The sequence below is a fragment of the Phyllostomus discolor genome, chromosome 14 (genome assembly GCF_004126475.2).
Source record: "Phyllostomus discolor isolate MPI-MPIP mPhyDis1 chromosome 14, mPhyDis1.pri.v3, whole genome shotgun sequence".
Taxonomy (NCBI): domain Eukaryota; kingdom Metazoa; phylum Chordata; class Mammalia; order Chiroptera; family Phyllostomidae; genus Phyllostomus; species Phyllostomus discolor.
This window is the reverse complement of record NC_040916.2, coordinates 46,493,995-46,565,914: the sequence shown is the minus strand read 5'-3', so window position 1 is coordinate 46,565,914 and position 71,920 is coordinate 46,493,995. Positions and strand designations below refer to the sequence as shown.

The 71,920-nt window shown below is 41.1% G+C and overlaps 2 protein-coding genes and 1 long non-coding RNA gene across 3 annotated transcripts; 1 reads left to right on the top strand and 2 right to left on the bottom strand.

Annotated features, from left to right (window-relative positions):
• Positions 1–38,028: 38,028 nt before the first annotated feature.
• TCHHL1 (trichohyalin like 1) lies at positions 38,029–40,611 on the bottom strand. The gene is made up of 2 exons (XM_028503115.2): positions 40,351–40,611; positions 38,029–39,881 (listed from the first exon to the last, which is right to left on the bottom strand). The coding sequence occupies exons 1-2, from the start codon at positions 40,531–40,533 to the stop codon at positions 38,775–38,777; spliced, it is 1,290 nt and encodes a 429-aa protein (XP_028358916.2). The 5' UTR covers positions 40,534–40,611; the 3' UTR covers positions 38,029–38,774.
• Positions 40,612–51,665: 11,054 nt separating this feature from the next.
• On the top strand, positions 51,666–63,830 carry LOC118498144. Its single transcript, XR_004900664.1, has 3 exons — positions 51,666–51,726; positions 62,019–62,020; positions 63,817–63,830. It is a non-coding gene; the product is annotated as an uncharacterized LOC118498144 (long non-coding RNA).
• TCHH (trichohyalin) lies at positions 63,344–70,032 on the bottom strand. Its single transcript, XM_036015327.1, has 2 exons — positions 69,139–70,032; positions 63,344–68,389 (listed from the first exon to the last, which is right to left on the bottom strand). The coding sequence occupies exons 1-2, from the start codon at positions 69,274–69,276 to the stop codon at positions 64,361–64,363; spliced, it is 4,167 nt and encodes a 1,388-aa protein (XP_035871220.1). The 5' UTR covers positions 69,277–70,032; the 3' UTR covers positions 63,344–64,360.
• Between the last annotated feature and the right edge of the window lie 1,888 nt (positions 70,033–71,920).

The window sequence follows — 71,920 nt, the reverse complement described above, 5'->3', positions numbered from 1 at the left end:
GTGGGTGAGAAAATAATCCGGTTGATTGAGCATTGAGTACAGGGCCAAAAAGGAAGGAGCAAGGGCACAGAAGGTGGGTAGGCACAGAATCTCCATGAAATCCAAGAACAACTTTAACAGAGAAGAAGGATGGAGAAAGCTGGGGATATAAGAAAGTGAGTATAATGTAATCTTTCGGTTAGTTTAATATTTTATAGATAGAGGCCTTATGAATGATGGCAAACTCCAAGCACGGCTGTGGGCATTAGACTGATTCCAGTGTAAGTGGAGTGGGCATGAAGGTGACAAGAAGCTGTGGGGTGGGGCTTGAAGTGGGTCACCCACATCAGTGCTGAGTTCATGCAGGACGATGTGAGGAGGTAGAGTGCAACTCAAGTATGTGAAGCAGGGCTGTAATATCCGGAGTGAAACGGGTATGTAACACTGATAAGTTAGGGCAGAGGCTCCCAAGTGTCACCTGCCACTTTTCTTTAGATACTTTATGCTTTAACTAAATAGAATCACTGACTATCACCAAAAAAATCTTATGTACTTTCTCATCTCTGTGCCACTGCTTGAGTTTTCTGTTTTTGAAACATCCTTAACACAGTTCCCACTGATGAAATTTTATGGCTTCTTCAATGAAGGTCCTCCTTCATGAAGCTTTCTTGATCTCCATCATCCATCCTTTATCCTCCAGTGATATTTTTAAAAAGATTTTACTTATTTATTTTTACAGAGAAGGGAAGGGAGGGAAAGAGAGAGGAAGAGAAACATTGATGTGAGAGAGAAACATCAGATTGGCTGCCTCTTGTGGGGACTGAACCCACAATCCAGGCATGTGCCTTGACTGGGAATCGAACCAGAGACCTTTCGCTTTGTGGAACAATGCTCATACAACTGATCCACACCAGTCAGGCCCTCCCATAATATTTTGTAAAATTTGTTTTTGTGGGGAGAGGGGAGGTTTTAAATATTCTGCTATATGTTAAAGTATTTATGTTAATAGATGTTTTATCTTTTTGGATAGCATGTGAGTTCCTTGAAATTATGGATCTGTCTTTTCATTTTTGTGTCATTCATAGCAGTTTGCACATAGTAAGACCCAGTGGATGTTTGTGGGATTGAACAGATAATACAATTTCAGAGTAGGGGTTGTATCTGCTTAATTCTACTTGATTTAACATTCATGACTCATAGTTAAAGAACTTGTTCCAAGAATTGTTTGACTTTGTGTTTTTTTTTTTAATTTACTTTTTTAGTGAGAGAAAGTGGAAGGGAAAGAAAGAGAGAAACATTGATTTGTAGTTCCACTTATTTATTGGCTCATTCTTGTATGTATCCTGACCAGGGTTCAAACCTCAAGCTTTGGCATATTGGGATGACACTCTAACCAACTGAGCTATCCAGCCAGGGCTGTCTGTTTTGTTTTCATTTTGGGGAAGGATTTTAAGTTATTTCTATTAAGAGTTTTAAATTTATACTGAGTCATTCAACAGATATTTATTGAGGACAGATAGTGTGCTACAATTTGAGGATACAAAGATTAAAAAGTCATGGTTCCTGTCTTTGAGAATCCCCAAATCCAATTTCATCAATAAAACAGGAAAACAGTTTCTCCTTGTGTTACAGGGTGCAGCCAAGAGGGGGGACCCCAAATAGGCATTTGAAATGGAGTCCAGAACTTAAGGTTTCCAGGAGATTTTAAGATGTCCTCACTCGCACCCCCCAGGTGTGGATTGGGGGAAGGGACAAATGGAGCAGGGCCATTGAGAGCTGTTTTGCATAGCAACAGCCTTGCAGCTAACCTCTGGTGTGGTCATTTAACATATCTATAGCCTTTGGCTGGTCACTTAGATATGTTAAATAGCTGTGGCCATGCCCTGAGCCAGGGGAATGGAAGTAACTTCCCCACCAAGACGTAACTAGGGGGCAGGTCCCCCCTGAGTTACAGCGCCTGTGTGGGAGCTTGGAGATGGTTGGCTTCAGGACTTGGGGCCACACCTGCCCAGACTCATGATGGCAGTCCAGTAAAGCTGGAAGGGTATGAGTTCTGGCATGTGAAGCCAAGTGTGGAAGGAGTCAGAAATGGGGCTGCAGAGGAAGACGGCGCGGGGATTTAAACCGAGACACAGCAGCCATTGTAGAGAGAACCACGTGGCTGTGGAACTGCAGAGAAGATCACAGCTATTGAGGGGAGAGAACCACGCAGCTTTAGCAGAGTGAAGACTCCCGCAGCCCTGAGAGGGAGAACCACGCAGCTCTGGCAGAGTGGGGACTCCCGTGGCCAGGGGAGAGAGGACCATGTGCCTTTGCCAGAGTGGGGACCCCCACAGCTTTAGAAGGGGGAACCACCACCTGGTTTTAGCAGAGATCCCAGCGACTCAGCTGAGGGTGCCGGGAACCCAGGGAGGTCTCCCAGTCGAGATCGAGTACTAACTGGGAAGAACCAGAGGACTGCCTGAGCCATGGACTTCTATTTCCTTTCCTGAGATACGGTACTCTGGACTGGGCAAAGGGGGAAGGAAGGAAGGACTGTGTCTGTTTGTGGGTGTTTTAAGGGACTTTAGGATTTTTGATAAAGACATTAGGTCACTACTTTAAGTTTGTATAGCATTAAATAAGCATTTCCTTTCCTTTTCACAAATCTCTGGCATTGAGAGACGTCTTTCCTCTGGCGGCGGACATAACGGACCTGGGGGCTTTTTTTCAATAATAGTATATTGTCCCAGGCCCCCTTTGTTTGTTCTGTAACACTTGCAGAAACCAACCATCTGTATCAGAAGGGTTCACCTAGTCTTTAGGGTGAGGCTCTTCCCAATTAAGTCCTGGGCTAGAAGGTTTACCTCCTGAAGATAAGAGCTATAGGGGAGATCCTTAGGTTTCTCTCATAATCTACAGATTTTTTCCCAGAGAATCGAGGCCATATCTGCAATGTTAAGGAGTGACCTCACCACCTCTGAGGCCCCTGTCATGCAAAGGACGATGCTGTACAAGGAATTGAAAGGCCTGAGCTTAAGTTCCAGCCCTCTCTCTTATTGGATGAGCTGTTTTCTAATTCTGAGCTTTAGTTTTTTCAAGTGTAAAATGGGGACAATAATTAAGGAGATAATAAATATAAAAGGGCTCTTTAGATGGTGAGGTGTTATAAGAATGCTAATTACTACTTGCAGTATTGTTGTGTGGATTAAATGAAAGTGCGCTTTGTAAATTGTACCTTGCAGATGTTGAGTGCCATTCATATTGTCCCTCCAAGCCCTTTCCTCCTCTCACTGTCCTAATTGCTGGCCCTAAATTGTTTCCCTCACTTTTGAGATGGCATCTTCAGAGGAGCCAGAGTCCCTGTACAAGCAGGTGGGGGGTAACTGTTTGCTTTCCTCCATTGTCTGCCCACGTCTAGTTTTTTTTTTATATTCTTCTGGATACCTTTCATGCTGATGGTTGAAACCAGTAGAGTCCTTCACATAGTTGTTTTTAGATTTTCAGCTGTTGTTAGGCAGAATTGAGAAACTTCCTCTGTCCCAATGAGCCACAGGAAATTGTCACATGCACCATTACATTTCTATTCCAAAAGGGCCACACAATATGAGATGCATGTCCAATGCCTTGGAATCTGAATTTTGTCAACAAAATATTCTGAGTGGGTCTGTATTGCTTAATCTTTGTCTAAATTCTTCATCTTGGAATTCAAGGTCCTTTCCTTTTTTCATTATTTCTCTTCATTCACTGTGAACTCTGGTCAAGTGGAACTTTTCATTATTAGTGTGTAGGCAGGGTTGATCTATTTGCCATTTCTCAATAGAAAGGCTACACTAGTTGTGAAAGTACTGAAATTTTTCCTTACCAGTTGCTAAATGGTTTCTCTTCTTGCCTGAATTCTGAGTGCCATCCATTCTGAGTGAATTCTGAAGCACCAGCTACCCCTGTGCCTATTCTGGGCCATGAAATTCCCATAACCAGGTAACTTAAGAGTTAATACATGGCATGCTGAGGGTCTCTAGGACTTGCTACAGCTCTGCAGCCTGGCCACCGCTCTGTTTGGTCAGTGCTGGGTCACATTTTGAGTGTCTTCCAGCCTTTAGGAGCCTCACAGTTTCTCACCTATTGGTTTTCTTCTTCTTTTTTTGTCTTTTTTTTTTAAAAGGAAGTATTTTTTTAAAGGTTTTATTTATTTATTTTTAGAGTGAGGGGAAGGGAGGGGGGAAGAGAAGGAGAGAAACATCAATGTGCGGCTGCCTCTTGTGTGCCCCCCACTGGGTACCTGGTCTATAACCCAGGCATGTGTCCTGACTGGGAATTGAACTGGCAAACCTTTGGTTCTCAGCCTGTGCTCAATCCACTGACCTATACCAGCCAATGCTGGTTTTATTCTCTAGTGTTGATCCCCTCCTTTCATCTGGAATGCTTTTCTATCTTTTCATGTCCAAATTCTATCTATGTAGAGGCCCAGCTCAAAAGTAACCTTTTCCATGAAATTTTCACTTAACTTTTCCAACTAAAAAGGATCTGTCTCATTAGTGATCTTCTACGGCCCTTTCTCTGCACTGTTCTTGTGGCATGTGTTACAGCCTATCTTGACTTACAGCTATTTAAGTATGTGCCATTTTTTCCCTGTTAGTTCCATGAGGACCGAATCTGGTATAATATCTTTTTTTGTTGGTGATACCACCCACCTCCAAAAGCACATTCAAAGTTCTTTCTCCTTACTTATACATTCTAGGTCTAGGATAAGAACATGATGGGTTGTTAGTAGGAATGAGGACTTCTATGTAACAAATTAAGAATTTAAAGATTCGTATGGTCTGTGTTGTGGTCTTTCTTGATGGCTTGACTTTTTTGTGCAGTCAGACTTCTTCCTGGCTCCCATATCCCAACCCCCCAGCTCTTTGGAGGCCTAGGAATAGGCAGGTTAGCTTGTCTCTGTTCCTTGGCTTTAGGAAGAAATTGTAAGAGTTAGGGTGCTTTTGGGTGAAGGCAGTAAGAAGTTGACTCAAGCCAGTTTAAGTAATCATGAAATTATTATTTATAATTGTAACAGAAGGCCTCAGAGGCAGGAGAGCCTCTGGGCTGATTGATTCAGCAGCTTAGTGATGTCATCAGGGATAAGATTCTTCTGTCTTTTTTTCCATGTGGTCTATGTTACCATTGTAACTGTAGGTGATACATCCAGGGCATGCACCTCCTTGTTCATATCCAGTGGGAGAGGCTTGCTTCTCTTTCCCAGGAACCCTATCAAGTTTCTCTTAAACTTCATTGTCCAAAATGGTTCAGGTTAGCCCTGAACCAACCACTGGCCAAGAGGGTAGGATTACCCGCATTAGCTGAGACAAATTGTTTGAGGTAGAATGAGTCCTGGGGAGCTGGGGTAGATTGTATTTTCCAAAATGGCAATAACAATATCTGCCCTACCACATGCTTTTCTTGCAATATCACCTTCACACTCCTCCCATCAAGAGGTGGGATCTCTGTTTCCTCCCCTTGAATCTGGGTGGGCTGATGAATACTTTGGAAGTGATGCTATATGATTCTGAGACTTGATGTTAAAAGGTGATATGGAGTCTACCCGGTCCTCCTTTGGGACACTCACTCAAGGAACCCAGCCACCATGCTGTATGGAAGCCCATGCTACCTGGTGGGCAGGCCCACTTACAGAGGAATCAACGGTCAGCACCAAATGGCCAGCGCGTGAGTGAGATCTCTTAGAAGTGGACCCTCAAGCTCCAAACTGTCCCAGCTGACACTGGGTGAAACCGAGGGGAGCTGTTTTATAAGCACTGCGTTTTGGGGTAGTTTGTTAAGCAGCAATAGATATCTAGAACAGGGGCCCACTATGTAAATAACTGTGTTCCCCCAGAGCTTTCTGTTGTGTCTTACTCTTTTTGTCATTGGATTGGTTAGCTATCGGGGGCAAGGCCCAAGGTGAGGGTCTTGAGGGAGGATCTGAAGCCTAAAAGGAATTTGATTATTATAAACTTATTCACTAAGGTGGGGAATTCTAGGTGGAATTTTGGGGTTCAAGCTCTATAATAATCAATGATTTTGTACATCTCCCTTGAGATGTTGCAGTGGAAGATGGCTGGTTGTGATTTGGATATTTGAGATCCCAGGCAAATAATCATGAGTAATATCTACTCCTTTTTAATTTAAGGTGTGGCGCACCCTGGAAGGAGTGAACCTTGTTAAGGCATCATTCTCTCAGAAGGGCTTCTTACCTGTTTTACCTATTCTGGGAACCTGGATCTTGACTGGCTGTCAAAAGGGTCAACTCAACTCAAGTAAATATTCTCCAAAGATTTATTTACTTATTTTCAATGAAGAAGCAAATGATCAAATTCACACTTGAGAATAATTTGTGCATAGTTTTTGAATTATTAACTCCATTATAAGTATACAAGTAATGTTGTAGTACTGGTGTGATTAATGTTGTATATGGTGTGATTTTGATGGTAAGAAAGTTTATCTCCTTAGGGACCTGACTAAAGTCCTTCAGTAGGTGTGGCTGAAGGAATTATTGCTGCCTTGATCGTCCACTTTGTCATCTTGGGTTTGCTTACATTCCTGACTTTCATGTACCCGCTTTTAGCCATGCTGCCCCGTCACAGGACTCAGATTGGTCAGTTTCTGATATTCAGTGCTCTTACAGCTTTTGCAGAGAAATCTGTACCCGTTAGGCCCTCAGAGCCTTGGAGTAACAGCCTTGCATGTGAGACAGAGCTAGTTGGATTTTTTTTTAATGAGTGGGAAAGTCACATTTGTTTCACCAAATATGCCTATCTGTGTGCACAAAATCAGCTTGAAGACCTGGTATTTGCAAACACATGCATGGTGTATGTTTACCAAAATGCCATGAATGAATCACTTTTCATTGTTTTTTCTTATTTAGTCTGAAGTTGGTTTTTAGGTCCACAATTGTAGGCCCAAATATATGTAACCTGTTCTGTCCCTTAGCCAAAAAAAGTTCACACTGATGTGTGGTGAATATTGGCCACATTTTCCCATTCGACCCACAGGGGAAGGGCCTGTGCAATGGGCTCTCATCACACTGTTTACTTATTCACAACAGTGCGCTCTGTAGGAACTTCCACTGACCCCCATAAAACAAAATATTGTTGGAGCAGTAACTCCTGCTGTTAGTAAAATAGTGAATTGTATAGTGTAATCAGCTTTGGGAAGGAAAGAGATATTTTAATGGGCCCTTCCAGGTCAGAAATCCTCTGAGCCTGAAAACCTCCCGACATGTGGTATGTTTGGAGCCTGTCTCTAATTTCTTAAAGTTCAGACTTCAGGCACTATCTTTGCCAACTACTTTGTAGTTGCAGATTTGACTGTTGCAGAAATGTAGGAGGTTTCCTCTTTGTTGACTGCATTTTGCAAAGTACCTGCTGAGGTGGCCCGTTACTGGAATTGGCCTTCATTTCTCTGCACATCCTTTGCCCTGCAACCTGGTGGCAATTGGGCTTATGTGGAATGGCTGAGCCTTTGCCAGGAAGAGAATGACTTCCAGATTCCAAAGGGGAAAATCTCTACTTGAATAATGATTGAAATAAAAAAAATAAATTAAAAAAAAAAAAAGAAAAAGAGAAAAAAAGAAAATCTCTCCCCTCCCTTCTCTCTCCTCCACTGGTCAAATGTGGAGGTGACTTTGGTTGTTTTTAGAATTATAAGACCTGACATCTCTGGGGCTTTGATCCCTCTGAGTTTTTATTATTTCAAGGTTTCTGTTATTTGGGCCACTGAAGTACTCAATAAGTATTTGTTGGGTGAATGAGTGATTTTTATATGGTTGGAATCTTGGAGCTGATTCCACCTGCGATAAAGAAGCTGAAGCCCAGAGGTGATGCAGGATGTGGTGAGGAGCAGAGGCAGGCTGAGAACTAGGTTTCTTGGCTTTACTGCAAATACTTGCTCATCTCAAGACTCAGCAGAGCAGCCCTTTCTTTCTAAGAGCTTTCCTGTCGGCCTCTCCTGCCCTCGCCCCGTCCAGGAGAGCTGACCACTGTGTCCACAGTATCCTGCACCCATGTCCTCCACTGTGCCAGGCAGTTATTTATCTTCACGTACATCTCTTCCTGCAGAGGCCATGGGCTTCCTGAAGACAGGCCATATCTGAGTTTTTTAAAATCTGTAACTCACAGCAGTTTTGGATTTCAATCTGTAAAACTCCTATGACAGTAAACTTCGACCTTTCAGTTTTTCCTGTCTAGGATCACACCTGTGATCAAGTGCCTCAACACTTTATTATAAATAAAGTGTTGCCTCAGACATTGCAGATATGTCTATATATGTGCATTTTAATTTTTCTCTATATTTTAAAAAAATTAGAGAGAAAGGAAGGGGTGAAGGGGCGGTGGGGGAGAAAGAGAGAAAGAGAGAGAGAGAGAGAGAGAGACATTGATTTGTTGTTCCACTTATTTATATATTCATTGGTTGATTGTTGTATGTGCCCTGACCAGGGATCGAACCCACATCCTTGGAGTACCAGCATGACACTCTAACCAACCGAGCTACCTGGCCAGGGCTTAATTTTTTCCCTTTAAATTATTATTATTAAAAAAACAATACAGACTTACTATAAAAACTTTCAAATACACTGAAGGATTTAAAGTGAACAGAAAAAGCTTCTCATTTCCCTTAGACTCACTTCCCTCTGTCCTATTTCTTGTGTTTTCCTTGGTCATTGTGTTGGATTTGCATATATGAAGTCACTCTGTACACACTCATTTACCACATGCTTTGTTTTCATGTAGTGATCTTTTTTGGACATCTTTTCATATCAGTGCCTATATTTCTACCTTCTTTTTAATGACTATGTAGTATTCTACATATCGCATATTGTATCTGTGTTATAGATGTACATTGGTGAGAGCACTAATAGTGGGCTTTTACCGAAAGACAACTAGATAGTTTTATTTTTTTCCTAAGAAATGTTCCAGAAATCCCGCACATGTACAGGTATTATCTGAGGACAAACTCTTGGAAGTAGAATCAACGGTTTCCAGAATATGAACATTTACAATTTTTATAGATGTTGTAAAATTGTCCCTCAAGAGTTAGTAGTTTTTTTTTAATTAAAAAATTTTCAGTTACAATTGGCATTCAATGTTGTATTAGTTTCAGGAGTACAGTATAATGTTTAGACAATTATAACTTGCAAAGTGATCCCCCTATGTCTTGCATCTACCTGACACCATATACAGTTATTACAATATTATTGACTATGTTTCCTAAGACTTAATTGTTTTTGGCAGAAAATAAGTCCCTCTGAAACTGGAAAAGACACCGGAGTTCAGGCTACCTGTCACTACCAAACCCAATAAGTAATGACAGTGATTGAATCTTTATGGGCACTTTATTCAGATGGCCAGAGATCTGGGAAGATGGCCGGGTCATACCCTAACAGACCATCTTGTTTTTTCTTTCCAGGCCAAGGTTTTTATAGCAGGGAATAAACAAGGAGAGGTGAGGGGTTTTGAAGTTCAGGGAGGACTAGGTGAAAGAGCCTGCAACATTCCTGTCCTGGGCAGTTAGCTGTTCCCAGGGGAGGGTGGTCAACTGCCTCTCCCTGGAACACAAAGGCCTGGATGCTTTCAGCTGACCCCAGGCAGTAATCTCTAGCTGTTTTCCCAGGAGCCAGGATGGGCCTTATCTATCCATAGTTTCTGAAACAAAAGCTTGAACATACACATTACTTGCTAGGGTTATAACTTTTTACCTTAAACTAAAATTTTCCAACTCTTGAGTATCACCTTCTTAGGTCTGCAGATGATAGGGGACTCAAAACTTGGAAAATTTTAGCTTAAGGTAAAAAGCTGTAAGTCTAGCAAGTAATGTGTATGTTAAGCTTTTGTTTCAGAAACTATACATAAGGCCCATCCTGGTTCCTGGGAAAAGCAGCCGACCTCCTGGGGCACGGATAGAGGATTACCTCCTGGGGACACCCGGACCTTTGTTCCAGGAAGAAGCAGGCGACTACCCCTCCCCCTTGGAAACAGCTAACTGCCCAGGATAGGAATGTTGCAGCTTCTGAATCTCAAAGCCCTCTCTGCACCTTGTTTGTCCTCCCCCACCCCATTATAAAAGATCTGTCCAGGAAAGAGAAGGGAAGATGGTTTTGTTGGGGTATGAACTGGCCATCTTCTTGGATCACCGGCCATCTGAATGAAGTGCCCATAAAAGATTCAATCACTGTCATTGCTTATTGGATTTGGTAGTGACAGGCAGCCCAAACGTGGATGTCTTTTCCGGTTACACAGAGACCCAAAACACTGAATGGACACAAAGGAGTTAAATGCTGTGGCACCTCCTTGTGCTTCAGCATAGATTTTCAGTTGTTTCTGAAGCCTGCTGCGCCCGAGGGTTGCTTTGCTTCTGGCCACTTCCTTCAGCCACCCTCTCCCTGATTCCCAGCCCAGCCCAGGAGCTCCACTCCCTCCACTCAGAGCCTCTGGGCACCCAGTAAAATTTCCTTCTGTTGCTTAGTCACCCCCTGCCAACAAACCCAGCCAGTCCCTCCAACAGGAATTACCTGTTTCTCAATCAACCTCCTGCTGCTGGAACTGCTGCGGTTTCCCAGTTACTATTGAGAATGTGGCCTTTCCTTGTGGTTTCCTGGGTGCTGTTCAAAAGAAGAGAGGAAAGCAAATGCCCTCCGAAGGCATGCGGTTGAATTTTAAGAGGGTGAATTTAAAACACAACAGAAAGCAAGTTTTAGAGACTTGTCATGTGGGGATGGGGCGATTATTTAATCAGTAAATATTTACGGAGTTCCTATCCTGTGTCAGTTCTGTGCACCAAGGCACCCGGTGGGGGCGGGTGTGTGTGGGGTGTGGGGAGTGTGAGGGGTGTGGGGCGTGAATACGGAGGCTGCCTGCCTGGGCCTCCTGTTCCCGCCCCAGGTGTCAGGAGTAGAAAGGAACCCCTCTAGGAGGCTGCCTGCCTGGGCCTCCTGTTCCCACCCCAGGTGTCAGGAGTAGAAAGGAACCCCTCTAGGAGTATCTCTGGATTTTATTTCCTAGGGAGAAAGGCCCTGTTCCTCCCCTCAAAGTCAGGCTAGTCAGCAATGAATCTAGCTGCAGACAGGAAACCATAGTGGTTTTGATGGTTTCAGTGGAAAAAATTACGTTTGTGCCTGTAGGATTTGGGGCCTGGAGGAGGGTAGAAGCTCAGAGATACTAGCCAGGAAGTGACTCAGGGACAAGCAATGTCTGAGTTGCTGCTTGCTTTATCTTGGAGAGCTTGTGGGTGGGCCTGAGGGTGGGTCCCCGAGTAGAGCCGCTAAGGGCTCACAGGACCCAGCTGGGGGTGTGGAGGGGGTGGTGGGGTGGTGGGATGGAGTCTTGGGGTGGTAGAGGTGGTGGTAGGTGAAGAGTGGGGGATAAGGTGGTGGGGGCTGGGAGTGGGGTGGGGTAGAGGTAGGGTGAGTTGGTGGGGTTGTGGTGGGGTGGGAGTGTGCCCCTCTATGTTAGGCGCTAGGCTCCACTTGGTTTCCAACCTAAGACACCTCAGTAGCCAAAACTCCGAATTAGAGAAAGTGCACCACCTGTTGTCATGGATATCTGGGGGCTATAAAAATGCCAGGAAGCCCTGCCCCAGAAGCTGCCAGAAGGAAGTGCTAGTGTGGTACCTCATTCCCTCCCCCACCTTCATTGCCCACAGTCCTAGAAGGAAGCCCCAAGACCGCAACTGCAACTGCTGGGAGGGCAGCAGGGGCTGGAGTTGCTGCAGGTTCAGAGCTGGTGGTGGAAGGGTGGGGCAGACACACCTTGTTCATTTTATAGGCACACCTAATTCATTTCAGGTTTCTCAACTAATGAAGAACATGGGGAATTACAGGAATCACATGAGGCCTTAAACCCTCAGTATATCAGGAAATCATTAGCATTTACCATTTGGATCCAATGCACCCTTTTTATCTATCTATCTATCTATCTATCTATCTATCTATCTATCTATCTATCATCTTGTTACAGGGTGCAGCCAAGAGGGGGGACCCCAAATAGGCATTTGAAATGGGGTCCAGAACTCAAGGTGTCCAGGAGATTTTAAGGTGTCTTCACCCCTTCCCCCACAGGTGTGAGTTGGGGGAAGGGGCACACAGAGCAAGAACATGCAGGGCAGCTTTGCAGTTAATCCATGGCATGGTCATTTAGCATACCTATGGCCTTTGGCTGGTCACTTAGATATGCTAAATAGCTATGGCCATGCTCAAGGCCAGGGGGATGGAAAGGGATCTCCCCCTCAAGATGGGACCTGGGAGGCAGGTCCCCTGAGTTACAGCACCTGCGTGGGGAGCTGGGAGAAGATTGGCTCCATGACATGGGGTGACACCTGCCCAGACCCACAATGGCGACCAGAAAAGCTGGAGAAGACAGATTGAGGGCAAGTGTGCCCAAGTGTAGGAGCAGTTGGAAATGGGGCTGCAGAAGAAGATTGGTGCGGGGGATTTAAACCCAGACACGGCAGCCATTGGGAGAGAACTACGTGGCCTTGACGGAGTGGAGACTCCTGCAGCCCTGAGAGAGGGAGAACCACGCGGCAGCCCTGCAGGAGAGAACCATGCAGTTTTGGCAGAGTGGGGACTCTCCCTTCCTGCAGCCCTGAGAGAGAGAACCACGTGGCCTGGCAGAGTGGGGGCTCCCGTGGCCCTGAGAGAGAGGACCACGTGCCTGTGCCAGAGTGGGGACCCCCACAGCTTTAGAAGGGGGAACCACCACCTGGTTTTAGCAGAGATCCTGGCGACTCAGCCGAGGGTGCCAGGAACCCAGGGAGGTCTCCCAGTCGAGAGGGAGTACTAACTGAGAAGAACCAGAGGACTGCCTGAGCCATGGACTTCTATTTCCTTTCCTGAGATACAGTACTCTGGACTGGGCAAAGGGGAAAGGAAGGAAGGACTGTGTTTGTGGGTGTTTTTAGGGACTTTAGAATTTTTTTAATAAAGACATTAGGTCACTACTTTAAGTTAGTATAGCATTAAATAAACATTTCCTTTCCTTTTCACGAATCTCTGGCATTAAGAGACGTCTTTCCTAGGGCGGCGGACATAACGGACCTGGGGCCTTCTTTCAATAATAGTATATCGTCCCAGGCCCCCCATGTTGTGTTCTGTAACAATCTATCTTTGAATCATTTTGTAATTTATAAAAGTAAAGAATAGAAATCTTATCATTTACAATAGTACGGTTGGAACTAGAGAGTATTATGCTAAGTGAAGTGAATCAGTCAGAGGAAGACAAACACCATATGATCCCACTTATATGTGGAATCTAAAGAACAAAATAAAGGAACAAACAAAATAAAGAACAGACTAATGGTTGACAGGGCAGGGGGGTTGAGGGGCTGCATGAAAAAGGTGAAGGAATTAAGAAGTACAAACTGGTAGTTACAGAATAGTCATGAGGATGTAAAGTACAGCATAGGGAATGTAGTCAATAATATTGTAATAACTATGTATGGTGCCAGGTGGGTACTAGAAATTTTGGGAGGAATACTTTGTAAAGTATATGATTGCCTAAATAATAGGTTGTACACCTGAAACTAATACAAAATAATATTGACTGTAAATTGTAATTGAAAAATAAAATTAAAAAATAAAAATAAAGAAATAGAAAAATAATGTTATTAGAAGTTACAAGAATTTAGCTATAGTGGGGAGGGTTGGGTGGGTGGGCTGGAATGGGAGTAAGAGGGAGAAAACTGTACTTGAACAATGATTAAAATAAAAAAATTAAAAAAAGAATTTAGCTATAGGAAACTCAAATTTTTATTCCATATTTTCCTGGATTTGATGACACGTATTTATTTTTTTTGTGTATACATAAATATATACATGTGTGTATACATACACACATACATATGACATTTATGTATATATGTTCTTTGTCTCATGATTACAAAACATTTCCACTTTTAGATTTATAAATACCAAATGATCAATCCAATGAATGTTTTTATTTCTACATCATCTGTTTCTTTCTGATTACCTTGTTACACACATCTGTCTTCAGCATTTTTCTACCTATAAACTGTACCAAGTGCAATTTTGTGCATAAACATTATAAGAAATGAAAGAATAATGTCATGTGTCTTTTAGCAAAATGGGGTGATTCAGGTGATGCAAAATACTGTAATGCAGTTCCTCCTGCTGAATAACTGTCTGAGAATACCATATTTTTCTTTTGTCTTGGAAATACATTGTTCATTCATTAATTCTTGCAAGCATATTTGGAGGGCAGCACAGCTATTTGTGTACCCCTTATGAAATAATGGTCTCCTCAGTCAGAGAATACAAGCTTTCTGGACTGAGCATGCACGTTCGGGACAGACACAGGAGGTGTGAGGAAGGAGGCAGGCAGTATACAACCAGCCAGTCAGCAAGATCAGCAAAATCAACCCTGGAAATCAGTGAGGTGATGATAAATCAATGCTGTAAGGTCTCGCTCTGCCACACATAGATCTCTGAGTTTGAATAAATTCATCCAGGATATTGTCATCCAAAGACTCATAGTATGAGATTTCACTTATACAATCAGTTTCACCATGGTCATTAGCAGACTTACTAAGATGACTCTTTTTGCATTTACCTCCTGATTCATCTGATAATTGTGAAATGCATTCTTTTATCAATTTTCTTCTCTTTGCCATTATGTAACTGAAATGAAATGTAACTTTAAATGAAAAATTCTGAATTCTCAACTGTGTTCAAGGAAACCTAAACAAACAAAAACAACAACAGCACCATTCATAAAGATGGTGTCTTAAGACTTTAAAAATACTTGCTTATTTACTTATTTATTGTTATAGAGAAGAGAAGGGAGGGAGGAGAAAGAGGGAGAGAAACATGGATGTGAGAGGTACATGGATTGGTTGCCTTGACCAGGACTGAACTCACAACCCAGGCACGTTCCCCACCAGGACTCTAACCAGCGACCCTCTGCTTTGCGGAACAATGCCCAGCCAACTGAGCCACACGAGTCAGGGCCGTCAGTCATCTTTTATTGCCTCTGTGCACCCCTTGGGTTTTGCCTTTAACTGTGAACTCATGTCGTGACATTTTACTCTACAATTCTACTTCAAAGAAATATTTTGTTATTATAATAAATCCCCTGCCTTTTTATGCACATCCCTGAGCCCGTGCCCATAGCAGATGGTGGGTTGGAGAGGGGCACTCATTTCTAGCTCCAGGGTTACTGCCCAGCAGGCTGCTGGGAAGGAGTTGGGAGCCAATGCTTAGTCTTTGGTTGTTATTAGCAAGTGAATAGCCATTTGTAGTTTTATCTTGGTCTTTCCTTCCATACAGGAGCTTTCAGTGGGCCGCTGCAAGGCCAGCAGGCAGTGATTTTTGAAATACAGCCATATCTCGGGTACTTGTCATCTTCAGAACTCATTAAATCCTGTACTCATGACATTTTGATGAGAAAAAAATGTTTCAGCACTCAGTGCTTGCTCGCCACTCTGCACTCCTCTCTCGGGATGAAACAGGTTGACAGTCTCAGGGTAGCTTGTGAATAGTTCGGTAGTGGTCGGTTTCGGCACTCATTACAACTTCCAGAGCAAGTTAACTATGAGTGCTGAGGTACCACTGTACTTGTTCTCTGGAGTTGGCTATGATCGCGTACAGAGTCACAGGTGCTGGAATGAACAGGTAGACTGTGTGGGGGACCCCACCCTCCCATCCAGGAGATTTTGCGGATGAAAACCACATTCTAAGACCTGTTTATTCACATGTTATAACATTTCTGAAATTCTTATTTGTCTTAAAATTGAAATGAACATTTAATATAATGTACTCCCTGTCCACCCAAAAATGTTTTTTAATCAATGGTGTCTCTTACAACTCAGTGACTGTAGAACAAAGGAAATGCAGTAGGGACACCAGCCAACCCTCAGCAGGGGTGTCCAACCTTTTGGGGTTTCTGGACGGAAAGGTTGGACACCCCTGGAAGAAGAGTTGTCTTAGGCCACACATTAAATACACAAACAGTAACAAAAAGTGATGAGCTGAAAAAAAGGTTTTAAGTAAATTTACAATTTTGTGTCAGGCCACCCCTGCAAGGATCTGGGTTTCAACACCGTGCAGCACTTTCTGCCCTACAACCTCAGTTACAGATGAACATGAGAGGGTAGAATCTTTCATCCATTTGAAATTCCAAGAAGGAAAACAGGATGTAACCTCTCACCCTCAGTTGAGGGCAGGGCAGTGGAATCCTTTCCCCAACCCTGTCTCCTAATGATAGATCTACTAGAGACATTGCAGTCAGTCACCACAAGGTGGCGAACAAGCCCCAGCCGTGAAGTTCTGAGACCCCTACACCTCCAGGATGTGGATTTTTCCAGATGGTCCCTTAATCAGCAGCTGACAAGCTGTACTAGGAGTGAAGACAAAGACTCCTTGGAGCATCTGGAGGAGGCGTGATCACAAATATGGAGAGGAGTTAGAATTCATTCATTAGCGTAAGATATTCATTGAATGAATGCCTATAATTGCCTAGATGCAGGGTTGTAGGTGGAGAATAAGATAGTTCATACTCTAGTGGAGTTAGCATAACTAGTCTAGTCAGTGGAAACAGCAGGGTCATTTGGAGTTATGGACTTAATTCATATGTTGCTGTCCTAGGCCCAGGTAATGCAAAATGTGACTGTATTTGGAGATGGGGCCTTTGAAGAGGTATGATTTCATGATTTATAACAAGGAGAAAAATATCATATGCTGAAGTTGCTAAGATCTCTGGTAAGAACAAATCTTCTATCCATGAAATTGTGAAGAAAGAAAAATAAGTGTTTTAGTTTTGCTCTCACACTTCAAACTGCAGAAGTTACAGTCACAACAGCCCTGACTTGTGTGGCTCAGTGGGTTTGGTGCCCTCCCGCAAGTTGAAAGGTCACGGTTGGATTCCTGGTCAGGTCACTTGCCTGGGTTGCTGGCCAGCACTCCTCTTGGGGTGTGCGCAACCAGTGGAAGTTTTGGTTCTCTCCTGCATTCTCTCCCTTCCCCTGTCTCTAAAAATAAATAAGTAAAATCTTTTTAGAAAAGTCGCAGCTACAGTGCATGATAAGTGCATAGTTAAGAAGGAAAAGTCATTAGATTTGTGGGTGGAAGACATCACAGAAAACGTGTTCCAGTCGACAGCAACACGTTGCACCGGGAAGCACTGAGCCTCTGTGAAGCCTTCGGCAGGGATATCCTGCAAGTCGTGATGCCCGGCCACTCACTGGGAGTGAGGAACGGTTACAGTAACACATTTGAGAGAAACCACATTCACATAACTTTTGTTACAGTATATTGTTATAATTATTCTGCTTTATTTTTAGTTATTGTTGTTAATCTCATACTGTGCCTAATTTATAAATGAAACTTTATCATAGGTATGTGCGTATAGGGAACAACATAGTGTATATATACAGGGTTTGGTACTTACTATTCATGGTCTGTCATCCACCTGGGATCTCGGAACTTATCTCAAACGAATAAAGGGAGAACAGTGTACATACAAATCTATGTATATTATATTCCATTATATATTATATACTTATACATGTTATGTTTTATGTATTTACATTACGATATCATATATATTACATATCCATTATATACATATATTTACTGGTATATACATTATAGTATATATATTATGTTATAGTATCTTATATATAAATTATGTTATGCTATCTTGAATACTGATCATTTTGCCTCTTTCTGTCTAATTCCTGTACTTAATTTCTTTCTTTTCTGCTCTCCCTGATTGCTCTTAGGTACTTCCTCAAGCAGGCTATTACCCTCTTTCCCACTGAGTTTTGATGTCTTGTTTTTCTGTTTTATGGCACCTGCTCTTTCCCTTCATAAATCTTCTCCTGGTAACGGTAATCCTCACTAGGCTCTAAGCTGCAGAGCTGTGTTTTCATTCCTCTGTAGCCTGTGCATTGCCACTGCCTATTACACGGCAGGTGTGTCGTAAATACTTGTGGAATGAAAGGGCTCTCCAAGGTTGAATGACATGCTATGTAGCATGATGTCAGCTGTTGATTTTAGATCCATTTTTCTTTCACTATTTTACATTTTAAAAAATAACATGGATTAAACAAAATCTCCATCTTGATAGAAATGATCACACAGGTTTTCTCCTCTGCCAAGTACTAGGATGAGCTGAATGAATGGGTTTCCCTTAGTGGACTGTGGCCTTCCCGAGGAGAAGCATCCAGGACGGCGTGCATTATTATCTCCTGGCATCCACATGAAAAGGAAAACTGCTCTTGGCTAGTGTTTCAGTCTGCGGTTTTCATCTATGTTTATAAATTGAGTTGGTTTGTAGTTTTTATTTTGGGGGATTGGGAATTTGATGTTGGGGTGATTCTATCTTTGAAAAAAAAGTATAAAGCTTTCTTTATATTTGTATTCTCTGCTATGATTTAAATAGTGTAGGAATTACTTGTTCCATGGATGTTTGAAGATATTCACCTGTGAGACAGTGTGGCCTAAATCTTTTGAGAGGGCAGCTATTTGGCAGCCTTCTCAATATTTTCTATGGTTATACCTTTTTTGAAATCAGTTTTCCTGGGAAAATCATCCATTTTTTGACTTTCTTTACTTTCCCTCCCTCTCTCCTTTCTTTTTCTCTTTCTTTCTTTTTCTAAGAATAAAATTGTTACAACCACCATCTTCTCTATTTGTAGCCAAGTGTTTTTGGTTTCAGCATATGTATATTGCCTTTTTTTCTTTCCTAGTTAGTGATTTCCCAAATATCTTGGACTCTTCATTTGTCAATTACCTGGCTATTCTGTTTTGTAGTCATGAATTTCTACTTATATCTTTATATTGTCCTATTTCCTGCTTTTCTTAAGTCTGTTTTTGTGTCTTAATTTCCTAAGTTATTAAACTAAATACTTAGTTTATGTCTTTTTTTATTTTTGTTAAGTAAATAAAGTGGCTTCAACAACAAATTTTAATATTTGGTGACTTTATTATTATTTAAAATGTTATTTTAATTGCAGTTTTCCTTTTCTTCTTAATATGAGTTATTTAAAGGAATGCTTCTAATATTCCAAATATTTTTGATGTGTTTATTTGTGATAAATTTCTAGTTTTATAGAAATCATCAAAGATGTGATGATTTCTGAAATTTTTGCAATTTTAATTGATAGCTTTTATAAATCTTTCATGGGTGCTTAAAAAACAAGTGTCTAGAATTTATATATACCTACTAGATCAAAACATTGCTTTTTATGTTGAATTGTATTGGTCTGAGCTTAATATTATGGCCTTTGCTCTGTTGGCTTTCATTTACATAATCCATTTTGTCTCTCCTTTAACCATTGTTGAATGAACTGATGAAAAATATGTTTTCTGAGCACAAAATAAACCCTGTTTTAGAGACTGACTATGATGCTCCATCTCAGTTTTCTATTTGAAAGTGATCAATTTTTAAAAAGTAGAAGAAAACCAAGAAGAAATTAATGCTTTCTAATTATTTATTGTTAATTTCTACAAGGTTTATAATTTGAATATATAGGTGCTTTAGATAGGGTTTGAGAGTTATGATTCATTAATGTTAAAATTATAGGGTTATTGGAGAATATTATTCTACATTTAATTCTTCTTTCCACTATAAGCCATTCCTAAAAAATGTTAAGAGTCCCAGTAACCAAAAGTTGAGGGAATTTTACCCATTATAGATTAGAGCTACATGTGTAAGGTTCATGGAGAAAAAAAAAAAAAGCCAAGAATGCTTAAATCAACCACTGGGGAGGTAGAATTTCTTGGAGCATCTGTAAGGGACTTCAAAACTCATCCTCAGAGGAGCTAAGCTCATCTGGGACCCATATTTGTGGTTACTAGATTTCCAGACATGGTAGGGTTTGTCCTGCTGGTCCTCAGCACAATCTTCCATCTTTCTTCCTTGTCTTGGTGCAAACATTCTTCTTCTGGATCCCAAATTGGGGAGGCACCATAGCTTCCTCCACTCCTGCAATCCTTAAACATCCCCAAACCTGTGTGAGTGAGTCTATTGCTTGTTATTTCCTGGTTTAGATGAGCCAGGCAGGCAATGGCATAACCAGTTACTTTTCTGTTTGGAAAAAAAGTATACTTCACAGGTAGCTGACCCAATTTTTCTAGTGGTTGCTGTACTCTGAGCATCTGAATCCCCAAACTCAAATTTTTCCTGCCTAGGAAAATGCTTTTGATCTTGTTCTTTTGCCAGGTGCTCTTCCCTTAGAGATGTGCCTCTTCTGGAGTTTCTTTGATTGTGGTTGCTAAGATGACTCTCATTCTTTATTGAAGATAGGCTTTGCTTTCTAACCTGTCTCTTATCATTCCTGGGTTCTGGTCTCAAGACTGTCCCTTGTTGTCTTCCATCATTCCTGGGTTGTGGGCTCAGGTCTCCTACTTGGCTTCTCTCATCATCCTTTGGTGAAGGAATCTGGTCTCTACATTATAACCTTTCATATTGTCCTAGAGCTGGTCTCTGCTCCCTAACTTGACTTCTCCCATCACTTCTGGGTTCTGGTCTCATGTCTCTCACTTGGTGTCCCCATCATTATTGGGTTCCACACTTAGGTCTGTTTCTTGGTGTCTTCCATCTGGATTGTGGGCTCAAATCTCTTTTTGGCTTATTCTATCTTCCCTTGATGTAGGGATCTGCTCTCTAATTTGGCTTCTCCCATCATTCCTGATTTCTGTTCTCATGTCTCTCTCTTGATGTTGCCTATCATGTGTTGGTGATAGGGTTTGGTCTCTCATCTTCTGTTGGAGTTGATATTTGTTCCCTAACTTGCTGTCTCTCTTCATTCTTGGGTTCTGGTCTCTGCTCCCTAACTTGGTGTTCCCCATCTCATCTAGGCTCACATCTCTCACTTGGCTTCTCTCATCATTCCTTACTGCAGGAATCTGTTCTCTAGGGTGGAATTCTTCATACTGTCTTGGAGCTGGTCTCTGCTCCCTAGCTTGACTTCTTGCATAACACCTGGGTACAGGGCTCAAGAGATCATCCCTTGGTCCTGGGGTTTGGTCTCACACTGAATGTGACTGATCTTCTGTTGGAGATGGTCTCTGGTTCCTAATGTGATATTTCTGATTGTTATTGGGTTTTGGCCCAAGGTCTCTCATTTGACTCCTCTCATCATTCCTTGGTAGGGGTACTTGGCCTCTATCTTGGAATTGCTCATATTGTCTTGAAGTTTGTATCTGCTCTCTAACTTGGCTTCTCCCAACACCCGTTGATGCCGAAATTTTGTCTCTCACTTGGTTTCTCTGATCTTCTGTTGGAGCTGATCTCTGTTCCCTAACTTGGCATCTCCTGTCATTCCTGGGTTTGGGGCTCAGGTCTCTCACTTGATGTCTCCCATCATCTCTTGGTGCTGCAGTTTGGTCATTATATTGGAGTCTTTCGTGTTGTCTTGGAACTGATCTCTGACCCCCCCCCCCAACTTGGTTTCTCCCATCATTCATGTTTTCTGGACCTAGGTCTCTCATTTCTTGTTTCCCATTGTTTAGAGTTTCTGAGCTCTGCTTCCTAACTTGGCATCTCCCATTGTTTCTGGTCTCTGGGCTCAGGTCTCCACATGGTGTTTTTCATCTTCTGTTGTTGGTCTCTCCACCCTAGATCGGACCTATTTGTAATGCCAGATGTCTATTTGGCTTTGGGAATTTGTGAAATTTGACACTTTTAGTTCATTTTTAAAATTTCCAATGATAGTGCCCTTCTATAATCTCTTAAAATATGAGGGCAGAAAGTGAACTAGCCCCCTCAGCTCTGTGCCCATGAATGGACTGCATAGAAGTTACCTGGAATAAAGATGTGGCCTCTCCTTCCACATGTACAGTGTCCCCTGTGGATAGAGCTGATGGGAGTGCTCCAGAGGGATGACTACATAACACTTCTCGGCCCAGGAAGTAAATGTCCAGAGGATCATCTGCATTAAAGTATCTTTCTGTGTAATTATGCCTGTTATGGTAGATGTCACATTGTATATTAACTAGTTGTTTCTTACGTGACTCCTTTAGAGACTGTTCTGTGAGGGCCAGGACTGTATCACATATACTTTATATTTATCCTAGTGCCTAGAATGTAGTAGAAGTTTAATAAGTGTTTGGTAAATGGATGCATGAACAAATGAATGGTCCCTAGTTTGAGTGATTTGTTGGATTAGGTCTATGGTTCCCAAGCTTTGCTGTACTCTAGAATCACCAGAGAGACCTTCAAAGAAATGAAGATGCCTTGCCTCTAGAAGCAGTGATTCAGTAGATCTGTGGTGGGACCCTGGACTCTGCATTTAAAAAGCACCTGGCTGATTCTGATGCAACTTCAAGAAATGCTGGCCACCTGACCTCTGAGGTCCTTTGCAGCCAGAAGATTTTGTGAAGACAGTAGTAATGAATTAACTGACTCAATAAGCATTTGTTAACTATTTCTTTTGGGCCAGTGGTGCGTGTGTTCTAGGAATAAGAGATGAATAAGAAACAGTTCCTTACCTCAAGGAATTCAATGCCTGGAGGAGGGGATGCAGAGTTATCTCAGCAAAGTTCACGAATGCCATGCAGCAGTGGCTGGAGAATGACAGAGGGACAGCTCTTCTGATGCTGCCTTTCCTGAAGATGATAGAGGAGTGTTCCGAAAATTAGGTTTTCAACAACATCCACTAGGATTTTGCTCCTCTCATTCTAATAGAACATGCCATTGTTGGGAATGTCATAGAATTCTCCAGAAAGGCCAAATAAAACAGCACAGTCTAATTGTCTATGTCAGAGTGCCAAGAAAGGGAAACATTTATAAAAGCAGAAATAGAATTTTTTCTTGAAGGACTTACCTAAGTTGCCAAGAGAAGGGGGTACTCAGGCCAAGAGCACATGAAATACTGGGTTTGGGAACCCTGGTGATTATATAGGGGTGTTAATTGCACCCTTTAGCCAGACATTTTTTGCAGACAATGTCCTTGGTGTATAATGGAATGAATGATTCATTGCTAACCAAACCCCATTCTACCTGTTTCTTTTTCAGTGGGCTTTTCATTTCAGCATTTCCTCAAAGGCTATTCCTGTTCTGCATTTTCTCTGTCTATTCAGCCTGGCCCTTGAGGGAGAGCTACATCTCACACCCACCTATGGCCTTAGCATTACTGCCAGGGTGTGTTAGCAGCATGCTGAGTGCTCTCAAAGAAAACCCTGTGAACCAGAGTGGCCTCAAGCTGAACGTAAAACATGTGGATTCCTAATCTGAGTCCTTTTGGTCCTGAACAAGGTCTGCTGCTCAGTTTGCAAATGTGCATTTGATTTGGCTATGTTGGGGCTGACATGCCCAATTGCATTAGACATTCTCATACGATCAGGAACAAAAATGTGGTGACCCTGCTCCTCATGACCCATCTCCCTGTGTCCGTTGTTGTCCAAACATTAAAGATAACCCTTTTCCTTTTGATGATCATAGCAGCAAAATGTTGAGCCCAGGAGAAAAATCAGTGGGCTGCAGAGTTGGTGGTCTGTTGATATTTCACTGCTTTTCCAGAATTTCTCCAACCAGCTCCTAAAGAAATTATATGTAGTTGGGTGCATTCACACAGAATCTTTTATGGCAATAAATGTAATTTCCATCTATCTTTAGCGTAGAAATTTTGTAGACTTCTCTTAGAGATAGCTAGTCCTATTATGTTGTTAGTGGCTAAAAAGTTAACCGTATTGGAGAAACCTCAGATAGCCCTGTGGATGTGACAAACTGAAAAGAACCACAAAGTTAGTTAAAGTGAACACAGGTGAATTTATTTTGGGGGGAGTACGATAATTCCTTTTTCGCCAGTGCATTGATTTTGAGACTTACTCCACGAGACATCTTCATCTCCATTTCATAGAAGGAAGCGCTGAGGCCACAGAGGTGTTATTTTCTCCAAGTGACGTAGTGAGCCACAGGCCTGGATCCCAAATCTTTTCCCTCCAGCTTGGTTTGCTTGTTTGTTAAGTTTTGTACATGACTGCCAAGATTGTATGTAATCCAGACACCTTGAGTTTTTCCCCAAAGTCTGTAACAAAAACATGAAATGTCAGTTCTAGTCAGCCTCCCCTGAACATCTCCACAGCCCTGGATGGTTTATTTCAGGAATACTCAAAGTATATTATTTACTGAAAAACAAAAATAAACTGGAAAAGCTTTTATAAGGAGGTACTCCAGGTATTTGACTCAATATTTTATAATTTTTGAGTTTGTGTGGGCAGCTCTTTCATGTTCATATTCAGAGGCCCCCGGTGTGGGCTGAACTGTGCTCTGGCGACTGAAGGAGGAGCAGGGAGGACTGAGTGCCCCACTCTCACCCCACCCACCCCACGGACCCCAGAGGAGCAGGTCGCCTCGTGTGTCTAAAGGGCCGGGATGCATGAATGGCCATTGGTTGCCATTGTTGGGGCGATTAATAATAGTAATACAAATAATTATAATTCTTGCCTTGCAAACCTTTCTTTTGAGAGGAATGGCACTTGCATGAAAGTCTCAGTAAATCAGGTAAATCGGTCGTTGGCAGGCTCTGGGTTTTGTGGGATTGCAGGGCTGCCGCAGCCCAGGCATCTGCTCTGCTGACCTTCTCTTTTGAGTTGGGCTTATCTAATTCCTGGGGTCAACGTGCTTTTCTCCTTTAGCATTTTCTGATTCTCTCTTTTCCATATTTCTTTTGCCTTCCCTCCTTTCAACATTTTACCTTCTGTTTCTCGGTGTCCTGTTCATTCTGTGCCCTTTCTTACCTCTGACTCTTTCACCTTCCCATTCCCACTCCATTTATTCCAGCATATCTGAACTCTCCATTCATTCTGGTTTTCTCTTTCATCCTCTTGATAAAAAATCTATTATTTTCTATCCAGGGAAGTAAAAACGAAGCACATCGAGAACTGATGTGTCCAGTTTTTGCTATCAGAAGGGAGAGTGACATTTACTGAGTGCCACTCTGCTTGTTCCAGGGGACAGAGGGCTCAGCAGGGAAGCTGAGTGTTAATTTCATGCCGGGCCCGTGCTTTCCACCATACTACCCACACTGCCTCGATCATGAGGACATTTTCTGACCAGAGTCCATGGCCAAATGGGGTAAGAATGACTTTGTGACAGTCTGCTGGTGATGTGGCCATGGCCCCTCAGCATAGAGGTCTGGCTGTGGCACTGCCTCTGAGAAGTTCCTTGCAGTGTTCACAGTTGGGATGTAGATGGCAGGAGACCACCAGGTCCTTTTGCATTGTCACATCCCCTGGGGGAGAGCTTAGTGGTCAGAGGAGTCCCTGCTGGGGTGGCTACTACAGTGGCCATTCTGACCCTGCCTGCTGTGCAACCTCAGACAACTTATGAAACCTCTCTGAGGCTCCACAGCAGGATCAGGTGGTCATCACCTCCTGGGTGTCACTGGGATACTGTGTGACTTGAGGAAACTCTGTATTGTGGTGTGTTTTCAGATCATCTGAGGAAAATCTCCATACAAATCACAGTTATTATAGTTATTATGAGGTTCAGTGTGATTAACTGTGAAGCATTTTTTTCATTGGAATGAGGCTTCTTAAAATACACTTAGGCCAATAATTGCAGAAATTTAAGACTTTCCACAAACACATTCATAATTATGAGTGAACTGGGGTATAAGGTGGGCTCCCAGACCCATGATGCATTTTTGCTCAGCTCAGTCAAGCTTTCATTGGAAAATGGAAAAAAACACAACAAACCTGAGAAAACTCTTGTTCTTCGTGTCTTGTAACAAGATAAATCCAGTGACTAAAGAATAGTTACATTTAACCGACTTTCCTTATATATCAAGACCTATTCCTGAAACTACAGCTGTTAAGGATTTTAAGTAAGACTCAAATTTTACTATGGGGTATGATTTTCTTTTTCATGGTTCAAACATATTGATGTAATTGTAGATCTCAGAGTAATTTTTATTTACATATATGTAATGTATAAATTTTTGATTCTTGAAAATTTTTAAAAGTATAGGTAAAATCTAAGACATCTCCCTTGTTGTTGTTCAAGTATAGTTGTCTCCCTTTTCCCTCCACCATTACCTCCCACCCTCAATCCTCCCCGCTTTGGCTTTCTCGCACTCGATCTTATCTGACCACCCTTTCTTAAATGGGAACACTCGCACTTCTCCTGACTCCCCCATTCTGCTTTTTACTCTCCCAAACATTGATTCCCATCTGACATAGTATATAATTGCTTATTTGTTTATTTTCTATTTTCTCCACTAGAACTAGGCTCCATGGGCAGGGACTGCTCCTTTTCCAGGACCCAGAAAATGCCTACCAGGTGATAGGCACACAGCAAACATTTGTTAATGATCAAATCGGTGACTGCCCAAAATCTTGCCCTATTTATTTACTTATTTATTGCTAATTTTTGAAGTTTATTTTTAGAGAGAGGGGACGGGAGAGAGAAGGACAGGAAGAAAAATCATTGATTGGCTATCTGAACCTGCAACCCATGCATATGCCCTGACTAGGAACTGAACCATTGACCTTTTGCCCCAAGGATGATGCCCAACCAGTTGAGCCACAACAGTCAGGGCCACAATCTTGCCCCTTTTAAAGGTTCTATACCTATTATCTGTGCCTTCCCAGCGAGGCCTGTACTGAGGCGTGTGGCAAAGGTTCAGTGCCTTCATCACTTAACTGCATATTCTCCAATATTTTCTTTTTTTTTAGCTTTTAAAAATGTATTTTATGGATTATGCTATTACCATTGTCCTATTTTTTTCTCTCATTTATTCCCCTGTGCCCCGCACACCCCCTCCCACCAGCATTCCCCCACTTTACTTCATGTCCATGGGTGGAACATGTAAGCTCTTTGGCTTCTCCATTTCCTACACTATTTTTAACCACTGCCCGCCTATTTTGTACCTACCATTTATGCTTCTTATTTCCTGTACCTTTTTCCTCATTCTCTCCCGTCCCCTTCCCTACTGGTAACCCTCCATGTGATCTCTATTTTTGTGATTCTGTTCCTTTTCTAGTTGTTCACTTATTTTTTGTTTTTGTTTTTAGGTTTGGTTGTTGATAGTTGTGAGTTTGTTGTCATTTTACTGTTCATATTTTTTATCTTCTTTTTCTTAGATAAGTCCCTTTAACATGTCACATAATAAGAGCTTGGTTATGATGAACTCCTTTAACTTGACCTTATCTGAGAAGCACTTTATCTGCCATTCCATTCTAAATGATAGCTTTGCTGGATACAGTAATCTTGGATGTAGGCCCTTGTCTTTCAAGACTTCAAATACTTCTTTCCAGCCCCTTCTTGCCTGCAAGATTTCTTTTGAGAAATCAGCAGATAATCTAGTGGGAACTCTTTTGTAGGTAACTCACCTTTTCTCGCTGCTTTTAAGATTCGCTCCTTCTCTTTAATCTTGGGTAATATAATTATGATGTGTCTTGGTGTGTGCCTCCTTGGGTCCAACTTCTTTGGGACTCTCTGAGCTTCCTGGACTTCTTGGAAGTCTATTTCCTTTGCCAGACTGGGGACTTCTCCATTGTTTTTTTCAAATAAATTTTCCATTTTTGCTCTTCCTCTTCTCCTTCTGGCAGCCCTATGATCTGGATGTTGGAACATTTAAAATTATCTTGGAAGTTTCTAAGCCTATCTTCATTTTTTAAAATTCTTGTTTCCTCATTCTGTTCTTGTTGAATGTTTATTTCTTCCTTTTGCTCCAAATCTTTGATTTGAGTCCTGGTTTTCTTCCCTTCACTGTTGGTTCCTTGTATATTTTCCTTTATTTCACTTTGCATAGCCTTCACTTTTTCCTCTATTTTGTGACCATCCTCAACCATTTCTGTGAATATCCTGATTACCAGTGTTTTGAACTCTGTACTTGATAGGTTGGCTATCACTTTATCACTTAGTTCTATTTTTGGAGTTTTGATCAGTTCTTTCATTTGAGCCATATTTTTATCTTTACACACCTGTTGCATGCGTTGTAAGGGGTGGAGCCTTAGGCATTTGCCAGGGCAGGGCAACCTGCTTTGCTGTGTTGTGGCACTGTTTGTGGGGGAGGGGTCTGAAAGGGTGCAATTTGGCTTGCTCTACTCCCACTGGCTTTCAGTCACTTCCCTCTCTACCCACAAGTGAATTGGGCCCTTCTGGTACTGATTCCCAGGTGGGTGGGTTTTTATACATTTGAGGACCTGTGGGTCTCTCCAATGAACTCTCCTATGAAACTGGGAGTTTCTCCCACTGCTGCAACCCCCAGAGGTTTCTACTGTCAGAGGTTTTCAAGGCTTTATTTCCCTGTGCTGGAACCCTGGGCTGTGTGGTCTGTCTTACTCCCCAGTTTTTCCTCCTGGTTTACATGCACGTAAATGTGTAACTGCCCAGTCCTTCAGCTGCCGCCTCATGTCCTCTCTGCCCTAGCTGTCCATCTCTGCCTCTCCTACCAGTATGGATGAATGTTTCTTATTTAACTCCTTGGTTGTCAGAGTTCCATATAGTTCTATTTCCTGGCAGTTCTGGTTATTTTTTGTTTTTAAATTTGTTATTGCCCTTCTTCTGGCTGTGCGAAGAGGCAAAGCATATCTACCTACACTTCTATCTTGGCTGGAATCTCCAATTGTTTCATGAGGATGCCCTGTCTCCTCAATTATATTGTGAGCTACTTGGGTACAGAGATCAAATTCTATTTTCCTTAACAATTTAACACTTGAAATGGTTCTGGGTTCCATTAGTCATTATTTATTTGTTTGTTTATCCATATCCTATCACATTGCCTAAAAGAATTAAAGGTTGAAAATGGTGGAGCCACAGTGTGTGGTCAGTAAATGCTTATTGACTGGCTTATCAATGATGGCAGCTCCTGGTGGAGTCGAATTGACTCTAAGGACAGAATGGACTTGGCTGTTGGAAGCTGCATTTGGGTCATTTATGTGAAATTCAGGATCGTGCTTGTAGGAGTGTGGCATCTCTCATCTCTCAACATCCATGGGTCTTCCATAGTTTATTCTAATCCAGACTCTGATAAACATATTCCCTCTTAATATTTTCTGATAAATATATGTATGATAAATATATTTTCTGATAAATACATGGAGCCCTGGCTAGTGTGGCTCAGTTGGTTGGAATATCATCCCATACACTGAATGGTTGTGGGTTCAATTCTGGTCAGGGCATATACCTTAGGTTGGGAGTTTAGTCTCCGTTTGGAGTGCATAGGCTGGGGTGCATGCAGAAGGGAACTGGTATTTCTCTGTCTCTCTTCCTCTTTCTCTAAAAGTCAATTAAGAAAAGTTAAAGAGTAAAACTGGAAACATATATTACTGTATATAAACCAAAGTATGTCTTTTTTCAGTTTATTATCTTTGAGAGGGATAGAAGACTTAGTTTTCCTCCTTTAATGTATTTTTAATGTATTTAATGTATTAGTTATAGCCTCTTCACACAGATTTGAAGCTGTTTACAATAAAACACATGGACAATAAACTAGTAAAAAACATGAAATTAGAACTAGGAGAAAGGAAAATTCAAATACACCAACCATAAGGATCAACACAACTGCTATTATTACACCTCAAGTTTTCTGGCCGCAGTTTCTCATGATAGGAAAATAGGATGTCACATTTTTTTTTTGTTTTGTAATGAGGAAAGAAAGCATTTCTTAGAATTAAATGCTAAAACAAATATCTTATATGGGACTTGATAAATGTGGGCACCTCATAATGAAATGCACAAAATCCTCAACAGCGTTGTGACAGCCAAACCAATGGTATCACATGTCTGTTTTATGTAGTTTTGACAAAAATTGAGGGTATGAATGGGGAGTTGTTATTTAATGGGTATTAAAAAAACTGGGTAAGTGACTTTAAAATGTTACTCAGTGAAGGTGATTCTGAAGCAGAGATGAATGTGGTTCCTTTATGTGGCTTTCTCATGATTTTGCGTGGGCTAGGGATAGAATTTTGGCTACTGGAGGAGTGGGGGTTTATGCCTCATATACAATATCTGTGAACACTGCTCCCCAAGCAGGAGTGTGAGTTGGCCTCCTTGAGGCCAGTGCTCACTGCATGCTGGTGTCCCCTCAGCTCTGTGGAGGAAGGTAGAACTTCAGACTCTACAAACCAGAAAAGTGGGTGTCAGGCAGGGTGACATTATGAAAACCAAGACACTGAAGCAATCTGTTCACCTGGATAGAAGACCACGCATCTACATGGAGATCGGCCACAATGGTGATCTTTCTTTTAATTAGGTTCCTGACTTACGGCACTCTGTGTAATGTGTCAGGAATGACTGAAGGCAGCCTGCACTTTCATGTGGATCACAGGTATTAGATTTAAGTACCAGGTGATTCTCATTGGCTTTGGGAAACTGGCCTCTACCTGCCCTTTTTGGAGGCTTTGATGGGGGTCACCACTCAGTGCATTGGCATCTTCAGTGGATGTGTCACAGTCCTGGCAGCACCTGGGGCAGTCACTGACTCAGCATCGTGTCTCCAGGGGTGAGGAAGCTAGGCTGGAAGGAAAGGTGAACTTTGTATAGCTCTTTTCTTTAGACTATTCCATCTTTTGGTTTGTATCCCATTTAGACTTACAGACCCAGAACCTGAATGTTCTCCCGGGGATCTAACAATGAAGTAAGCTGATGTATCCCGTGCCCAGGGAGCCAAGGTTAGAGATCTAGAAAGAGCCAAGGTCGGGACCTCAAGGAGGCCAGTGGCCTAGCCCTGGCTCTGGCAGATGACATAAAGCCATTGGCCTGCAGGTACCCCTCTTGTGCCACGAAATGGATGGCCCTGTCCCTTCCCCACATGGGACAGAATAGCAGTGGACCAGGTGCCATATGATGTTTATGCTTAAGCAGAATAATGGAGTCCACACTGAGTCTGAATCAGAGAAAGATATTCCCACACAAGGTTCTAAGCCTGGAACAGGCTGTATAGGCTCTTTAACTTTTAGTAAGAAAGTATTTCTAGGCCTAAGGTCCATTTTATATGGCCAAGTATACTCGTATGTCACAGGCTGTGTGCATGAGGTTGCCTTTCCCAACAAGGGCTAAGTGCTCTTGGGCAAGTCACATTCCCTTTCTGGGTCTCATGCATTCTTTCTGCAGATTATGAGTTGACCTTTTCTTCTGAAGTGGTTTCTAACCCCAGTCCAGGACTAGTCGATGAACTTCTGAGATTTTTATGCAACATTTTTAGCAGATACACAAACTGAAACACAGAGAGGTTAAGTAAGTTGTCCAAGAATGTAAGTGAGCGGCAGAAACAGGGGTGTCCAACCTGTGGCCCATGGACCACATGCAACCCAGGGTGAGTGAATGCGGCCCAAGACAAAATCATAAATTTACTTAAAACATATGAGACTTTTTTGTGATTATGCATCACAGTGTATTTAATGTGTAGCCTGAGACAATTCTTCTATTGAGGTGCAGAGATGCCAAAAGGATGAAGACCCCTATAAATCTGGGCAAAGTCTGACTCCCAGGCCCATATTCTTAATTACTAATTTGTTATGTCTTTATTCGTCATTTCCTCACTTTTTAAAAAATCCTTATCCAAGGATATGTTCATTGACTTGAGAGAGAGAGAGAGAGAGAGAGAGAGAGAGAGAGAGAGAGAGAGAAACATCAATGTGAGACAGAAACATTGATTGGTTTCCTCTTGTACACGGCCCAACAGGGGATCAAGCCTGCAACCTTTTGGTGTATGACTAGACACTCCAACCAACTGAGCCACCCAGGCAGGGCTCATTTCCTCACGTCTTAAATACTTCTCTCTTGGAATTTTGAGAACCAAATGTGAATTTTTATTCACCATTGCCATGATAACTAGTACAAGTAATGCTCCTGGAATGACATATACACATTCAAGTGTATTGTAGGGCATTGATCTCCAAGGGTTGGTCCTCCCAACTTTGCTGTCCTATTCATGAATCGATCATGAAGACATGCCACTTTCTCAGAGAGGTTTCTATGACTCCTCAGTTTAAATTAGGTCTCTCTGTTGTTTTTTCTCATGGTATTTATCACAGTATGTAACTTTGCATTGTTTTTGTGTTAATTTTTTAAATGACTGTCTTCTTTCATCAGAATATATACTCTTTGAAATAAAGTTTTTGTTCATCATTGTATATCCTGTATATATAGTTATATTCAGTAGCTGGTCGATTGTTGAATTAAAAGATAAAGTGCCTCCCATGGATTTGGTAAATAGTAAACACATATGTATAGAGCACTTACTAATGCCAGGCAGTTTGCTGGGCACTTTTATGTGTATTACTCTATTTATTCTTTTTAAACAAATTTTCCTATTGAAGTATAATCTCCATATCATAAGTATATAATCTGATGAATGATCACAAAATAGACACTCCCAATAAAACCACCACCTGAATCAGGAAATAGGATACTAACCAGCGTCCCAGAAGTCCCTTTCTTTTTTTTTTTTTTTTAAATATTTTATTTATTTATTTTTAGAGAGGAAAGGGAGGGAGATAGAGAGAGAGGGAGAGAGAAACATCAATGTGCGGTTGCTGGGGGTTATGGCCTGCAACCCAGGAATGTACCCTGGCTGGGAATCGAACCTGGGACACTAGAAGTCCCTTTCTTGCCAATACTCTTCCTCCTCTCTACTTGTACCATTAGCCTGACTTCTGATAGCATAGATTTGGGTTTTTTTCCTGTTTGAATTTTATGTAAGTGCAATCATTCCATATGAGTTCCATTGTGTGTGGCTTTATTTTGCTCAACATCATGCATATAAAGTTCTACATTGCAGTGTGTGGCTGTAGTTCTCATTGCTATGTTATAGTTCTTCATGTGACTATAATATAAATTATTTGTTCATTTTTAGTTGATGGGCCTGTGAGCTATTTACCTTCAGAAGTTTCTATCAATATTTTTGACAATGCCTTTTGGTGCATTTCTATTGGTTTATATACCTGGAGTGGAATTACTTGGTCATAGGGTTTGTATATGATCAGCTTTCATAAATATTGCCCTATGGTTATCCAAAATGATTAATATAGCAATTTATGCTTCTGCAATCAGTGTGAGAGTTCTACTTGCTCTCCCTCTGTGCACACTTGGTATTATCACTTTTAAATTTCAGACATTTAGTGGTTTCTCACTGTGGTTTAATTTGTATTTACCTAATATTTAATGAGATTGAGTACCTTTTCATTGGCTTTTTTTTGATATCCTCTTTTCTGAAGTGACTGTTCATGTCTTTTACTTTAAAATTCATTTTAGAAATAAATTTTATTTAGAAATGGATTTTTTCCCTCATTGACTTGCAGGTATTCTTTGTATATTTTGGATACTAGTTCTATTTTTTATTCTTTATGATAGCCCTGTGGGTTATTATAATGACATTTTAAACAGGCAGATGCTGAGGTCAGAGAGCTTAAGTTGGGGAAACAACATCCAAAGAACAATTAGTAGGTAGCACCAGCCAGCAAGAATTAGCATATTAATCTGGGTGGCGCAGGCTATGGATGATATAGTGGTTAGAGGATCACTGAGCTTCTGGGAAGAGGTTATACTTAGTCTAGATTATACTTAGTCCAGGACTTTATGGACAGGGATGATTGAAAAAGTAGAGGAAGGAAACACATTTCAGGGAAGGTCAATCTCAAGTGCAGAGGCATGGAGATGGAAGCAATAATATGATGAACACCTTGCCTTTGAATAGTTCTTTGCAGCACTCTACAGTTGTCTTATTCAGGACTGTAACTTTCATGGGGGCAGGGACCTGCCTATTCTGTTCACTAGGGCCTGTTCAGTGTCCACCAGTTCCTGACACATAGCAAGTGCTTAATAAATATATTTAAATGAAATGATTGAATGAAATTGATCCCAACAACGTTTCTGTCAACTTAGTGAGACAGGATTTAAATGATCAAGGTGTTAAAAGACAATTAGATGACCAACCCAATGCTCTTAGTAAGAGTTCTACATTTCTAAATTGCAATTAAAGGTCTATTATAGAGAGTTTGATCAGTTTACATTCAAAGTGGCATGTAGGAAACTAGAGGTGTCACTGAGAGGTCTTACACAGAGACACAAAAACAACGATTTTCAAAATTCATGAGTGATTAAATGAGGAATGGACCGGAAGCAGGGGGACAGCTAAGAGACTGTTCCAATGATATTGGTACTTGTTTACTTATTCAACAAACATTTATTGAACTCATAGTACACATCTGCTGCTAAGATCCATGCTAATGCAGACTAGCAAGATGTGCAAGTAGCAAGCCTTGTCATCAAGGAGCTTATAGTCTGAGAGGAGAGCTAAGACAAGCACACGAATAACTGTAAGGGTGAACATTTTTAAAAAAAGATACATAAGTAAAAACTATGGAGTTAAGGGAGGACAACATTTGTTTTGCTGGAGGCAGCAGGAAAGGTTCAAGTAATATTCTATAGCAGCAAGTCTGCCTGCCTCTGCCTTCCTGCTCCCCTGGCCCTCACTACCACACTGGAATTGCCTTGTTTATTTATTGTAATTTTTTGTTGTTTGTCTCTCTTCTCCCTCGTTAGAAAATAAACTCCAAGACAAAGAGTACTTAATTTTCTTTGTTACTGTTCTATTTCTGGTGCTTCACCCAATATTTGGAACTAACATATTTTTCAATAAAATCTTGGAAGGAAGGAAGGAAGGAAGGAAGGAAGGAAGGAAGGAAGGAAGGAAGGAAGGAAGGAAGTGGCATTGGAGTTGGATCCCATAGGATTAGCAGGATTTGGACATAAATCTATAGAGAGGAAGGAGAAACAGGATTTTAGATGGAAGGAACCTGAAGTCATATAGGTAATGGAGAATGAAGGATGGATCTGTAAAATGGGTTTACGAAAGACCCTGTTGAAATCCTATAGTGAATTAGATAGGGAGAATAAGGGAGACAAAGCAAATGATGAGTTCAAATCTGTGCATTTGTAATTGGTTGGAATGGAGAAAGAAAGAATGACAGAATAAAGGAAACTGAGAAAAGCCAGGTTACTGGGGAGTGGTGCGCAATCTCAGGGGTGTTATCTTGTGAGCATTTGTATAGGTTGGATTGAAGTGTACAGTCAAGTCTGAACAAGGTGAACTGAGACTCGTTGGTGTAGAAGAGATAATAGTAACTTGAGCCAAAAAAAGGTTCTCAGAGGGTAAAAGTCTAGGAAAAGAAAAGCCCTTGGAAAGAGCCCACAGTCTTGGGGACTGGATGAGAAGGATCCACAGAGAGGTGGGGAAGAACCAGTGAAATGAGTGTTTCAGGAAGGGGCAGTTACCAGTGTCAGCTGCCACAAGAGGCAAAAACAAAACAAAACAAAACAAAACACAGAGGATAAAGGTCTTTAGACTTGTCAGTAGGAGGGCAATGTGTTCTTCAAAGGAAGAATTTTTGTAGAATGGTGGGAAAAAATTGCCCTGTGTTAGGGATAGAATGGAGGCCAGAAAGAGGGAGAGAAAAATTGCATGTTAGAATGTGAAGAGAACATTGATAAGCTGTCATTATTTTTATTTATTTATTTTACTTTTTAAATTAGGAAATAAGTAAAAAATGCCCAGTACAGCAAAATTTGAAAATATAGAAATTTAGAAAGAAGGAAAAAAATCACAAAGTTCTATCACTAAGAGATGAAAGTCGCAGATGGTTAGGTATATTTCCTCTCATATATATTTATAGTTGACCCTTGAACAAAGCAGAGGTTACGGGGGAGGTGACCACCCTCACAGTCAAAAATCCATGTATAACTTTTGACTCCTCCAGAACTTAACTGTTGATTATAAACTTTACCAATAGCATGCTATAAACAGTTGATTAACACATATTTTGTATGTATGTTATATATTGCATATACTTACAATAAAGTAAGCTAGAGAAAATAAAATGTAATTAAGAAAATACATTTAAGGTACTGTATGTACTTATTGAAAAAATTCCATGTATAAGTGGACCTGTGTAATTCAAACCCATCATGCAAGAGTAGATAAGTAATTTAAAAAATATTGTTGATAGCGTACTGTAAGCACAGAATGGTATCATGTATTTCCACATAAAGAGTTTTCCATATGAGTGCTGATGCTTCATAACTGCACATTCTAGAGACTGTATAATAACCATCAAGGGCATATTGGGTAATTTTCATAACCTATTCCTCTATTAGAAATTTGATTTTCTGTACTTTTTATTACTATAAATGATGGTGTTGTGAACATCTTTGTGAAGTTTTTTTCTATTTTAGATGATTTCTTGAGGCTAGAGTTAAAGGTTATCAATTAGTTTCTAAAATAGCATTTATTTTTCTGATTGCAAATGTTATATTTTTATTATAAGAAATTGGAAAATGAAGAAAATCTGAAAATAGGAAGTAAATATCATTTATAGTTGCCCTAGTTAAAGGTAACTATTGTTAAGGTTTTGGTCTCATATTCTGCCTACTTATGCATCTATTAATTTTTAAGTGAAATCATACTCTATATTATATTATTCAAAGCTTAGTATCTCATGAATCCTTCCTCATTTAATTGAATATCTTCCCTCATAGTTTCTTATGGTTTTGGCATGCCTCAGTACCTAGTAACCATAGCTTAGTTAAAAATTCCTGTAATGATGTACAGTTAGGTTATTTTTGGGTTTTGCTATCTTTAATAAGCAATGACTAATATCTCTGTAGATGAATCTTTATACAAATTCCTGATTATTTCTTTATATTTTATATGTTTTTATGCATATTATTATTGCCTTCTGGGAAGGTTGTACTAATATACATACCTATCAGCTGTATTTCACTTTCTGTTTGGTTATCAACCTTAGTATATAGTTATTAAAGACAAATTAATAAGCTTTACTAATTGATAAGTGAAAAAATATTTTAAATTCATATTCTCTTGAAGTCTGGTGAGGATTTCATATATTTATTATCAGTATAGCTTCTTTTTAAAAACGATTTTATTTATTTACTTTTAGAGGGAGGGGAAGGGGAGGAGAAAGAGAGGGAGAGAAACAATGTGCTCCAGATAACATCAATCAGTTGCCTCTTGCACGCCCCCAAGCGGAATCCTGGCCCACAACCCAGGCATGTGCCCTGACCCTAACCGGATATCCAATCAGTGACCCTCAACCTCGCAGGCTGGTGCTCAATCCACTGAGTCGATCCAACCAGAGCTGTATAGCTTCTTCTGTGAATTTATTATTTATGACCTTTGTCATTTTGTAGTCCTTAATATATATTGCCAAGTTACTTGCCAAAAGAGATGTTTAGTTTATGTTCTGGTATATTTTTTCTTTTTTTATGAATTGTCTCATGTCTCTTGCTCATTTAAGAGAATTCTTTTTTTAGATGGGAATATTCATTCATGTTTACAGGTAGAATGAGAAGACCTGAAAATGTTGAAGGGGAGGAAATAGAGGAGAATTTTAGATTCTGGAAGAGGTGTGAATTGAAGTGGAAGAAATTTGAGCCTCAAAGGAAGAATACCCGGGAGAGGGGGTATTCTGGCTTCAGGAAAAATTATGTGACAACTGTTTCATTCTTTTTCTATGTCATCTCTAAGCTTTGAGAGCATCACCCTCTAATTGCGGTTCTTTTAAAACAGAAGTCCCTGAGATTGTTTTTGTTTCTGATCGATGTCTTAAAGTCTAGATGGGAAATAAAAGGAAAAAATATACCAACAAAAAGTATTGATGATCAGGCTATTTAATTACTAATTTTAATACAATGACCTTAGTAAACCATATGGGTAAACATTTTGTAGACTTAATTGATGGCTGGTTGTAAGAACTTCTTAAGAAATCATGCATACTTTAGGTTTGTATTCTGACTGCTTATTTGATCCAGAAACTATGAAAGGGCTGGGTAAGGAGTAGGATTTATTAAAGGTTTGTTGAATGAATAAATGAAAGAATGAATATATGGCATATATTGAGTTGCAACTGGACATGAATAAAGAGTAATGAATCTAGTTCAATTGGATGCTAGATGTCAGAATTATTTTAGTTATAATGCTATCTGAGATTATTCTGAGAGATAAAATTTTGGGCTAAACATGAAATCTGTATAGAAAATATTATGAAACAATCATCTATAACTATGAATTAATGATATTTTATGATTATAAGGTAGTATTGTAGAGTCTCATAGTTCCTACTGCCACATCATAGAAAGTTAATGAATCAGTTGAAGAAATTGGCAACTATTAAAGGCATGAAAGGGATTCTTCCATTTTTAGAGACAGATAAGTTGTGATAAATTGTCCCTTGAGAAAGTCCATTTTAGCACTTGGCAGTAGCATCACGTGGTAAGATGTTTGTTTGGTGTGACATTTCTTCGGAGGTAGTTCCCACTGCTGAATACTTTATTATTTGCTCTTGTAAAAATTTAGGAAGGGAATTGAAGGGATTATCATTCTGTATCTGAATGTGTACATGTGAGTACATACATGTGTACATGTTGAGGGTGGTCAAGAGGAAATAAGTTTGGGACATGTTGAGCTGTACTGATGTTCTCCTGGGATACTGATAAGGATTTATTGCTTTGTGGTGCTCCCCTTCCTTTGTGGTCTGGTTCCTCTCTCTGAGGGTGGCCTTGCTTATCTTCCAAAGCCTAGGGAGCTGATGTTTGCTGTGCATCAGCAGAATCCTTACCAGGCAGAAGTTCCTTGGTGTACTATTGTAAAGCTTAGCTGTCATTGAAAAAGATAAGACAATCTGAGATCTCATTGCTGAACTGGTCATTGCAGAGCTCTGGACCTGATACCCTGGATGTCTGAGCTTGATTTTGATGCTCATTTTTGGTTGTGTGTTTTTGCTGCAGTATCTTCTCTTGTAGGTACTTGTAAAGTGGATTGGACTACACTGTACCTCTCTCTGCAGAACACGGCTCTTAGCTCCTCTGATTCCTCCCTTCAAAGCCTGACTGGAAGATTGAAGAATCATGTTCCTTCTTGGCTGGATTTTGTTGGTCATCAACTTCTGCCAGCTTTTGAGGGCTTTTATCTTCTTCCTCCCATGTGACAAGTTTCTCTGTTTCAAGGTGTGTCTGTGCCTCTGGGTGTCCACTGAGCTCCAGAGCTGGGCCTGGGCCTTTCGTTGCTGAGCCCTGAATCCTGTGCTCTTCTCCTTCAGGCTGTTCCTGTTCCTCCGTGAGCTGCTCATCCTCTCCTCCAGCTGCCTCCTGAGTTCTGTTTTTCTTGCCCAGTGCTACCTGTTTCTGAGTGTTTGGGTTATTATGGCGACTTCCTTGTGCAGACTCTCTGAGCGAGTCTACTTGACTCTGGGAATCCTCTTGCAGAAGCAGGTCACTTGTCCCTGAGCTGCTGTCACCATCATCTGGAGTCAGGCTGTTGGGGGTTTCAGAAGACCTTTTATCATTCTCTGTGACTGTTGGCTCAGGATCCTCCCCCTGGTCACCATCATCCTCCTTGACTGGCTTGTCATGAGTCTTGGTGACCCTCTTACTTTCCCCTCCAGACTGGTTCTCAAGCGATGACAACTGCCGTACTCTTTCTCTTGGTCCTGGTGCCCTTTCTGCTGCAGGGGCATTTTTGTTGCTCACAAGTGCTTCTGCTGTCCCTTCATCTGCATGTCTTGCCTCTTTTCCTGAGGTGACCGCTCCTTCAATTTCAGGATGATTCTGATCTTCTGAGTGTAACTCTTCTGTCTTAGAACCTTCTTCAGCATCCCTTTCTTTTGATGATTCCTGGAGTTCCTGATACTTTCCATCCTGTGCTTCTTCACCTTTCAGGGCTGGTGGCTGTGTCTTTCTCTCACTTTCTCCCTGCACTACTGTTTCGTGGGCCTCCATGTCATCTGGCTTCTCTTCTGGGCTAGACACTTGTCTTGGTTCTGGATTTAGTAATGATTGTATGTCAAGATAATGGAGGTTCAACAAGTTGAAGATTGTAAGAACAAATTCGTTAAAACTGATGGTGCCATCATTGTCAAGAGCCAGAAGATTCAAGTTTCTCTCCACAGCGTGAATGACATGTGGCTGCATGAAAACACAGTGAGAAGTCAGCCTGTTTACAAGGGGACAAGTATCTTGACTGTCCCCCAAGAACACTCATTTTTTAACCCTGTTCCTGAGGCATTGGTGAAATTTCCCCCAACAGTGGGATTTTTCCCTGGATGCCACTTTTCATGAGAAAGCAATGGGTAAGAAGGGGCATTTATATCACTTATGAGTTGCATTTAGATGCATACTGGCTCATGACTCCTCTCAAAAGCCTACTTTGCTGAAGTAATAGTCCCAGTAAGGAAAACTTCACTTTTCTCCATAAGGCTGGCTAAGCAATTGCACAGAGTAGGGAGCTGAGACTGAAAAAAGTTGTTTAAAAGGCAGTGAGTGCTGAGAGCTGGGAGCCAGGTGTAAGACAGGCAGGGATCGCAGACACCTGCCTGCTTGGATTATGGAGAAAGGGCAGTGGAGAAGGATGTGCACAGCTCTGTGAGCACCTTACCTGAAGAATGTCCCCAAACTCGTTCTGGATGAGCCGTTTCAGCTCTCTGCAGGTCAGGGTCACCTTATCATCATCCTCCCTGGCATACTTGTGGAATGTCTCAATTACACAGAGGACATCTCTCAGGAGTCGAGGCATCTTGACAAACTCAGGAGACTGTGAGGAAGGACAAACTAAGCTCATTTCCCAGAATGGGTTCTTCAAGAAGGAGATAACAAGAGGGTCCCTCTTTCTGATTTTCTTCCAGTTTTATTGCATCGTCTGTTCTATTCTGTATTTTAAATATTGTATTTGAACTTTAGGGGTGATTTAGTTCTGCACCAGATAATGTGGTGATATCAGATCTAGCAAAGGTAAGTATTAGAAGAGACTCTTTGCATTATCCTTCGGAAAACAGGGACATCTGTATGTTCAGACAAAGCTTTATTGCAAAAAGAGGGTGGAAAATGAACTCAAACATAAATACTGAAATGCACACATAAAGCCCACAGATTGGGACCAATCCTTTCAGCCTCATCTAACAATGCCCACCTGTTTTCCTCCCACCTGGGCTCAGTTTAACTCCTCTGCTTGGGAAAGTGTAACTTTGAAGTTAGGAAAGTTTGTAGAGGGAAGAAAAGGCCAAGAAAATCACCTGCTATGCATGCAGGCTGAAGCAACCTTTTTTTCCCCTAGGAAGACATGGCTCAGTGAACTTACTGGTAAAATAAATAAACAGAGTTCTGACCCCTCAGTCAATATCCATCATTTAAATAATTCTATATTTTTATACAGGTCTGAGCTATGTGTGTTGTTAAATAGTATTCATTCCTATGTTTTATAAACAGTTTATATTAAAAAAATGATTCACAATGCTTGGTAAAACAATGATCAAAGAAGTTATGGAAGTGAGGGATGGTGCATTTGGGTGGCTGGAGCTCCCAGTTTAGTATCTCAGTTAAAGGACAAAAAAGCCCCTTTCAGGTCTTCCTAACCAGTGCCAGCTATCTCTCTTTCCTTCAGTCTGTCAGGCATAATTAACTGTCGTTTTTCTGAGCTTCTTTTCTCGGGCCTGGGAAGATTGCTAAAAGCATCCCCCATGCAGGTGTTTCAAAATTTATACAAACAGGACATACTGGAGCACACAGACCCTGAACCCAGAAATAACAGCAAAACAAACTGAAGCCTGCATTATCAGCCTGAAACCTCCTGATTTACAGCTGATTGCCATGACTACTCAGCTACAACGCCCTTGCCCTTTTTGATGCAATAAAACCTCACAGTCCCTGCTCTTCAGGTCTGGTGCATTTCTCCGCACCTAGCCCTTACCCTGTCTTGGGAAAGTAAAAATAAAACTTTGCTCTCTGCATTTTCTTCTCTTTGTGAATTCTGTCACAGCCTGCATCACTGGCCACCCTAACAATCTTAAATAGTGGTTTACTTAAAGTGTTTCTTCTGAAAATCTTATGGAATCTCACACAGAAGCAAAGCCACCCCCACACCCTAAGTATGCTCAAGCAGATATTCATTGAGACTTACCTTGTTCACCAGTGAGAGCAAGTGTGAAGCAGGCAAGGCATTGTGAGCTGATGGCAGGTGCCAAAACCTTTTATTGGGTCTTTAATTGCACAGTTTGGAGGGAGACACCCTCTGGGTCTAAAGCCCTGATTCATCACCACCAAACCCAGCCTCCCCTCCTTCTCTACTGCCAGCTTGTCTTACTTTCATTTCCTTCTTTAGGCAGCTTCAGTTAAGTTGGCTTCAGACTCATCCAAAGGAAGGTGAAGAGGTATTTTTGTTCATTTACTGACTTTTGCAGGTTATAGTTTTGAGAGATCTTTGGGGTGGTGTTGGTTTTTTTTAAACCTAAGGACACAATTATATTTCTGTTTGACAAATCATAGGGCTGGCAGGAATCTCAGAAGTCATCTGATTCCTCTGTCTGTTCACAGGATGGACTGTATTTGACCCAGCCCAGACAGATGGGTGTCAGTCATGTGTTTAAAAATAGAGGCCCTATTTAGCCATGTGACTAAGGTGGAGGTACCAGTTGATTTGGGTGTTTCAGTGCTCTGTTCTTCTTGCCTAGAGGCAGAGTTTGAAAAAAAAAATCTCTTGCTGGGTGTGCAGAACTTTGCTTACCTAAGATGTGCTATTTTAAAAATGTGATTGACTTCTGCTCTTTAAAGGCACTTTGATAATCCAAGGAGCTTAGAAATGAGCATTTATATGACTGTGTTCTTTCTGTGAAGGGGAAAGGGAGACAGAAACCACCAAGCTGAGGACAGGCAGGAGCGAGCCTGAGATGCTAACTGGCAAATGTTACTTCCTCCTAGATCTGAGTCCCTCAGTAGAGAATATTTAACTAACAGGAGAATTAGAATCACTTTTTTTTAGATATTTAAAAAGAGAATAGAGTATGTTTTAAGACATTCTTGCCAGCTTGTAAAAGGATGTAAGACATAGATCCATGAAAACAAGTGTAAAAGACAAAGACCAAGATAATGGAAGGGTGGGGATGGGAGTAATTACATGAGAAGACTGAGACTAAAAAAGCGTTGATATTGATCAGAACCTTGTTCCATCTTGCTGATAATCAAGGGAAGTACAAGGAAACTGAATGCCGAGGGGAGGAGTGGGTGGAATCCACATGGATAGTTTCTGCCCATAAAAATGTTTCTCAGCATTCCTCTAAAAGGAAGACTTCTCCTGAGAATTGAAATTGGCATGTGAAGGTCATTTTAATTCTCATTAGTCAACATCCCCTGATTACCAACTGTTTCTCAACACTGTATCAGGCACTGGGGTATTTAAAGTTGAGTAAGCTATGTCTCCCTGCCTGGCACTCACAGGCCAGTCTCTTGAGAAGTAATTAAAGGAAACAGCATGTTCAAGGCTGACTTGAAAGACTTAGGGAAGACATAATGGCTGTTTTCAAATATTTGAAAGGTTTTCAGGAGGAAGAGAAATGGAATAGGAATAGAAAGGAACAAATGTTCACTCAGCACTTATGGCATGCCAGAAACTTACATGGGCTTTCTTATTTAATCCCCGAAGTCCCTTTTAGGTAGTTATCCTCTTTTAATGGATGAGGAAGACTCATGTATCCAGTAAATGGCAAAGTCAGGACTCAGAGGTGAAATGTCTCAAGAATATGTTTCTGAGCCCGTGGTCCCTCCATTATCTCATGTTCCTTATTCTGTGAAATGTCAGAGGACAGAGCTAGAATTAATGGTTGCAACTTTCTAAAAGCAAACTTTAGTTAGACAATGGTATAGTTTGCTCTTATAATAATGAGTCCCCTGTCACTAGCACTATTCAAAAAAGAGGCTGACTCACAATCAATTGGCTAGGTTATAACAGGAGTCCTGACATAGGAACGGATATGGCTGAAGGGGCTTACAGTAAAGGGCGCAGAACTCTTCCAACTCTAAATGTCTATGGTCCTAGGTTATAGTTTCTATTTAGAGAGTCAAGGTTGAATCTTGCCTTGTCTTTGAACAATGTGTTGATGGGAGAGACCTGGTTCTTCTTGCTGATGCCTGTAAACAATTACAGATCAGCAAATCTGTTAGTGTGCAATCAATTTATTAGTGATCCATTTCCATGGAAGAGAACAGGCCTAACTAGAGTGTGGGGATAGGGGTTGTGAAAAGCTCAGGACAAAGCAGGGTGGCAAAAGTAAGAGTGGCTGAAGACCAGGGCGGCCAGACCCCAGGTGGCCTGAGGCCAGGTGGCCAGAGAGCCAAGAGAGCCAAGAGCGCCAAGCGCTCCCTGAGCACCCAGATTCCCCTCTAAGCTCTTTGTTCTGAGGACTTACATAGTTGGTGGGATAGGAGTAAAAAAGTTACATATTGATAAATGGGTAAATGTGGTGCCAGCTTTCTTGGGGGGACATGACTACCCGAATGTAGGTATGTGTGGAGATCTGTCAGCCCAAATTCTTATCTTACTCCAGACCCTATTTGTTCATCTTGTTGTAAAACATACGTGACAGGAAGCAGTTAACTAAAGTTGGGGCAGTTACCCAAAGTTATTTATGGGCTCTCTCTGTAGACATTAGGGACTGCTTGTAAAACAGATAGTGACCAGAGGCAGGCAATTAACCAAAGCTGTTTTCTAGGCTGCTTCTTTGGGCACAGTGGGCCCTTTCCCACATTCCAGGCCATGGGATGAAAGCAGTTTTAAGGCTTTTTTCTCTGGTAGTGGAAACACTACATAGAATTTCAAGGACTTCACTCCTCCCATGCTAACATAGTGTTTCTTGTGATGTTGGAGCACCTGGCAATATTATTGGACCAGGTCATGACTACTGAGTTAGTGGGTGAGACATGTCTCCCTCCTCCTCCCTGCATTGGTTTACTGTTCATTTGACCTAAGTAATAAGAGGCATTTCCTGGCAATCAGGATGCCAGATGCTGGTTAGTAACAGCAGTGCAGTCTCAGAGTTCTTCCTATGCTGTCTCCTGTTTCAAATGTAAGGCTGGTTTCTTGCCCTTTTATAGGCATTCCTATTTTTTTCAGTGATTACTCAAGACTGTTTAATACCCACACTTCTTTTTTTAAAAGATTTTATTTATTTATTTTTAGAGAGGGGAAGGGAGGGAGAGAAACATCAATGTGTGGTTGCCTCTTGTGTGTCCCCCACTGGGGACCTGGCCTGCATGCAACCCAGGCATGTGCCCCAGACTGGGAATCGAACTGGAAACCCTTTGCTTCACAGTCCAGTGCTCAATCTGTTACAGAACAAAACAAGGGGGGGGGGGCCTGGGACGATATACTATTACTGAAAGAAGCCCCCAGGTCCGTTATGTCCACCGCCAGAGGAAAGATGTCTCTCAATGCCAGAGATTTGTGAAAAGGAAAGGAAATGTTTATTTAATGCTATACAAACTTAAAGTAGTGACCTAATGTCTTTATCAAAAAATCCTAAAATCTCTTAAAACACCCACAAACAGACACAGTCCTTCCTTCCCCCTTTGCCCAGTCCAGAGTACTGTATCTCAGGAAAGGAAATAGAAGTCCATGGCTCAGGCAGTCCTCTGGTTATTCCCAGTTAGTACTCTGTCTTGACTGGGAGACTGTTATAGGGTGCAGCCAAGAGGGGGGACCCCAAATAGGCATTTGAAATGGGGTCCAGAACTCAAGGTCCAGGATATTTTAAGATGTCTTCACTCCTTCCCCCACAGGTGTGAGTTGGGGGAAGGGGCACACAGAGCAAGAACATGCAGGGCAGCTTTACAGCTAATCAGGCATGGTCATTTAACATACCTATAGCCTTTGGCTGGTCACTTAGATATGCTAAATAGCTATGGCCATGCTCTAGGCCAGGGGGATGGAAAGGGACCTCCCCCCAAGATGTGACTGGGGGGCAGGTCCCCCGAGTTACAGCGCCTGCTTGGGAGCTGGGAGAAGATTGGCTCCATGACATGGGATGACACCTGCCCAGACCCATGATGGCAACCAGAAAAGCTGGAGAAGACAGCAGATTGAGGGCAAGTGTGCCCGAGTGTAGGAGGAGTCGGAAATGGGGGTGCAGAGGAAGATTGGCACGGGGATTTAAACTCAGACATGGCAGCCATTGAAGGGAGAAGCACGCGGTTTTGGCCGAGTGGGGACTCCCGTGGCCCTGGGAGAGAGGACCATGTGCCTTTGCCAGAGTGGGGACCCCCACAGCTTTAGAAGGGGGAACTACCACCTGGTTTTAGCAGAGATCCTGGTGACTCAGCTAAGGGTGCTGGGAACCCAGGGAGGTCTCCCAGTCGAGATCGAGTACTAACTGGGAAGAACCAGAGGACTGCCTGAGCCATGGACTTCTATTTCCTTTCCTGAGATACGGTACTCTGGACTGGGCAAAGGGGGAAGGAAGGAAGGACTGTGTCTGTTTATGGGTGTTTTAAGAGATTTTAGGGTTTTTTGATAAAGACATTAGGTCACTACTTTAAGTTTGTATAGCATTAAATAAACATTTCCTTTCCTTTTCACAAATCTCTGGCATTGAGAGACATCTTTCCTCTGGCGGTGGACATAACGGACCTGGGGGCTTCTTTCAGTAATAGTATGTCATCCCAGGCCCCCCCTTGTTTGTTCTGTAACAAGACCTCCCTGGGTTCCTGGCACCCTCAGCTGTGTTGCTGGGATCTCTGCTAAAACCAGGTGGTGGTTCCCCCTTCTAAAGCTGCGGGGTTCCCCACTCTGGCAAAGGCACATGGTCCTCTCTCCCAGGGCCACGGGAGTCCCCACTCAGCCAAAACCGCGTGCTTCTCCCCAGTTGCTGTGGGGGGTGTGGTGGGGGGGAGGGTGGTCGCCACTCTGCCAAAGCTGAGTGATGGTTCTCATCTAAAGCCTCATGGTGATTCTCTCTCGCAGGGCTGCGGGAGTTCCCACTCTGCTAAAGACACGTGGTTCTCTCTCTCATTGGTGGCCCCCTCTGGGTTTAAATCCCTGCGCCAGTCTTCCTCTGTAGCCCCATTTCCGACTCCTCCCACACTCGGCTTTACATGCCAGAACTCGTATCCTTCCAGCTTTACTGGGCTGCCATCATGAATCTGGGCAGGTGTGGCCCCATGTCACGGAGCCAATCTTCTCCAAGCTCCCACACAGGTGCTGTAACACAGGGGGACCTGCCCCCCAGTTACATCTTGGTGGGGTAGTTACTTCCATTCCCCGGGCTCAGGGCATGGCCACAGCTGTTTAACATATCTAAGTGACCAGCCAAAGGCTATAGATATGTTAAATGACCACACCAGAGGTTAGCTGTTGCTATACGAAACAGCTCCCAATGGCCCTGCTCAATTTGTCCCCTCTCCCAACCAACACCCTGGGGGTGGGATGGTGAGGACATCCTAAAATCTCCTGGACACCTTGAGTTCTGGACCCCATTCCAAATGCCCATTTGGGGTCCCCCCTCTTGGCTGCACCCTGTAACAAATCCACTGAGCCCCACCAGCCGGGGCTAATACACATACTTCTTAGTGGGCAGTGACTCAAAGAGATGGCAGAAGGAGGAAGGGGATGGCTCTCTATCTAGTGTTTAAAAAATTATTTAGGCTGCTGTACAATAAATTCTACCATTAGAAAGAAAAGACCCTGATTGTCCTTTCTTCTTCCAAAAATACCTCCTTAGTGGTCCCTTCATGATGTCCTCTTCCTCCAATTTCATATAGGGATAGTGAAGACAAAGAGTAGTAAAGAGAAGTTGACTTATATGGAACTATGTTTAAGAGCCTCTTTTTCTTCAAGGTCAACTGAAGTCTTGAATGAAGGCTCTAGATAAAATCCATATGGTGCCTACTTTGGAAAAGGTGACTAATAAAATAATTAGCCATGTTTTCTATAATAATGGAAAATTTTCTATAATAATGGAAAATTTGATATGCAAAAAGTCTTTATTATCATGATTTCATTGCCCTTTTTACTTATCACAAAAGTAGTAGGAGTTTATTCAAGATGACTGATGGACTGAGCAACTCTATATTCTTAATGTCCCTCCTGAAATCCTCTAAATTAAAAATATACAAAAAGAAAAAATACATTAGAATTATGAGAAGGCCTGGAGGAGAATCACAACTGAGAGTTTCAATAAATTTATCAAAGTTGATACCCAAGCAGTCTATAAATTCAACATAATTCCTGTTGAAAAACTAATGGCACATTTCACAGATTTAGAACAAATATTTCAAAAGTTTATATGGAACCAAAAAAGACCCCAAATAGCCTCAGCAATCTTGAGAGAGAAGAACAAAGTGAGAGGGATAACAATACCTGATATCAAACTACAAGGTTGTTGTAATCAAAACAGACCGGTACTGGTATAAAAACAGACATACCCATCAATGGAACAGAACAGAGAGCCCAGAATTAAACCCAGATGTTTATGGTCAATTACTATTTGACAAAGGAGGCAATAGTATGCAATGGAGTAAAGACAGTCTCTTCAATAAATGGTGATGGGAAAACTGGACAGGTACATGCAAAAAATGAAACTAGACCACAAACTTATACCATAAACCAGAAAAAACTCAAAATGGGTAAAAGATTTAAACATAGCTGTGACACAATAAAAATGCTAGAGGAAAACATAGGCAGTAAAATGTCAGATATTCCACACAGCAATATTTTCACCGGTATATCCCCTAAGGTAAGGGATATAAAGGAAAGAATAAACAAAGGGGACTAAAACAAATTAAAAAGCTTCTGCACAGCTAAAGAAACCATCAAAATAAAAATGGAACCCATTGTATGGGAGATCAAATTTGCCAATTACACATCAGGTAAGGATTTAATTTCCAAAATATATAAAGAATTTAAACAATTCAACACCAGGAAGACAAATAATCCCATTAAAAAATGGGCAAAGGACCTGAACAGACACTTCTCCAAGAAGGACATACAGAGGGCCCATAGACAAATTAAAAAATGCTCAATGTCACTAATCATCAGAGAAATGCAAAATAAAACCACATGAGATGTCACCTCATACCTGCCAAAACAGCTATCATTAATAAATCAACAAACAAGTGCTGGCGAGGATGTGGAGGAAATGGAACCCTAGCGCGCTGTTGGTAGGAATGCAGGCTAGTGCAGCCACTATGGAAAACAGTATGGAGTTTCCTCAAAAAATTAAAAACCTTGACCCAGTGATTCCACTTCTGGGAATATATCCTAAGAATCCAGAAACACTAATTCAAAAGAACATATGCAGCCCTGTGTCCATAGCAGTGTTACTTAACAATAATCAAGATCTGGAAACAGCCTAAGTGCCCATCAGTAGATGTGTGGATAAAAAAACTATGGTACACTTGCACAATGGAATATTATGCAGCAGTAAAAAACCCTCTTACCTTTTGTGACAGCATGGATAGACCTGGAGACTATTATGCTAAGTGAAATAAACCTGTCAATGAAAGACAAATACCATATGATCTCACTTATATGTGGAATCTAATGAGCAAAATAAACTAATGTGTAAAGTAGAATCAAAGGCATAGAAACATGGTGCAGACTGACAGCTATAATGGGGGAGGTGGGAGGTGGAGACTGGTTGAAAAAAGATGAAGGGATTAGTCAAAGAACATACATGAATGACTCATGGGCAAGGACAACTGTGTGGGAATTGACTATGGTAGTGGGGGAGCTGGGTGGAGGGGGAGCAAAGAGGGAAAATTGGGACAACTGTAATAACATAAACAATAAAAAGTAAAATATTTACAGAAGTTGAAAAGGAATGGTAGAATGTTTATGATAGAAACTAGAGGAGAAAGACCCAACCCAGAATGTGTTATGAGTGGCAGAGGTTCCCATCTGGCCATCAGGACTTAGAGAAGCTCTGGACTCAGACTTTGCAGGTATGATGGAGGTGGGAGTGAGAAGTGGGGCATTAAACAAGGAGGCCAGTTGAAAGTTTATGTAAGGAATTTCTGTCTCAGTGGTCATTTCCAACTCCCTCTTCCACTTTAGAGCACAGAGCATAGATATCTGTGTATACATTGCCCAATCTTCCTAGTAAAATTCCAATATCTTTTCCCTGAAGGATATGAACTTTAAAAAAATATTTGTTTACTTTTAGAGAGAGGGGAAGGGAGGGAGAAAAACATCAGTGTGAGATAAACACAGATTGGTTGTCTCTTTCACGTGCCCCAATGGGGGACTGAATCTGCAATCCAGGCATATGCTCTAACCAGGAATTGAATCAGCGGCCTTTCACTTTTGCAGGATGATGCCCAACCAACTGAGCCACACTGGTTAGGGCTGAACAAACTTTCTATAAATGCTAAATTAAACTTATTGAGGGTAGGACTCTGTATCTTATTTCCACTTTATCCTCAAAAGCTGCAAGAGCATCTGGATTATAATAGGTGCTCTGTCAGCATTCTTTGACTAATGAGGCATCTGGTACAGATATTAATGCTCCAGGGAAACCCTCTTCATATGGGGGGTTGTTTGGGGAGACAGCTGGTCTGCAGCCTGACAGCCATTCCCTTGCTAATTGATAGGCTTCTCAATCCTGCCACAAATTCCTACTCAGGGAAGAGATCTGGTGTGAAAGCAGACCTACTTATGCAGATCAGAAAAAAAAACCCTCATGTTTTTAACTGATGTAAAGGAGACAACTAAGAATATTTAGGCATATGACTAAATCAGCAGCATGAAAGACAAAGAACAAGATAAACAGACAAACTGACCCCAGAAGAAATAAATATAATCCAGGAAACAGAATAGAAGTTCAAAAACTCTAGTATACTCCAAAACAAGGCCAGAGTTCTCTAAAGAGCTATCAGAAAACAGAAATCAGAAAATAAAAAAGTAATTTTAGATGAAAAACAACCCTGAAATAAAAAAAAGAATTAAAAGTCAAACAAACAAACAAAACCAAGTTGACAAAATATACAAAGCCAATAAGTGGTAAACTCAGTTTTCACTCTCAGGCAATCTTGCTTCCACGTTTGTGTGCTCAACATAACAATATAGACATTCACTGGTTTCCAAGTGTTAGAATCCATCCATGTAAAAAGCGTGGTTTATCTGGTTGTGATTGGAAATGTAAAAGTGCAACTGACACTATCAAAAGTTGATGGAAAACAAAAAAATAAGTATATTAGGTTAATTATACTTATTTAATATACTTAATATAAATATACTTCAGAGTAAATGTAAAGACATAACTGGGTTTATTAAACGATTTGTGAATTGGGCTGCATCTCATTCAAGAAGCAGAAAGATACTCTGAGTCGTTATACAAAATGGGAGGCTGTTGAAAATAAAGGTGGGGGCAAGGAAGTCATTAGCAAAAGAAAAATGAAAATTCATTGGGGGAAAGTAAGAGTTCAAAGTGACAACAGCTTTCAATTGGCTGAGCTGTGGTGTTTGCCATTGGCTGGGCTTGTTGCTAGGCAAGAAGAAAATTTTCCTTCTTTTTGACAGGATGGTAAAGTAAGACACACATTCCAGTTGAAGATACAAGGTAGCCTCTTCCTGTTTGACAATAGTGGTAGGGTATGAGAGCTCCTTCTACATGCTTTTCTAACTCCAATTTTAGCTGAGGTTTTCTTTATTAATTTTAGAATTAGAAAGGTAACAGATTAGAATAATGGAAATATTAAACATAACATTGAGAATGGAAAAAGAAGAAACATGATTTAAATCCTCTCTTGTCAGAGTAGAGTATCACTTAAAATTGATAAATTTTACTACCAAAGGTTACTAGCAAAAGAAAAAAATTTTTAAAGAGAGTTTTTTTCTCTGAGAAATGAGACTAGGGTTAAAAATATGTGAGGCAGAACACTTGGTTATTTTAAAATTAAATTTATTTTGGGTAACTGGATAATAACATTACATAAGTTTCAAGTATACAATTCTATAATACTTCATCTGTAATTGCATTGTGTTCTCACCACTGTAATCACACTGTGTGCTCATCACACAATGCAATTCATAGTCTAGCTTCCTCCATCCCTCCATCACCATATATTTGACCACCTTTGCCTCCTTCATCCTTCCTGCATTCCTCTTCCCTTTGGTAATCTTCACCCCGTTGTCTTTGTCTATAAGTTCGTTTTGTTTATTCATTTGTTGCTTTCTGTTTTATATCCCACACATGAGTAAAGTCATATGGCTCTTGTCCTTTTCCATCTGATTTATTTTGTTTAGTATGATATTCTCAACATCTATCCATGGTGTCACAAATGTTAATATTTCATCCTCTCTTATGGCTGAGTAGTATTCCACTACATATATGTACCTCTCTTTATCCAGTCAATTGTCAAAGGAGACTTAGGCTGTTTCCATGTCTTGGCTACAATGAACAATGCTGCAATGAACATGGGGGTACATACATCTTTAAGAATACATGTTTTCAATTTTTTTGGTAGATACCCAGACATATGGAGTGTTTAGGGTTTTCTATATACAATATCATGTCATCTGTGAACAATGACAGTTTTACTTCCTCCTTCCCAATTTCGATGCCTTTTATTTCTTCTTCTTGTCTCATTGCTGTAGCTAGGACTTCCAATACTATGTTGAATAAGAAAGGTGAGAGTGGGCATCCTTGTCTTATTCTTGATCTTAGTGGAAAAGCTTTCAGTGTCTCACCACTGAGTATAATATTAGCTGAGGGTTTGTCATATATTGACTTTATATACTGAGGCACTTTTCTTCTATACCCATTTTATTGAGTGTTTTAATCATAAATGGATATTGTATCTTGTCAAATGCTTTTTCTGCATCTATTGATGTGATCATATGGTTTTATCCTTAATTTTATTAATGTGGTGTATCACATCAGTTGATTTACATAGGTTGAACCATCCTTGCAACACTGGAATGTAGCCTGCTTGATTGTAGCATATTATCTTTTCAATGTATTATTGTATTTGATTTGCTAGTATTAGGTTTAGGATTTTTGAATCTATATTTATAAGAAATATTAGTCTTCAATATTCTTTCTTTTAAATTTTTAAAAAGATTTTATTTATTTATTTTTAGAGAGGGAAGAGAGGGAGAGAGAGAGAGAGAGAGAGAGAGAGAGAGAGAGAGAAACAATGTGTGGTTGCTGGGGGCCATGGCCTGCAACCCAGGCATGTGCCCTGACTGGGAATTGAACCTGTGACACTGTGGTTTGCAGCCCGCACTCAATCCACTGAGCTATGCCAGCCAGGGCTTAGTCTTTAATACTCTTTATTTGTGTTGGCCTTTGCCAGGTTTTAGTATCTGGGTAATGTTGGCCTCATAAAATGAGTTAGGAAGTATTGCATTTTCTTCATTTTTTTTTTTTTGAAGAATTTGAGAAGGGTAGGTATTAAATCTTTGAATCTTTGGTAGTATTCACTAGTGAAGCCATCTGATCCTAAATTTTTGTTTTGGGGGGAGGTTTCACTTTCCTACTGTTAATTGATCTATTTATATTTGCCAGTTCTTCCTGATTTTGTGTAGGAAGGTTATATATTTCTAAAAACATATCCAGTTTTTCTAGATTATCAAATTTGGTAGCATGTTGCCTTTCATAGTTATATTTTTTATAGTCATTTTTGTGGTGTTCATTGAAAGTTTTCTTTCATTTCTGATTTTGTTTATTTGAGTCTTTTCTCTTCTTGCTTAGTGAATCTGGCCAGAGATTTGCCACTTTTATGTATTTTTTCAAAGAACCAGCTCTTGCTGCATTAATTTTTAAATTGTTTTTGTTTTCTATTTCATTTACTTCTGCTCTAATTTTTTATTATTTCTTCTCTTTCTACTGATTTGGGGCTTTATTTCTTCTTTTCCCAGTTCTTTAAGGTGAATATTTTAGATATTTTTTTTGAGGTGGGCCTATCATGCTGTAAACTTCTGTCTTATTACTGCTTTTGCTACATCCCCTAAACTTTTATATGTGTTCTCATTATCATTTGTCTCTAGGTATATTTTGGTCTCTTCTTTTATTCCTTCTTTGACCAAGTTGGTGTTCAGTACCATGTTGTTTAATCTCCACATATCTGTGGTTTTCCATCTTTCTTTTTGCAGCTGATTTCTAGTTTCAAAGTGTTGTGGTTGGAAAATATGTTTGGTATGATTTCAGCCTTCTTAAATTTGTCAAGGCTAGGGTTTTTTGCCTTAATATATGATCTATCTGTGAGAATATTCTAGTGCATGTGCATGCCCTAGAGAGGACTGTATCTTCTGGTTCTGGAGTACAAAGCTTTGTAATGTTGATTATGTTCATTTGAATTAGTGTCATTTAAGGTTGATATTTCCTTATTGATTTTCTGTTTGGATGATCTACCTATTGTTGTTGAAGGGGTATTTAAATCCCTTGCTATAATTGTCAAGAAAGAAAGAATTCTCAAGGAAGCCAGGGAAAAGAAGATGGTAACTTATAAAGGAAATACCGTTATATTATCCTCAAATTTTTCAGTAGAAATCCTGAAAGATAGGAGAGAGTAGAAGCAAATATTTAAAACATTGAAAGAGCAAAATAACAGCCAAGAGTAATATATCCAGCAAAGTTATCCTTTCGATATGAAGGAGAAATAAAGGCTTTTCCAGACAAACACAAGCTGAGAATTTATTACTGCAAGACCTGCATTACAAGAAATGCTTTAAAATGTTCTTCTATCTGAAAGAAAAACAGATACAAAACTGTGAATAAGATGATTAACAGACAGACAGAATAGGAAACTGTAATGCTTGTTCAGAATAAGATATTAAACACTGGAACATAACATAAGGGTTAAAGGAGGTAAAAGCCTAGACAATAGCTACTGCAATTTGGAAATAAGTGCACAGCATGAAATTGGATAATTGTATAAAAAGGGAGGGAGGAATGGACTGAAATTGCACAGATGAGTGGAGTGGAGTGGAGATAAGGTGCAGTCAAAAGAAAAAGGACTATTGTATATATGAAACTTTCCTGCACAAACCTAATGGCAACCACAAAACAAAAATCCAGAACTGAGACACAAAGCATTAAAAAAAGAGAAAATGAAGGAAAAAATTATAGAACACCACTAAACCAAAACAATGGATAGAAACGTAAGGGAAAAGAAACAATGGAGGCACAGAAGCTACCAGAAAACCATATATAAAATGGTTATTTAATAATTTATCATAAGCTAGTCTTATACTGAACTTCTGACAAAGATGGAGCTGTAAGTAGATATGCTTCACTTCCTCGCACAACCAAAGAAGGATAACAGCCAAATTAAAAACAAAAACAACCAGAACTGCCAGAAAATTGAACTGTATGGAAGCCCGACAACCAAGGAGTTAAAGAAGAAATATTCATCCAGACTAGTAGTAGGGGTGGAGATGACCAGCTGAGGTGGAGAGGATGCAGGGCAAGGTGGCAGTTGGTGGACTCGGTGGGTGAGGCAGGGACAACTGGGGAGCAAGACAGATGACAAAACCCAGGGTTCCAGAACCAGGATAAAGCCTCAAAACCTCTGGCTGTAAAAACTTGTGGGGGTTGTGGCAGCTAAGAAGCTGTCAATCTCACAGGAGAGTCTGTTGGAGGGGCCCATGGGGTCCTAGAACATACACAAGTCCACCCACCCAGGAATCAGCACTAGAGCAACCCCTACAAGGGTGCAATTAATTCACTTGTGAGAAGTGGGGAAACTGACTGAAAGTGGGGTGAGAGTCAAGCAAGTGGTATTGTTCCCTCTCTAACCCTTCCCCCACATATAGTGCCACAATGCAGTGAAATGGGTTGCTCTGCCCTGGTGAATACCTAAGGCTCTGCCTCTTACAACATAACAGGTGCACTGAAACAAAGAAATATGGCCCAAATGAAAGAACAGATCAAAACTCCAGAAAAAGAACTAAGCAATGAGGAGATAGCCAACCTATTAGCTGCAGAGTTCAAAACACTGGTAATCAATATGCTCAAAGACATGATTGCGTATGGCCACAAAATAAAGGAAGAAATGAAAGCTATACAAAGTGAAATAAAGCAAAACATAGAAGGAACCAATAGTGAAGGGAAGGACACCAGAACTCAAATCAATGGTTTGGACCAGGAGGAAGAAATAAACATTCAACCAGAACAGGATGAAGAAACAACAATTCAAAAAAATGAGGAGAAGCTTAGGAACCTCCAGGACAACTTTGTTCCAACATCCAGATCATAGGGGTGCCAGGAGAAGAACAAGAGCAAGAAGTCGAAAACTTATCTGAACAAATAATGAAGAAGAACTTCCCCAATCTGGTGAAGGAAATAGACATACAACTCCAGAAAGCTCAGAGAATCCCAAACAACTTGGACCCAAAGAGGAACACAACAAGGCACATCATAATTAAATTACCAAAGATCAAAGATAAGGAGAGAATCTTAAAAGCAGCCAGAGAAAAGGAGACAGTTACCTACAAAGGAGTTCCCATAAGACTGTCAGATGATTTCTCAGAAGAAACCTTACAGGCAAGAAGGGGCTGGAAAGAAGTATTTCAAGTCATGAAAGGCAAGGACCTACACCCAAGATAACTCTGTCTAGCAAAGTTATCATTTAGAATGGAAGGGCAGATAAAGTTTTTCCCAGTTAAGGTCAAGTTAAAGGAGTTCATCATCACCAAGCCCTTATTATATGAAATGTTAAAGGGACTTATCTAAGAAAAAGAAGATGATCAAAAATATGAACAGTAAAATGACAACAAACTCATGACTATCAACAGGTGAATCTGAAAAAAAAAAGCAAAAACAAACTAAACAAGTAACTAGAACAGGAACAGAATCAGAGAAATGGAGATCACATGGAGTCTTATTAGCAGGGAGGGGGAAGGAGGAGAATGGGAGAAAGGGTATAGGGAATAAGAAGCATAATTGGTAGGTACAAAATAGACAGGGGTAGGTTAAAAATGGTATAGAAAATGGAGGAGCTGAAGAACTTATATCTATGAGCCATGGACATGAACTAAGGGGGTGGGAATGTTGGAGGGAATGGGGGTTTGGGTGGAAGGGGATAAAGGGAATCAAAAGTGGGACAATTGTAAAAACATAATCAATAAAATGTACTTAAAAATAATAAAAATTTATCATAAACTTTACTATTTGATATGTTATCATTTATGTTCTGAAATTACTTTAATAAATAATTTTTAATGTTAGACATTTTAATTATAGAATATTTAGAGGAGATATTAGCAATGTCAACTGTTCTTACTTAGTAACCTTTTTTGTGTGTAAAACTTATCTTCCTAAGTACATTTTAATTACCTAAAGTGAGAGACTTTGAATTATATATTCTTTTTTGTGAGTATCTCTTATAAAAAGAATATAGTAGAAAAAAATAACCACTTAAGTTATAATTAGACAAACTGGGTTCAAAACCCACTAGTGTTTAACACATTTTCATCTATACATATTTTTTATAAGTTTCTCTTAAATTGTTTTGACAAAACTGAAATTATTCAGTCCATGCCATTTGAAATTTGTTTTCTATTTTATAATGAACAACTTTCCAGCTCAGTAAAGATTTTTCTATACCATATATTGATATGTGCATAGCATTCTATTGTATGAATGTACCACAGTATATTTAATCATTCCTTTCTTGGATATTTTAATTGTTTACAGTTTTTTATTATTATATCTCATGGTGTGTGTGGTGTGATGAATATCTTGTAGCTAAATCTTTGTGCACCCCATGGTTGTACTTTTAGAGTCATATGCCCCTTCATATGATCCCTCTGAGCCCTCATGACTGGCAGAATTTGATAAATGAAATGGTTTCTTGTTTGTTATAGGTAGTGCATCATTTGTGTTTAAGTAGAAAAATGTGTGTGTTTTTTAAGATTTTATTTATTTATTTTTAGAGAGGGAAGGGAGGGAGAAAGAGAGAGAGAGAAACATCAGTGTGTGGTTGCTGGGGCCCGTGGCCTGCAACCAAGGCATGTGCCCTGACGGGGAATCGAAACTGTGATGCTTTGGTTCACAGCCCGCACTCAATCCACTGAGCTATGCCAGCCAGGGCTAGAAAAATGTTTTTATGTGTTGTGCATGCATTTTTTTATAGTGTATTGAGGCCCTTTTATAATCAACATGTACAGTGTATTTATGCTCATGTTACATTATTTTCTTACACTGTGAGCAGATAACCAAGAAATAACTGTTAAATAAACAAGTGAGAAAGGCCATATAAGTTCAGTTCTGAACTTCAGTAGTGACTAGACCTTAGGCACATTAGAAGCTATTCTGTTTAACTTCCTTATTTGGAGATGGGAAAAGAGGAGCAATATTGTCTAGAAATTCCAGAATTGCTGTTAATTAAATCAAGTGAAAAGTAAAAACAGTTAGCAAAAACATTTGGCTTATAGTGCACTCTGCTCTGAGAAGGCCAGGACCATGTGTGACTTAATCATTTATGTAGCCAACCCAGCACAGTACTTGGAACATAGTAGGTACTCAATAAATATTTTTTCAGTGAAAGAAATTGAAAGAAGTGTTCTCAGATGAAAGAGTCCTGACCTGGAATTACAAGAACTGGTCTGATTCCAGCCCTCTCTCTGGCTCTGTAACTTTGGATCTTTTATCCCTATAGATTGAATACCCTCATGAAAACTGAAAGGTATGCACTAGAAAATAATAATATTCATTTATTGAGTCCTCAGCTTATATTTTGCACACATTATTTCTACTTTTCATAACAATCCTGCAAGGTAGGAACTATTATCCTAATTTTACAGTCAAAGAAATATAATCTTGAAGATTTATGTACCTTTTTACATTAGACAGCTAAGTCTTAGGCAAGTTTCTAAACTAGGCCTAGGTTGAAAACCTAGGTTTTCATGAGGACTCCAAATCTGAGTTCTTTGTGTACATTAGGCTGTCTCCCTGCTAATATTCAGAATACTCTTCAAGCTTTAATAACTCATGAATCTGTTCTATTCTACACTGGCCACAAATATATTTGGTGGTCCAATCAGTATTTTAAACTTCTAGAACAATGGTAGGAAAAAATAGGTCTAACTATTTTATAGAGATGTATTATTTTATTATATGTTACCTTGGAACTTATTACCACTTGGAACCACCCTGCCCCTGGAACAATAAATTCAGTCTTCACAGTCTCTGTCCCCGGCCACCTCTCCTTACGTCTCTCCCATTCACTGATTCCCAAGATGTTGGATTTTCTTTCTCATTTGAACCCCAAGTTGACATACCTATGTATCTTAGTCCCTGCTTGTACTCACTAGTTTTCCTCTCTTCCTCAGATTCTGTAACAGTTAATTTTATGTGCCAACTTGACAGAGCTATAGTGGCCAGATACGTGGTCAAACATTATTCTGGATGCTTTCATGAGGGTGTTTTTGGATGAGATTTTCATATAAACTGGCAATCTTTGAGTAAAGCAGATTATCCTCCTTAATGTGGTTGGGCCTCATGCAGTCAGTTGAAAAAGTTCTTAATAGAACAAAGAATGACCTTCCCTGAACAAGAGGAAATTTGCCAGCAGATGATCTTCAGACTTGAATTGCAACATTGGCTCTTCCTTGAGCCTCTAGATTGCTGGCCCACCCTGCAGATTTTGGACTTGCCAGCCTCCATTATCATGTGAGCTGATTCCTTAAAATCTCTCTTTCTCTGTCTCTCCCGTTTTATCAAATCCTCTTCTCCTCAACTTCATAGTTAGTATTCTTGAAAGCCTTATCTTATATTTCTGCTTTCCTTGAATTCTTAAATCAAATCCATTGAGATATATGAGATCATTGCTGACCACCATATCACCAAATCACCAGGCATTTTTGGTAATTAACTTGCTTGGCTTTTCTGAAATATTTGATAACCGCTTTCTTTTTCTTGCAGCATGTTCTTGCCTACTTTTTGTGATACCGCGTATTCCTGGTTTTCTTCCTATCACTCTGACTGCTTTTTAAAATTCTCCTTTTTAGTATTTCTCTTTTGCATTTCCTTTAAATGTTGCTGTTTCTCAGTGTTCTGTCTTAGCCCAGTTTTTCTTCTTCTTCTCTCCATGTCCTGAATAATCTTATCTACTCTTATTGCTTCTATTATTACTGGTAGACTGATACTCCCCTTTGTATATCAAATCCAAACTTCTCACCTGAGCTCTAGACTCACAAGACCAGCTGCCAACTAGGTAATGTTTTCTGGAAACCTCAAATACATCTCCAATTCAATGTAAGTAGACTGAACTTGTCATTTCCCCCTCACTACAAACCTGAGGTTCCCTTATGCTTCTGTCTCACTATACACCCAGTTTCTCCAGCTAGAAATCTAATATCATCTTTATCTCCTCTTCATCATCTTTTCAATATAGCACCAGCTCCTACCAATTCTAATTCTCAAGATATTTTGTATGTGTCCATTTTCTTTATCCCTGTCCATTATCCTAGTTCAGGCTATCATCTTCTTTCCCGGGGATCATTGTAATATCTTCCTAATGTTCTCTCTGTTTCCATCGTGACCGTCTCCAACCCATCCTTCCCATTACAGCCAGAGTGATCCCTGTGAACTATCAATTTAGTTAATTATCCCCCTCTTTAAAATAACAATAACTCCTTGTCATGTTGACTAGAGTTTACAAGAGGAATTGCCATCAGAATGTGGAGAGCCTTAAATTCCAAACTGAAGACCTTAGACTTTATCTTGCAGAAAATACAACACAATTTTCTTTTTACAAAGGCAGAGTAATAACAAAAAGAAATCAGATTTTAAAATGTTTTTTAATTTGAATGCCTGTCATGGATGTCCTGAGGGTTCAGCAAATAATCACCTATTCAGAAATCTATTTTTGTTGTATTTCAGATTATTGCATGTGACTGTCAGCTCTTTACTAACAAGAGAAACATGTGTTCATTACATATTATATAGATTATAATCATCAGAAGATTACAGTTCCAGTATACTTGCTAAACAAATGTAATTACTATAACTGAATGAAAATATTAGCAATGCGTAATTAGTGCAGAAGATGGATTCATGCTTAACAAGTGGCCATGGACTTTCAGTTTGAGTGGAACAAACTTCCAGGAATTTGTTTTCTTCTCAGAAAAGAATGGGAGTAATTAAATGCATATGTGAAGTTTATACATTGGGTCAATGATCTTCTATAGTATTAGGGTCACAGAAAATAAGGTAGGTAGGGGTCTTTTCCTTCAGTGAATACATCTGAGATGATAGAAAGACACTCTGGACAGGCATTTGGGAGACAGATGGAGGGAAATTCAGGTATGATTGGATAGAAAAGGAAGATCTTTGAAGCTGGAACAAGGCTCTGATGACTACCTTTATCAGTTAATTTTCTCCCCTATTTTCTGTTAGCTAAAGGTAGAGTTGGGATGAAGGATTATTTGAGCTGCTTTGAGAATTTTATTTGGATAAACTGAATGTTAGAATTAAAGTAATTATTTTTCAGTCCTGTGAATAATCTTGGGTGATAGCTATTCTAGTCTCATAGTTTGAAATATAAAACAATGGAAGCCCAGAAAGCTTAAGTGGCTTGCACAAGGACACAGATAGTAAAGTGAAAGAACAGGCTAGAATGACTACTTCACCAGTGTATGCATATTGCCCCAAGCTTCTTATTCATTGTAGCATTCTTTCCACTGCACCATAGAAACTATGACAGATTTAATTAAAAAAGAGGGTCTTTGAGCAACCAGGACAGGCTTATATAATGTCAAAGGATAAAGATCATTACAATACAGATAGATTTCCCTAGCAACATAACCACACCTTACATGGTATATTAGTTTGCTAGTACTATTGTAATAGCCCCAGACTGAGTGGCTTAACCAATAGAAATTTATTTTCTCAGAATTCTGGAGGCCAGAAGTCTAAGATCAAGGTGTTGGTAGGGTTGTTTTTTTTCTGAAGGTTATGAGGGCAGGATCTGTTCCAGGCCTCTGTCCTTGCTTATAGATGGCCATCTTCTTCCTGTGTCTTCACATCATCTTTCCTTCATCATGTGAGCCCAAACTTTCTCTACTTACAAGGACACCATTCATTTTGAATTAGTCCCCATCTAATGATCTCACTTAAGTACAATTACTTATTTAAATACAATATCTTCTATATTCTACTATATTCTAAGGTGCTAAGAGTTAAAACTTCCACATATGAACTTTTAGGGAGGACATAATCCAGCCCATAATACATAGATACCAGCTTTACCATCACAGAGCATTTTAAATCTTCAACCTCATTCTTTAGCGGCAACTAAGGTAATGTTAATAGAGCTCCCTCCAAGTTTATACTTAAGCAGTCAATTGCCTAACAGCCTCAAGCTTCTGCCCATGAATGTACACTGTCTAGGTGGAGCACAACTGTTAGCCTGCCAGCATATTCTCCTGTCAGCATGCTAAAAGAGGACCCATAGGGCATGGACTGGCTGACACACTTTTATTTAACAACATATTATAACTGTCATGAAACAATACTTTCTTCTTTGGAAATGGCTCTTTATTTTGTAAAGTGCTATAAGTCTGAGGGCTTTGATTGTTTTTGCAGTAATTTTTATTGTTGAACTGTAACTTAGATGATGAGTATATATTTCAGGAGCACCCTGGGGCTGACATTTTTAAAGAGGTTCTGAAATGAGTTCCTATTGAAATGATCCTGGAGAAAGTCAGTGGGGCTCTTCCATGGTTCCTGTAAAAACCCTTAAGTAAGGAAAAGCATACACTTATCTTAAGAGAAAAATAGTTTTGTAGTTAGAAATTATTTGAAAGAGGTGATATCCGTGGTAGTGTGTCAGGGGATTCCCAGGTTTTGTCTTTTGTGGGTGTCTGCTATTTATGTTAAAACAAGGGAGAGGCTGGTGATTCTTGCAGAAAAATGCTGTATTGCTCTATCAGAATGATACTCAGGAATTTAGTTTTCCTGCCTCCACAACACACCAAAATGTTAGTGTCTATAACTTAGGATGTCTTCTCATCCATGATGCTCACAATTTAGAAATGACACTATTCTGCATCAGGGCCTTCTTGGACTTATTCCTAGTACCAAGGTGTGAATACTAAATATAGACTCCAGCAGGTGGCACGGGGTGTTTGGATCATTAGATAATACATGTTATTTTTGGCATTACTATTAAACTCCTTCTGACTGGGTCACCTGATGGACTGCGTTGCTTAAACCAACAGTTCATCTATAATTCTTATAATGCTGAGCTGAACTTTCAGACTATTTTCTACTATTGGTTCACTAGACATTAGAGACAAAGAAGCTGCTATATATTCTTGGAAGGAAATATTAGCAGGCACTGGAAGCACCATTATTTGTCATGACCTGTGAGTCATAGCAAAAAAGGACACAGAAAGCTGTGAAGTCAAGAATATAAACACAGATAAAGAATTCTAGCTTGGGGATGGAAATAAAAATAATATAGGGTTCACCCTAACAGGGAAAAATGGTTGAGGAAAAACAGAGGTGTTTGGTTTCTTTCCTTTTTCATATTTAGAACACAGATAATTGTAACCAAATACCCTTAAGCAATGAGGACTTTTTTTTCCAGTTCCTAGACCAGTAGATACTGAGTTATGATTTGATGCATAATTAAAACAGACAAAAATAATTATTTGCCAAAAATTTATTATTAATTTTTTATACAGTGCAATTACTTCAACAAGAATGTCTTCAACATAGTATCAATAGGCCTCAAAGGATTATAGGCTGATGGGTCTTCTGTTTATAAATTTTTCCCTTTCCCTCCCGAAAATGCTCTCTGTGATCTCTTATTGGTCCTAGAGCAAGACAGAGGTTTACAGAATCCTGAACAGGTTCCCTCTCAGCTAAAATTAACTAAGGCAGCAATATTCTGAAATTCACCAAAGACCAGAGGAAGAGAACTGAACACTATAGACTATGGCAGACAGTTTTAAAATTTGAGCTCTGGAGTTGTTTGAGAAACACCTTACTTTTGCTCTATGAGATTTTAAATGTTTATGAAGTTGAGTGTAAAAAATTCCAATTCAAATTCTAAATCTTAAAGCTAAACCTTATTCTTAACAGATATTCCTTCCAGTTATGGGCTGATTTCACAGGGAGTTTTTCTGTAGAAGTCAGTTTCCTTACACTATTCAAAAGTTGTAAATATTCAGTCCCCTTGCAGAATCTGTGCTAATTATGCCACAAAAGATGAGAGACTATTTGGAGATAAATATTAATGTAATCTAGGCCCAAGAAGATATGTCAACTTTAACACTAAAATTAACTAAATTCTCTACAAGATATATCAACCACTAAAAAAAAACACGGACCCAAGTCTTTTGAATATCACATTATTATATTATTCTTTTTACTTTTGAAAGCAATAAATTAACATGTCCCCAAACAAAACTCCTTAAACAAATTAAATGATTTGTTTTTTAAAATGGTCACCACATCTGCACCAAAGATATCCTGCAGTAAAGAACTACTTGAGGGAGAATAAAAGGTAGAAGTACAAAGTACATGGAATGAGTATAGTTTAAGATTTTGGATTAAAGACATATTCTAACATCTGAGTTTTCCCACAACCAAAATCATTTCAGTCATTTGGTACCCAGTGCTTCCCATTTCCCTTTGCTAAAGCTTTGGCCAAGTGTTGGAATACGGCATTTCTTAAGGGAGGTGCTGGGATCTCTGCTCTTGGATGTACTCATAGAGAGGGCTGGAGCGCACAGGGGCACTGGCAAACTGACCCTTGCCAGATTCCAGCATCTGCTGACGGCCCTTTTCTTTTTCCTCCCGGACTTGGCCACGCCTCTGCACCTCCTCAAGCTGGCGGCGGAGCTTCTCTTCCCGGAGTTTCCTTTCCGGCTCTTGGCGGCGTCTCTGCTCTTCTTGCCGCGGCTTCTGTTCCTGAAGGCGTCTCTTCTCCCGAGCAAATGGCTCCTCTTCTCGGTACTGCTGTTTTAGCACCTGCCGGCGCCCCAGTTCTCGTTCCTCCCGCTGCTGCTGCTGCTCTTCTCGGCGACGCAGCTGCTGTTCTTCGCGTTCCTGGACCAGCTGTTGCTCGCGTTCCTGGCGGCGCAGCTGCTGTTCCTCCTCTGGTAGATACCTGTCGCGCTCTTGGCGACGCCGCTGCTGTTCTTCCCTTTCCTGGAGGAACTGTTCCTCCTCACGAAATTTCCTGTCGCGTTCCTGGCGGCGCAACTGTTCTTCTCTTTCTTGGAGAAACTGTTCCTCCTTCTGATATTCTCTTTCTTGCTGTTGCTCCCGTTCCTGGCGGCGCAGTTGCTGTACCTCCTCTCGGAGCTTTCTGTCGCTCTCTTGGCGACGTAGTTGCTGGTCTTCTCGTTCCCGGAGAAGCTGTTCCTCCTCACGGAATTTTCTGTCACGTTCCTGGCGGCGCAGTTGTTCTTCCCTTTTTTGGAGAAGCTGTTCCTCCTCACCGGATTCTCTGTCGTGCTCCTGGCGAAGCTGCTGCTCTCGTTCCTGGCGGCGCAGTTGCTGTCCCTCCTCGCGTAGATATCTGTCGCGCTCTTGGCGACGCAGCTGCTGTTCTCCCCTTTCCCGAAGGAGCTGTTCCTCCTCCCGTAGATATCTGTCGCGCTCTTGGCGACGCAGCTGTTCTCCCCTTTCCTCTAGAAGCTGTTCTTCCTCACGGAATTTTCTGTCGCGTTCCTGGCGACGCAGCTGTTCTCCCCTTTCCTGAAGGAGCTCTTCCTCCTCACGGAATTTTCTGTCACGCTCTTGGCGACGCAGCTGTTCTCCCCTTTCCTGAAGGAGCTGTTCCTCCTCACGGACTTTTCTCTCGCGTTCTTGGCGACGCAGCTGCTGTTCTCCCCTTTCCTCTAGAAGCTGTTCTTCCTCACGGAATTTTCTGTCAGGTTCCTGACGACGCAGCTGTTCTCCCCTTTCCTGAAGGAGCTGTTCTTCCTCACGGAATTTTCTGTCGCGTTCCTGGCGACGCAGCTGTTCTCCCCTTTCCTGAAGGAGCTGTTCCTCACGGAATTTTCTGTCACGCTCTTGGCGACGCAGCTGTTCTCCCCTTTCCTGAAGGAGCTGTTCCTCCTCACGGACTTTTCTCTCGCGTTCTTGGCGACGCAGCTGCTGTTCTCCCCTTTCCTCTAGAAGCTGTTCTTCCTCACGGAATTTTCTGTCGCGTTCCTGGCGACGCAGCTGTTCTCCCCTTTCCTGAAGGAGCTGTTCTCCCTCACGGAATTTTCTGTTGCGTTCCTGGCGACGCAGCTGTTCTTCCCTTTCCTGAAGGAGCTGTTCCTCCTCACGGAATTTTCTGTCACGCTCTTGGCGACGCAGCTGTTCTCCCCTTTCCTGAAGGAGCTGTTCTTCCTCACGGAATTTTCTGTCACGTTCCTGGCGACGCAGCTGTTCTCCCCTTTCCTCTAGAAGCTGTTCTTCCTCACGGAATTTTCTGTCACGTTCCTGGCGACGCAGCTGTTCTCCCCTTTCCTGAAGGAGCTGTTGCTCCTCGCGTAGATATCTGTCGCGCTCTTGGCGACGCAGCTGTTCTCCCCTTTCCTGAAGGAGGTGTTCCTCCTCACGGAATTTTCTGTCGCGCTCTTGGCGACGCAGCTGCTGTTCTCCCCTTTCCTGAAGGAGCTGTTCCTCCTCACGGAATTTTCTGTCACGTTCCTGGCGACGCAGCTGCTGTTCTCCCCTTTCCTGAAGGAGCTGTTCTTCCTCACGGAATTTTCTGTCGCGTTCCTGGCGACGCAGCTGCTGTTCTCCCCTTTCCTGAAGGAGCTGTTCTTCCTCACGGAATTTTCTGTCGCGTTCCTGGCGACGCAGCTGCTGTCCTCCCCTTTCCTGAAGGAGCTGTTCCTCCTCACGGAAGTTTCTGTCGCACTCTTGGCGACGCAGCTGCTGTTCTCCCCTTTCCTGAAGGAGCTGTTCCTCCTCACGGACTTTTCTCTCGCGTTCCCGGCGACTCAGCTGTTCTGCCCTTTCGTCTAGAAGCTGTTCTTCCTCACGGAATTTTCTGTCGCGTTCCTGGCGACGCAGCTGCTGTTCTCCCCTTTCCTGAAGGAGCTGTTCTTCCTCACGGAATTTTCTGTCACGCTCTTGGCGACGCAGCTGTTCTCCCCTTTCCTGAAGGAGCTGTTCCTCCTCACGGAATTTTCTGTCTTCTTCCTGAAGGCGTTGCTCCTCTCTTTCCTCCTTTAGCAGCTGCTCTTCCTCCCGATACTGTCGCTCCCGTTCCTGAAACCTCTTCTCCCGTTGCTGCCGCTCTTCCTCCCCCTGCAGCTGTTTGCGTTCAGCTGGCTTGGTGTATTGAGTGAGGCGGCGTCTCTGGCTTTCCTCCTCTAGTGGCCACCTCGATTTTTGGTCGCGGCGTAGCTGCTGGCCCCGCTCCCTCTCCTGATCCTCTTGGAGGTACTCCTCCTGGAGCTGCTCCTCCTCGCGGAACTGCAGCTCCTGCTCCCTCCTGAGTCGTTGTCTGCGCAGCTCCTCCTCTTGGAGCAGTTGTCCAGGCTCCTGGCGTTGCTCCGCCTTCAGCTGCTCCCGCTCTTGCAATGGGGGCCTGGCCGACAGCCTCTGGCGGCGCCTCTCACTTTCTTGCTCAGCCTGCCACTGCCACTTGAGGTTCCGGAGCTGCTCTTCTTCCTCCTGGCGCAGCTGCCTCTCGCGCTCCTCTCGGGGGGTACGCCTGGGCCACTGGGCATCCTCTTCTCGCTCTCCCAGTCCCAGCTCGCGCTCCTGGAGCCGCCTCTCCTCTTCCTCTTGCTCCTGGTGGCGCCTCTGCGGCTCCTGCCTGCGGGGCCTCGAGTAGACTTTGCTTTGTCGGGCGTCGGCCTCGCTTTCCAGCTGCCGCTGCCACCTCAAAGTGTGGCTCTCGTCCTGCTCACTGGCCTCTTCCTGTTGTACCTCTTCCTCAGCCAGCTGCTGCTCACGCCTCATCTGCTCCAAGAGCGGCTCCTGCTCGCGCCTCAGCTCTTGCTTGCGCCTCAGCTCCTGCTGGTGCCTCTCCTCCTGTTCGCGCTTCAGCTGCTCCAAGACCGGCTCCTGTTCTCGCCTTTCTTCTTGTTCCCGCCTCAGCTCCTGCTGGCGCCTCAGCTTCTGTTCCAAGCATGGTTCCTGCTCACGCCTGAGCTGCTGCTGGCGTCTCTCCAGCTCCAAAAGCTCCCGGCGCTCACGCCTCTGCCTTTGAAGCTGCTCTTCTTTCTCCAGGTGCTCCCTCCTCAGCTCCTGCCCTTCCCGCCGGGGTAGTTGCTCTTCTTCCTGGCGCTTTCGCTGCTCCTGCCTTTCTCGCCTCCTCTCTTGGACAGGAAACTCCTCAGGCACCAGTCTCTTGCACCTGTGCAGCGGCTCTTCCTCCTCAAGGCGCTCTTCCCATTCTTGCCTTTGCAGCCCTTGTTCATGTCTCTCTTCCTTCTCCCTCTGCTCCACTTCTTCGGTGAACTCCCTCTCTTGTTGTTGCCTCTTCTGCCTGCGTTCTTCTTCCAACTGTCTTTCCCGGGGCTCAAACCTCCTTTGGTCTTCTTGCCTGCGATCTTGTAATGGGTTCCCCTTTCCCTCACACTTGTCTCCCTTCTCCACTAGCCCTGAGGCCTCCGCGAGGGCATAATAACAAGCTTGAGCCACCTTGAAAATGAACAGGAGGAACTCATTGAAATCTATAAGCCCGTTACAGTCGCGATCCAGAAGTTCTAGGACCAGATCTACCGTTTCAGGATCATGTGGTCTCTGAAAAAAGATGAAAACAAAAATTTTTACAATAGACCATTTACTAGTAGTAAACTTTCACACACAATGTATATTTTATGACATGCTGACACTTCAAAAGACATTAAGAGCAATTAGAAAAGTCCCAGTGTGTGTGGTAGAGTTTTATTGTCCCTATTTAAAATGTGAATACCTCATTTTATAACATATTTGCTGGAAATTTTTGCATCTTGTAATTTAATGCTGACTAGAAGATCACAAGTTCTCTTTAGCTGGGTGAATAATGAACTCATCCTCAAGAGAAAACTACAATAGAAATTTATGAAGATTTGCAGCAGCCATTTCTGTCTGAAATAGCTAGTTCTTCTGATTTGATTTTTATTCCATGTTTGAAACAGAACAAAACATTTATGGTAACACAATTTTACTAGTGAACAGTATGAGTTTGATTATTGAAATTTGGAAATAATTTTAAGTTCCTTCCAAGTGTAGTTTGATCTGACATCTTTGCTAATAACTTCCCATGACAACCAGTTCATTCACATCGACATTGCCATCAAGTACAGAAATAGTTGTTTGTAACTTCTTTAGTACCCAGACTGCAATGACAGTTAAGTGCCTTCCAGCTCAGAAATGAATGAAGGATGTAGTATAGAGCTGACACGGGGTAAATGAATATAAAGTCACCATTCCTTGTTTTGGTCACTCCTGAGAAAAAAATTCATAGCCTCAAATCAATAGAGAAATTTCCTTTTCTTCTTATTTCTTACCTGAAGGACAGCTCCAAATTCCCTTTCAAGGAGATTCTTCAGGTCTTTCTTGCATAGTGCTGCCCCATCACGATCATGTGAGGCATATTGATTGAAAACTTCAGTGATATCAAAGATGCTTCTCAGAAGTGGAGACATTTTTCCCCTTAAATTCAAGTAAACCTAAAACAATAAAATAGGATTAAGAATCCAAACTGTGTTTCTGATCTTGGGGAGGTTTTAGCCATACTGTTTTGGACAGATGCCTAAATAATTCGACTTAACAGCAGTAGTTATCTTTAGCCCAGTCTTTCAGAGCATTTTATCTTTGAATATTGTACTTAGAAAATGGAAGAGAGATCTTCAGAAACTTAGAGCCAGGGAGTTATCTTTAGACTGTCCTGTCAGCAGCTTTTAGATTGTTTACCCAATCTGGATTATCCATCTCATTCCCTTCTCTCTCTTTCTGCTTCCTAACATATTTCAGATCGGATAGTGTAGAGAATAATATAGGAATTTAAATTTGATATGTTGCTTCTCATTGCATCTTCCTCTACAATTGAACAGAGAATAGGTGAAAGCCAAAAAGGTGAAGGAAGATTTGAAAGTATCTTAAAGTGGATAGAAACCACATACACATAATTGTGGCAGCAAAACATTTGGTGGTAACTAGAACATTAAAAGGGGAATGTGGATTATTTCGCAACATTATAACCCATAAGAGATCTAAGAACCTAATTCATAGTTTACCTGTTCTCAGATTAAGCATTACTTCTTCCTAGTCAAAGGTGGCATTGTACAATAATGTTCAGATATACCACTGAAGAAAACGGAGAGTGCATGTTATCTGCCTTAACTAAGATATGTTACAGATATTCAATTATTGAAAACTTCTGAGAGGTACTTCCAGAGTTAATGGGTCAAACTGAACCTGGACGACACTGAGTAATATTGGTCTTATGGTTCACTTTCGTTAAACTCAAACCATTTGAATCTTGGCATTATTTAAAAAAAGGGGGGAGACTTAGCCAAAAGGAAATCAATATTAAAATAATACATGGAAAGTTTCACTGGCTGGGCTTCATTAATTACTTCTCAACTCCAATACCACAGATGCCATAACTACATGAAGATGGCCCATATTGGGTAAAACCAATAGACAAAGAGAACTGAGGGGCCCTGGTCGGGTTGCTCAGTTGGTTGGCGCATCATTCTGTACACTAAAAGGTTTCCAGTTCAATCCCTGGTTGGGGCACGTACTGCAGGCAACCATCAATGTTTTTCTCTCTCTCTTACCCTTTCTTTCTCTCTCAAACCAATAAACATATCCTCAGGTGAGGATTAAAAAAAAAGAGAGAGAACCAAGTGTTGGAAAACTTTTGAGATGGCAGTTTTTAGAATGATGAACCCCATCAGAGTCACACATAACCAACTTCCAACCCCTGACTGGTGAACACACTTATAGAGTTCAGAGGCTTGGGAGAAGGGCCATGTCTCTATTTGGGCAATAGCTCCAATAATAAGAAAATGGCATGGAATTAGACATCCCTGTAAGATACTGATATCTTCTGGCACAGTAGGTCCCTGGTGCCCCCTCTCACCAACATCTACAACAACTAGAACATGGATACTCATACAGAATAATATGATCCCACTGAATAGAACTTACCCACTTCACCAGAGGGAGAAGTCAAGTGCTCGGTGACACCACTGGCAACTGTACTGGGAAGTTAGTAGCTGGGCCTTTTATAGTGGTTTTAATTGTGCCCTGAAGACCTACTTGGGAAGGAGACACCCACTCTGTGAGATGGTCTGATTCATCCCTAACCAAGCCCAGCTCCACCTCTGTCTCCACAAATGGTTATCTCTCTGTTTGCTCACATACCTATTTGGCATGAGGTTTACAGACCTTGCCTACTGACAGGGTACTGGCCCCACCTAACATGAAAGGATAGAATATTTGGCAGAATCTCTAATTTTTAATTGTTAAAATTAAACAACAAAACAAAGAATTTAATGTTCAGAATTTTAATTAATTACGGGTTTATTACAAACTTAATTATGGTTTTATTACTCTGAGCCACTTACTTTATAAAATATGACCCCAACTTCTAGGTTGGGGTCAAAGAGAAACTTTGACATAAACTAATGAGAACTAATTCTTTTTTCCCCTGGGATGTGACAATCCATGGGGAGTTGCTTAATAGCCCTGCTTGAAGCAGTTCTAGGACAATGAGAGGGGTATAAAGAATTGCTTTTAGTTTCTTCTCTAAAAATGCTGGTGGGGAAAATAATTGCATTTGTATTCTTGGGTCTTAAGATGATTTTCCTATAGATAAGGGATTGCCTCCTTAGTAAACAATTTTGGGTGGTACTTTAAAAATGTGTTTCATTAAATTGTTTATAAGAGAACTTGAAATCTTTCAAATATTATTTTTAGGGGTGTTACATCTAAATGAAGTTTACTCTTTCTTTTCTCATTAACATATTGATGCCCCTGGAAAAAAAGAGCTGGTGTAATCTGTTTTTGTAGATATAATCATCCTGCTCAGTCCAAGTCACTAATGATTATGACACTGAAACACTTGACTCTGCTTCTCCTGGAAGTGCATTTAGGTAATTGGTCATTCTAGCCCATTATGTCTGTCAGGGTTTTCTCAACCTTGGTGATCATTTGCAAATCTCCGTGCTGTTATATTGTAAAAAACTGAATTTTATACCTGATTGTCAGTGACTCTCAATCCTGGCAATAGTTTGCAAATCTCTGTGCTGTTTTATTGTAAGGAACTGGATTTTATCCTTG

Excerpts from the sequence above, each read along its gene's own strand:
- TCHHL1 (XM_028503115.2), bottom strand. The coding sequence starts at position 40,533 with ATGAGCTTAGTTTGTCCTTCCTCACAGTCTCCTGAGTTTGTCAAGATG. Across the intron at positions 39,882-40,350 it reads AGTTTGGGGACATTCTTCAG|CCACATGTCATTCACGCTGT; the intron begins GTAAGGTGCTCA and ends GTTTTCATGCAG.
- TCHH (XM_036015327.1), bottom strand. The coding sequence starts at position 69,276 with ATGTCTCCACTTCTGAGAAGCATCTTTGATATCACTGAAGTTTTCAAT. Across the intron at positions 68,390-69,138 it reads AATTTGGAGCTGTCCTTCAG|AGACCACATGATCCTGAAAC; the intron begins GTAAGAAATAAG and ends ATCTTTTTTCAG.